The 72,089-nt window shown below is 38.8% G+C and overlaps 1 protein-coding gene across 1 annotated transcript; it reads right to left on the bottom strand.

Annotated features, from left to right (window-relative positions):
- Window positions 1-9,563: 9,563 nt before the first annotated feature.
- On the bottom strand, window positions 9,564-38,670 carry LOC103530304 (atrial natriuretic peptide receptor 1-like). Its single transcript, XM_030467625.1, is given in 23 exon segments — window positions 9,564-9,728; window positions 10,228-10,319; window positions 11,189-11,287; window positions 12,190-12,342; window positions 13,452-13,591; window positions 14,351-14,438; window positions 15,248-15,341; window positions 16,151-16,270; window positions 17,262-17,347; window positions 18,185-18,252; window positions 21,445-21,586; window positions 22,385-22,506; window positions 22,945-23,088; window positions 23,332-23,418; window positions 25,678-25,825; window positions 27,266-27,338; window positions 29,626-29,771; window positions 31,763-31,865; window positions 32,482-32,586; window positions 32,927-33,050; window positions 34,946-35,090; window positions 37,769-37,865; window positions 38,659-38,670. Coding segments are annotated over 23 exon segments (2,553 nt in total).
- Window positions 38,671-72,089: the final 33,419 nt, after the last annotated feature.

Here is a 72,089-nt window from a genome sequence, read left to right on the forward strand (position 1 = left end):
TGAAGGATTAAGCTCTTAAGGTAATGTTACTGAAGCATAATTTGCTAGGATCATACAAAGTCTCAGTTCTTTTAACTCAGCTCTCACAACTCCAAAATGTTCTGTGACAGAAGCCCTAATAACTGTTCTTAGCAGTATTTTGTCAGCCATTAGTTGTACCAAACAAATGTATTGAATTACTAGGGCAGGAAAGAAGAAAAACAGCCTTACTTCTGTAGCATCCTGAGATGGTATGTACAAAGCGGCAAAGAATTTTCCAGTGAAATGAGCCATTATTTGCTGCCCAAGAAATTGTTTGGAAAGTGAATGAAAACTTTATGTGTTCAGTAGTTCATTTGTTTGGAAAATTATGTCAAATTGTTACAGAAAACCTATCTCTGAAGAAGTTCTCAGAAGGAGGAAATGTAATTTTTTATGTAACATAGTGTGCTTTCTTTCAGACCTAGCAAGATGTTAGCACTTTGGCCAGGCTTTGATGGGGCATCAGGATGCTGTTAGAATCATTTAAAAAGACACTAACTAGTTTAAGTCAGGTAAAGCCTCAATAGCTGGTTACAGGCAGCTTTGCTGCTCTGGCATGCAGCAGCAGAACAAACACTCTGTACAGCCCAAGTTTTACCTACTGAGCAAAGGAATTCCACAAAACCCATCTTTCCTTTTGACAGGTTCAACTCCCACTTCCACATGAAAGCATTTTTTTTTTCAGGCAGATTTTGTCCTGAAAGCTTAGTACTGCAAGATGTTACTCTGCAAAGTACAGAGCAGCTCTTTGATGGCACTAGGGTCTCATTTCATGACCTCTGAAGCCAACAGCTAAAATGGTGCTGATGAACAAGCTGAGGAACGGGGTCTTCTGTTCCCCAGGGAAGCAGGCAAGGGTCTCAGTTTGTGCCCATGGGTGCTCAGGCTCACTGAAGATCAGACCCACCATGAGAAAACAGGGTACCAGGTAGCTGCATACTGCCTTTGCCAGGGTTGTGAGCGACAGCTTGCCTTGCATAAGAGCAAAATACCAACCCAGTGGGAACCTAGATTTGTACAGTTCTGCAAATATATATTGAAGAGGTCAATGTTTTCCATTTTGCCTAGGATTAGTTGTTCTCTCTCAAAAGTTATATGGGGTTTTACAAGGCAAGACAGCAGACCCTAGTGACAAACGGAATGGTAAATATACATAATTTGAGAGACAGCCACGCAGGTCTGAGTCATGTGGGTTATTCAATTCTTAGTGTAAAAACAAGAGAATATTTGTATTAAAGCAACATTTAATGAAAGTGAAAATTTACAATAAGGTGGAGATGCAACATTTGCTGGCAATGTCCTTCCTCTGTTCATTTAGCTGAGGTAAGATTTCATAACAAAATACAAGTTTAAGCAATTTTTCTAGGCTAATCCACCATAATCCACTAAAGGTTTTCATTGACTGTGTGAGAATTTGAACTTAAAGAACTATATTAGTACTGCCTCTAAAATATCTTTCTCTATGGTTTTTCGTTTCTTTTCTGCTAGTTAAGCAGACAAGGAATGGAAATCAATTGATTTGGCCACTTTAAAAATAAGAATTATAGTTTTGTCTATTTAAAAATTAATTGGTTTTTATGTTTGGGGTTTTGGGTTTGGGTTTTGATAGTTTGCTTCTTTTGGAGGGGTTTCTGGGGGGCTTTTTTTTTGTTGTTTATTTGTTTGTTTGGGGTTTTTTGTTGTTTTGTTTTAATAAAGTGAGCTTTTTTTTCATACAATATAGTTTAGCCAGTATAAATCTACTGCTTAGTTTATGAAAGGCAGTATGATAGCATCTTCAAGGTTTTCATGCAGATACCATGCCCAGGCCAGAGAATTACCAGGGCTTTATTTTCATTCAGCTCATATGGCCTTTTCTGATGGCCACTAGAATTTGTCACACCGGTGCTGCTGACTTTGGAACAAGCAGCAATAATCACATTGTGTTTCAGACACACCTTCTAGTCCTGGGCCTGAATTTGGTTTCTGGTTACTACAGCTTGGGATGTAATCCTAAACCATGAACCAAAGATGAGAGGTTCTTGCTACCTTTAAAACACCTTTGGGTCAGAATTCCACTTCTCAGTGCTATTCTCCAAACAATGCACACAGCTGCAGTGGAGCTCAGTGAGGTTAATGTGTAGTTTCTTACAAGTCACATATTCCTTGGTCATACAGTATGAGTAGCAGGGTACGTATTACATTTAAAGAAATCCAGGGATTTGGACATTTAGAGAAGTTTCCTAATATATAGTGTTTATTTTCAGACTATCATTTGTCCTAGTGCTAGTGAAGTTTTCCTTCTTTTAGGAAATGTGATACGCAGATCAAACATACACAGGATCATTTTCTGTTGCTTTGTTTAAATTTCTATTGCCACAAATAGTGTTTTTACAGCTGACCATTGCAAAGCCTTTAACAAAAAATAGTGAGTTTTAGTCAGTGTGCAGTTTGTTCTTTTGGAGCACTGAGCAATGTCTGGTTCTTTCTGCCTGGAAGTGATCAAGCGGGAGATGAGAGTGCTCAGGTTGTATGTCCCTCAGGAGCAGCAGTGTATTCTTGATCTGCATTCTGCAGAGATGTGTTCTTCCACAGGCAGTTCCTCCCACTCTGATCCAACTTCTCCACAGTCCTGGCCCAGTAACTATTTATGATGTTGTAAGCAGCAGAGTAATGGCCACTATGACCCCTCGTAGGATTTCTCCTGGTACATACCAGGCTGTTAGCAGTCAGCCTCTGCTCTTGACTTGGGTGGTAGAATCTGACCCTACATCATCCATCCCGTGTAAGCTGTTATGCTGAGGCATCGAACTACATTGTCAGCCCTTGAAGCACAGGCCTGGGATTTTGCATTTCTGTGTAATATCTTTCACACTGAAGGTGCTGTAGAGATATAGGTTAGAGGTGGGTGACTCAGGCCTCAAAGGCACTCCCAGCCCCATTTCCATGAGCATTTATGAACTGATCTATTTATGTGCAGAGCACAATCTGCACTCAGAAACCTGAATCTGAACATGCTGCCAGTAAGGCCATACTGCCAGAGAATGCAGTGCTGACATGGGAGATTTTATGAATCTTGAAAGGTTTCTATGTAAGTTTCTAATATCAATCACACTAAAACTTGTAGACTTTCTTAAATTGCAGACAGAAGGAGTTTTCTTGACACATTTGGAACACAGAGAATGGGGCATCAGCTGAAAAGCATCTGGTGCTGAGACCCTTCCTACTCTGCAGCCAGTCTGAACGTGCAATCCTTACTGGAAGGACAGTTGGAAGGTTTGTTACTTTGGTATAGCCATAGTACTCTGGTACTATGGGTCCTTTTGTGCCTGATCTTTAGAAATAAACACAATAATCAGATCAAGAATTCACTTAAAGTGTGATCTGGCAAACTTTCACCCATTATTTTTACCTTTAATTTATCAGTCATCTCAGTGGAGGAATTCCAGACCCTGTATGCCTTTACCTGGCAAGGTTTTTTAAACCACAGGGTTTTTTTCTGTTGAGAACAGTTGCATGGACTATTCTGTTGTCAGATGCACAAAGAAGTGTTTGTGCTTATTGTTTTTACTTGCAAGCACTGCACCATGTGTAAGTATATGCACATTACAAATTTGTTTGCAAGAGCAGGTCACAGAATGCACCATGGCAGTTCATTCATTTGGGATATGGTCAGAGGACCACTTGGTCTTTCCAACACCTTACCCAAATTTCCTTCCTCAGCTTATTGTTGTAATTTAAAATTCCTACCATCCCTTAGAAAAAGAGAATTTTTCTGAGAAGAACTCTGTTGTGGGTCTTTAAGGACGCACAGTTCTCCCGAAAGGACAGAGAGTTTAAATGTTCCAAGACTGTTGCATCCTAACCCCTGTGAAAACCTGGCTTTATTACAAACAGCAGACTTAAATTTTGCAGTGGTTTGCATTCAGCATTTACCCAAAATATTGCGAAAAGACTTGAACCCTTGGACAATTCTGACAAATTGAGCAGTAGTATTTTTTCAACCTACAGTTTCATTACTTGAGGAGTGGAAAAGAGTTAAATTTAAAATATCTGTCTGTGCACTTTGTTCTAGTGAGGCAGGACAAAAAAAAAGATGTATAATTCACGAAAGCAAAAGACACCTAAAAGGCTTCATGGAAAATATTTCATTACTTTGTTAGATGAACTGTGTTATATACTGGTCACATACACTATATGTTTAGTGCATTTTTCCATATGTGCAGCATTTCATTGGTAGCTTACCCTGAATAGGCTCTCCAGATAGAGACAGAGTATTTTACTTCCTGCAGGCAAGACTGAAGAGCTACAGAAAAAAAATAGGTATGTGGTATGGATCTGATGCTAGGAATGCTGATGCACTCCCAGATCTCATCAAACCACTTATTTTCACGCCACTGAATTTGACTGTAAATGCAGTGATAATCCTTAGCAGTTGTGCACACATGAATGTGAGGTTGCTACTACATCAGCATCATATTTGGCATTCACTGGCTAGGGATTGAAAGCCAGGCAAATTACATGGAGTTTTAACAATAAAAATTTCACATGAACCTTCAAGGACAATCTTAGTACTTTATGAAAACTGTTAAATCCAGCACTAGAAGTTAATTCTAAAAAGGCTGCATATGCTTTTGAGACCTAGTGCAGTGGAAAGGTGAGGTACAAATACAGGAAGCTCTGTTCCCTGTCTGAACCAGAGAACTGTGCTTACTATGTTACAGGACACTAAATAACATGTAGACTCAAGCATGCTTATCGTAAGTTTTTGGTCACTAGGGTTCCCACACAAATTCTACAAAACTCCACCTCTCATATTTCAAACTGGTTGTTTTAAAACTACATCATAAAGTGCATTTTAGAAAATTTTAAACTAGGAGGAGAGGGAATTTTTCTCCTGTTTTCTTTGGAGAGAACAATGGATTGCAAATTATTTTATTTTTGAATTCCAATGTAGAATATGATAATGTTACAATCCAATTTTTTTACACTGACTAGTGTAACGTTGATAAAAATCCAGTCGGGAATTAACAGGACAGAGTACTCATTAGTTGAAAAGCAGATGGTAGCCAGCTGGAGAGTAACCAGAATAATACTGCATAGCTGTGTCTTTTTACTTGTCTGAAAGGACAGCCCAAGAAAGACACTCTTAAAAAACCAAAGACTCTTACAATTGAGGTCAGTTCAGATGGAAGGGCTATTAGTAACATTTGGGAGTGAGTGCAGTGGGAGAGAGGGATGTTCAACATGCCAGGGAGCCTCACACCAATCTTTTCAGGAGAAACAGATCTTCAAGAGACCCTGCATCCTCTGACTGCAGAGTCAGGCTCAACATTCATACTATGCCCTCACACTGTTTGCGAAGGACATCTGGTTTTTATTCCACTTTTCTTTAAATGAATTAATTTTTCTGGTTTTGCTGTCGGAAGAAGCAAGTAACTTTTCTGTTTATTCAAAAAGAACCATGGAACTGGAGACCCTCTGCACATATTGATAAAAAGCTAAATAAAAGATGTTTGCTACCTAACCCAGGGGATAAAGACTAACTTTTTGGTGGTAAACCCAGTCTTTTTTCAGTGCCAATTGTTAGAATAAAATCTAGAAAGTTTTTCACCTGAAAATACATTATCGATTTTTTTTTACTTGTTGGACTTTTTAAAAAATATTGTGGTTATTCAGTCTATTCGTCGACATTAAAAGTGAAACAATGTAGTGAATGTTTATCAAGCTTATTAAAGACTTCCATAAGTCATTTTTTGTGTCGTGTGATTTATTTAATGTACCTGCCTGCATGCTCACCTGTACTTAGATGGACCTGCAATAAAAAATAATAAAATCCACAATTTTCCATAAAATTACATTATGAATGCAGTAATACATTATTTTTTATGACTATATTCCATGAATGGCCACCAAGTGAAGAACAAAAATTACCTATAAAGTACATATAACTTTCTTCAGCTCTATTATTCTAATTGTTTTTCCATTTTTTGGTGAGGATAGATCTCCAAGGAAAGCAGGAACACATCACATATTTATTTATATAAAGTGCCATTTTAGAAAAGAAGACATGATAGATTCCCTCACTAATTCCACAGTCCTGCTCTGGCAGGGGGTTTGGACTTAATGATCTCTCAAGGTCCCTTCCAACCCCTAATACTCTGTGATTTCTGTGACCTGGGATGTGAATTTTTGTGGATTTAAAGCATCTCATAGATTAGAACTTTCCTGGTTCTCATATTTCAGCCTTACTAGCTGGTAGATGCTTTCCTGCATTGCCAAGGTCATCAGGACTTTAGTAAGCAGCTCAGTACTAACCACAAGCTTCCTTGCTATATTTCCTGGACAGTGAGAAATAGCAGGAACTGTAACAGGACTCTTGCAGATATGAATTTGCAGTAACATCAGTCACAAGTGCCACCCCACATAAGGATATAGATTTTAGAGTGGGACAGTGTTCTGATTTGCACCTTGTATATGGAATTCTGTGCAGGGCACCACTTGTGTTCCCTTGATGGGTTCAAAAACTGAGGTGCACAATGAAAACATGAGACAGAAGTTAACAACAGTTTTATGTCCTTATGCTGGGCATTGATTTGCAGTAACTTCTCCTGCTACCTTTATATTTACAGCCAGACATGTTTTACCATAGAATTTTATCACAGAATCACTCAGGTTGAAAAGGACCTTTAAGATCATCAAGTCCAGCTGTTCATTAAACTTAACACTGCCAGGGTGTACCACTAAATATATAATAATATATAATTCTCTCTATGTTATATATATACATATATTCGTATACATACATACACCTGCCTGGCCAAAATAATACAGAAAAAAAATATCTCCACAAGTGTGCCATTCTCAGATGATAAAAGACACATCTCACAGGCTTTATGCTTTAACCACCTTTGCTGAATTTGATGTGTCATACAATCTCCAAAGATGGATGCATTGTATCAAAACCTCTAGTAAAAATCTTTGTAACCAAAGAGAGATGTTCCTGAAACTTGCCTATCACTTCAGCAATTGGTGATGAACTATGACTATAGCCATTGACTACATCTGTCAAAATGCCAGAGATAAATTTTAAGTACTTGCCAGTTGACTGAGGACAGTTCCATTTGCATCTACATCATTCATTACCCTTCACTTTTATCTTCTAGAGAACAGTCATATCATCTCATTAGCAAGGACTACTGTTTGAAGCCTCAGGAGAGATAATAGAGATTCAGTGGTCCTTAGAAAATAAGCTACTTATTCTAGAGATGCTCTGCTCAAGGGAGGATCAAGAGATAACAATGAAACAGGGGGGCAGGCTGGCACTGTTGCTCTTCAACCTCTGTTCTAGATAATCACCAGACTCAAAGTCTCTTGTGGTCAGCAACAGTCTCTCTACTATCTTCAGCAGAATTTGAATACTACCCAAGTACATGTCAGTGGTGAAGGCTGTCAATCCAACAAGATTGCTAATGGTCTCTCCTCACTAATTTTTGAAGACTTTAAGATCAAAAGACATTAAATTTAAAGCTTTTAATTGGAAAAACAATGCTAAAATAAAGCAGAAGAGTTAAAGCTGAAGTACTGATAAAGATGAACATGTAACAAAGAACATGATTTCCCATTCACATTTGCTAAGAGAACCTATGATATGGACCTTTCTAATGAAAATGTAAAAAATGCTAACTCATTAAAAGAGTAATGTAAGCTGTATTATACATCATGCAGCACTGTAATAGAACAGAGAATTTCACAATGTAAGATATCATTTGGATAAAGGAAATGGTTATATGAAAGGACATCTCTAGGTTCTTGATAACTGAAAAGTTTATTTTGCTAAGACTACAAATAAGTTAGTTGTATTTTACCATGTACTATTTTGAAATTCAAGAATGTGATGATATTTTTAAAAAAGAATTTTTAAAAATTTGTCTGGCCTGTATGCTGGAATCTCATGTGACAAGATCAGCTATGTGCATGTCCCTTGCTGAGAGCTGGTCTTATTCAAGTGGCAGTATTCCAACAGACTTGTGAAACAAAATTTCACCCAGAATGTTCTGTATTTTTCTGTGGATTTCAAATAAGTCTTCCATTATTCAGAAGGACTTACCTTCCTACCTCTATTAGGCATCTCTGAAAAATCTAATAGTACCTGCACTTTACTTCCCACAGAAGCACATACTTAGGATTCAAAGTATGCTAGCTAAATGTCAACAAGGACATCTCATCAGCTGCTTGTTTAAGCTACATAAATTTCTATCAGATAAATTGCATCTACATGTGCTTTTTATACTAGTACCTAGAATTGCGGACGTACCAGAGGATAATTCAGCAGAATAAGGAGTACTAAATGTATTATGTCAGTCACAATCGTTCCTTTTCACCGTCTCCCTGTAAGCTTTGGCCAGTCCGGGTCACATTATGATGGAACGGATGTGACTCATTTATCAAATTCTGTGAATCAGTTCAACTGAACTGGCTAAGCTCTTCAAAAGACATTAGCCCTGCAAGTTAATTTACTGCCATTTACTGCCAAACAAACAAACAAGCAAAACAAAAAAACCCAAACCAAACAAAAAAGAGTCCACTGTGTATATATATTGTCTTTAAAGAAAGTCAACACCAGCAAGAACCATGTCCATCAACAGACTACTGCATTGCTGGTGACTGGTCTCTCTTTACAGGAAATGCTTGGTTAGGAATGACCTTTTCTAAACTGTGTCCTGATTTATACAGTGAGTCAGAGGACTGCCTGACTTCACAGACACACAGCTACCAGCCATAGTAGGTACACCACCACTGTAGTCAAAGCAACTCCATAATATATCATAACATTAAAATAAGTTTTTCAGAGAGATCCCAGAGCAGCCAAAGACAAGAGCAGCTGTGATGGACCCTCCTCTGTTTAACAACAGCATGCAATATCTTTCATTTCTCTCCAAAGAATTTTAGATCTTTGCACCAAGATGGCAGATACCATGAAGTGTTGACTCCATGGAAATAACCTTGGACTTTCTTCCTAATTATTATCACTATGCTGTAGGCAATGGAGATGAAACAGAACCAGCAGCACAGATTCTCGTTTCAATTTGTATCCACTGTGACTGCACATCTTCATCCTTCTCTTTCCATGGGCCTTGCTTTCTAACAGTACACAAGTAATTTTTCTCTTTTGCAGCACAAAATCAATCACACCCACAAGCTTTATCATATGATTAAATAGCAACAATACACTATTTCCTTGTTTAACAGGGGAGCAGTTTACAGACTGGAATGTCCAGGCAACTGGTTTTGAGGTGATGGAAGCTGCTGGCAGGGAATCACCCAACAGAAGTAACACTGGGAGCTACCTTCTGCCCAGCTAGTTGGCTAATCTTTGTATTATTCCTAAAGATGAGGTTTTGCTGTGTTGTATTTTTTGCCACTTGTAGGACAGAGATACCTGTGAATAAAGTCTAAGCTAATTCATCCATAAGTCCCAAAGGGGCATACTATCTCTTTTTTTACTTTCTAATTCAGCAGAATAACCTAACAGATTGAAAGCAGAATGGATGCTGGAGTAGCTAGTAAGCAGAGCTTGAGAGAGGCTCACTGGGAAGGACACCTGGTATCAAACTAAATGAAGCTCTGGTGGGTTCTCCAAGAGTCGCAGGAATGCTCGGGGCTGCCTTCTGGGTGGCAGAAGCTTTCTTACCTTCGAGCCAGTATGTTACCATGTCTCCTTTCCCCTAAGGAAGAAAATGAGTCGTGAGGTTATAATACTACCCTTCATTTGCATAATAATCTTTCTATTGTGACCCAAAACAAGTCCCCAAAGGATACTGATGTGCTTGTCCACCATTTCGCACACAGCAAAACTAAGGCATAAAACTTCTCCTTAAATGATAGTGAGGGCACTACGGATTAAAATAATTATTTGAAGACTTATGCAAAACTGGTACCAGCAGTATTTTTCTGCTCTTAGAGAACTTATGATGTCTCTGAATTACTTTTTTTGATTTCAAGCAGTGATATGTCACACAATACTTCCAAGTTTGGTGAAATCCTTATTTCTGAATTATCAGTGTTGTCCCAAGCCCATAGAATTGGTCCTAGTTTAAAAGTTGAGCCTTCTCTCCTCTGGGATGGTAAAAACTAATCCAAGGAGTCTGAGACACAGAGGACTGTGTGGGTTAAAATTCAGGGAGTCCAGAGTACTTTCACATTCTGTAAATGTTGCATACACACCTTGACTTGTAAATTCCCACGGCATACTAACACATACTCTCCAATCTGCTCCAACAGCTGGTATGCACTTGAACTACACTGTATTTTAAGAGCTGGAAAGAGAGATGATGTTCATATTACTGTAAGAACTTAAATATCCAAGACAGACCTGTCCTCTCTGTGTGCCAAAGATTTTAATGAACTCCCCCTTGTCTTTTTCATGTCTGCTGTTATTCTTTTGTTATCTGAAATGTTCACAAACAAGCTCCAGTATCCTCGCCTCTTTGCAAGAGCATCTTGGGACAAATACATTACTGTCAACAAACACTACTCTTCACATCCTGCATTTAATATTATTTGTCTACTCTTCATTGCTGTCAGGCTGAAATTAATGTCAAGCACCCTTTTCATTTTGCAAAGAACACCATAAGTAGTTCTATCTCCTGGATAATAGAAGCCAGCACTTGTTTTGTACATACAGCTCTCAGTGAAGTCGAAACATTACAGAAACTGACATCATACTTGCTCTGCCTCCACCACTGTAAATAAAAACAGGGGAAAGAGACAATAATACTATAATTTCAATTTTTTATGAATTTTCCTTCACTGACAATTTATCTTCATATAAACACTGACTATCTTGCCTTTTTACTATAAACTCAGCTGAGTGCCAGGAAGGAATAAAAACAGTGGACATATCCACTTATCTGTCATCTGATTCTCACCCTTTTTTATTGTAGAGAACTTTAAAGACCTGAAAATCCCTTTCTGAAACTTGAAGAATCAGGAGATCTTGTTACAAAGGTTGTAGAGAATATCACTGGCACAATTTGCCCAGAAACAGATTGGACACAGAAATCAACACCTTTCACACAGGGTCTGCAACCATTTGAACAGGACAGGACTCAAAACTCAGCATGACATTTTTTCAGGACTCATTAGGGAATAGTCAAAACAACATCTGCATTTTGTTTCTTTTTACCTTCACTGGTTGATTCCATCCTGGAAGCTGTGTTCACAGTATCTCCAAATAAACAATACCGTGGCATTTTGGTTCCAACAACTCCAGCTACAACTGCTCCTGTTAAGAAAGCAAAATATTTTGTAGTTTTTGATCACATAATCAGTGTGACTCCTGTCTGCTCCCTGCATTATCTTCAATCTCATTCACTCATAAGACAGACACCAAGTGTTAGAATTATCTAACATAGGTTACACATCTGACTTTAAGATGGTTTTCAGAGCCATGGAGGAAACTCAGAAAGGGTCTCAAAGGAGAGCACTGAGGAAAGTGATGATGGTGTGCAGGTAGTGTGTGTGAATTAAGGGCACCTGAAGAATCATGTTTCAACAAATAACAGAATATTTTGCAGAGCAGTTGAGATGGGAATGTGGCAAGCAGGAGCTGTGCACAAAACACTAACTAGTCACATGGAAAAGCAGTATGAGCAAGTAACCTCCTCAGCTAAAGGCAGAAAGTGAGCATTTTGATTCCTTTATGTCATCCTCAGGGGGATTTCAGTACAGAAGATATGCTCTCTTGCTGACACAATGTAAGTCATGTGATTTGTAGATGCTGGGCTGCACAGCTCACATCCAACTCTGTCTATCAGAAAGAGCTGCAGTCACACATAAGCTTAGATCAGGGAGCTGGGAGTCTGAGAGTAAAGGCTAGATCAACGAGTCAAGCAGCAACTAACTGTTTTGTGAAGAGAACAGCTGAAATGGAGAAGTAACAAGCACAGGATAGCAGTTCTCATTCACATAAACAAAGGCACTGGCATAATGTGGTGTTTCCAATCTTGAATTCCACATTTTTTCACAAAGTTTCCAGGTTTTCCAATAATTTATTCAGTTGGGATGACCTCTGAGGTGTTTCATCCCATGCTGGGAAATTAACTTAATTTTTAATGGAGAGGAAATGCTACTGCAGAAACATTTGATAAATCAGAGAAGGACTCTCTGGCATTTTTCTCAACATACCTGAATGGATTCCTGCTCTTATCTTTAGGAGGGTGTTTGGTTTGTGTGGGATCCTAAAAGTCTTGCAGACATCCAGAAGGTCTAAAGCCATGCTTGCAATCTCGCCAGCATGAAGGATCCCATTCTCTTTGGGTACTCCTGACACCACCATATCTAACACAACAAGGAAGCTGTTTTAACCTTTGCCATTACTCACAGATTTTAAAAAAAACCAAACCAAAAAACAGTGTATAAGTTAGGAAAAAACACTACAACCTTATTCCTTCATATCCTGCTGGGCAATTTTGCCTGAACAAACAAACCCAGAAATAAATGAAGGATAGGGCAGCAATTTTTCACAGTAATTACCCTATCTCTGAAAAATATTGGATTTTCTTCTTACTTTTCTATATGATTTATTCATTCCTACCTTCTATTCCTCCCTCCAGTGGGGATGCTTGAAGTGAGACAGGTAGTGGAAAAAATGTCTGTTTTCTAACTTTTTTTTCTATGGGCAGATACTTTAAACACAATTATTCCCAGCAGGCTTTGTCCTATGCTCCCAGAACTGACTCTTATTGTGTAGGAAAAGAGACAGGTCTCTTCATGGTCCATCAGGAGCATTTTTCCAGGAATGTTATGCTCCAGGATGTGTTTAACTATGCCACAGAAAAAAAAGAGTGTGGTTTTTTCCACATCTTTTTTAGAATTTCCTGTCTGTCAAAAAATCCAAAAACTTAGCCAGTTTCTGCTAAGTTTTTGATGGACCTCAGTTTTAATGTTAGTCAATCCAGCAGATTCCCATGGCAACAAATAGAAAACTGTTTTCCTAAAATCCAAAAATATGGGAGGGAGAAAAATAATAGGAGGGAGAAGGTTGTTGTGGTCTTCACAAAAAGATATGATAATAAAGCTTGGGGAATGGCATTTATGTTCACATCCTGTGATAGAGAATTTACTAGCTGGGATTAATATGTTGCCAAGGTATAAAATGAGACCTTAAAGGTCATAGGAACTAAACAAACAGCAGTGGTAGTTTGCTCAGCTCATTTGTTCCATCTATAGCATTCATTAGGTGTAGAAATAATGAAAGGTGTGCAGGAAAACATTCCTAAAGCCCTGAAGGGCTCTGCTAGGCCTTCTCCCAAAATTGTTTTGCATGGCCTTCTCAATGGTACTTAGATTTAAAAATCTCCTTCATCTGTTCTTCCTTGTGATCCAATCAGGCTCTATCCTGATGAAATGCTCATGCCTCACCATTGTCCATAGCTCAAGGAACTTACAGGCATCTCCTATTGTCTCCACCTTATAGACATCATAGTTATCTATGATTTCATCAAAAGTGGTATAAAGCTTGTTCAGAAGATCTACCACTTGGTAAGGTGTGCTGCTGCTGGACAGCTGAGTGAAGCCAACAATGTCACTGTTAAAATACAACAAGAAGAACATTCTTATCCATTGCCATAGCCACTGCAGATTGGTGATCCTAAAAACACAGTACTAATTTCTCAGTGGAACTACCACAACCTTCTATTTTTCCATATTTATTCTATTCTCATAGAATAATTTTGTCTTCAAACCTTTATTTAAACTGAAAACAAACTCCTTCCACTTCAAAGAACTGATAGACTTGTCTATTTGCTTACCAATGTAGTAAACCATATTTAGCATCTAAACTCTAATATGCAACGGACTAGGTATTCCATTTTGGTTTATGTACAAATGAATGAAAGGGAACTTAAGGTCTGTCTGTTTAAGAAAGTAAACCATGCAATTTTCATGTTGCTTAATGCACCCATAACAAAAGAAAGACCGTAAATCCATGTGGACTCCAAGTATAAACAAGTTTCCATTAAACACCTAAATCCTGGCCTGTCTTAAAAAACATACATGCATGTGTGTGTAACAAACATCAAATGACATGCATTTGTGTGTTAGAGCTCTATGTTAATGTCATTTTTCATTTAATTAATTATAATGAAAAATAGAAAGGTGTGATCATTTTGAAAGACACTAATTACAAAGTCAAATGTTGCCACCTAGTTCAATAAATGGCAGTTTAGATAGAAATTCTATGCTTGGCTATGAGCTTCCCCTCCACTAGAAGCTTAGAAGTTGCTTCAGTAGAAAGTCAGTTCTACTCCCGTCTTTCATTCTACTCCCATCTTTCATTTTTGCTTACCTGAAAAAGATGGTGGCACTTAAGTAACTTTGAGCTTGTGCATGTTTCCCCTGCCTGAGATCATCTGCTACTTGCTTTGGCAACATACCTATTGTAGAAAGTAGAGCATTGTTACTCTTTTGACATGGAAAATAGAACATTTTGTACATCTTTTGACAAAGAAATAGAACATTTTTGCTTACAGGTATAAAACCAATGTGCATAAATATGAAATATTCTGAAGGCTAAGCATTCTTTCCATTAGAATCTGCTCTGCTATGTCAGACTTCATAATAAATCTCACTGACAAAAAGACCAGATTTTTCAGATTACCTGTTACTTTTAGTTAAAACAACTAATACCTGTACACTTTACGTTAAAGTTAGTCTAATCGTGTGAACTGGGTTATCACCAGCTCCTTTACCAACCCCTTTGCTAGTATATTCTTTCTGTGTTGTTTATTGTCTCTTCTCAGATTTTTTCTATCTTCCTCACTTCTGCCTTGCACTTTTACAGCCTTTTCCTTTTTTTCCTCCGGTGTGTTATATCTGCTTCTTTATGCCTTTTTTTTCTTTTGAAATTCCAGAAAATACACTTGTCATCAAAAGTAACCTCAGTCCAAAAGCAATTTCCCAATATTTATAACTATACAGAAGGAATGCCAAGGAAGCAAGATTAAAGTGAGAGCACTATGGATTTTAGAGTCATAGCTCTCAGTTAAATGCACAGATTTTTAGGCAGAAAATCTAAAAAGAACCTAAATATCTTCCCAGGATAAAAGGAATAATTACATTGATTCATTGTAATCTACATGTTCTCTGTTAAATAAGCACTGAGCAGAGGGTTTCTTTGTAATTAGACAGTTAAAATAAAGTTATTATTGAGAAGGATATCCAGTATTTTTGCTAAATAACTTACTATATAACAGACGGTCAGTCTTCTGTTTTTCATGCATTAAATCCTGAGTTCTCTCAGAAACCAGTATTTCCAAATGTTTACTGTATTTCTCCATCTAAATAATACAGAATTTTATAAAATAATTCTTTTACTGAAATAGATTTATAGTTGGATAGAATTTAAGCTTTTGAAAGATTTTGCTTTGAAAACATTTGTATAAGCAAAGGCTCAGGTCTGAGAAAGCTATTCTTTTCTTAGAAAATCAAACAATCAGGTTTCTCCCTAGGTAAATTTATGATTCTGGATTTGAGATTGTTGTTTACACATAAGAAAGGCAGAAGCCAATTCCAGACTCTTCAAAGTCCATGCAAACAATGCAGAGACCAAGTTCTAGATATGGGTTTAAATATGTTACCAAAACTGAAGGTATCTAAGTCTCAATCTTTTCACAGAAGTTCACAATGCTTTGATGCTATGCCTTTTGCATCCTTTCTCTTTATGAAGCAACAGGCTGTGAAAGTAGGAACTGCTTTTCTCTGCTGGTAGGCTTAAAATACTCTGCTCAAAATGCAGCTGTAAACATGCTATTATTTGTGGCATGCAGGGTATTTACTCCCAGTACTGTGAGTCCAGCATGGAGTCACTGGAAAAGGGGAATATAGTGCATTACAAATCAAACAACATCCAGCTGAAAAAATAAAAGTGTGCAGCCCCAAAGAAGTTGAGAAAGTTCAGAAAAACTGACAGACATGAAATGAGAATGAAAACTGGACCTCAAAGATAAAGCTTCAACCAGCCCATCAGAGCTGAGTGATAGACTATGTGTGGAGTGTTTGACTCTCATCAGACAGGGGTTTAGATCAACAAATATAGAGGTGAAAGTTATTACAAATGAGCAAATTGATTAGATTGGATTAAATTTACCAGAGTCATCATCATGTCAACAGGGCTGACTTTATTAGGATTCATCTTGTACAACATTTTCTTGACTTGTTCAAATGTGGGCCTTTGAGCTGGATTAATTTTTCTGCACCTTCTTATTAACTGCAGCATTGAAAGAGAAGGAGAAAAGGAGTGTTTTGTCATTGCAAGCACAGGTAGTGATTCTAATAAATACTGCTATTTTCTCAGAGCAAACTGTGCATGTGAAGCCCTAACTGCAGCTGGTGAAAAGTATCAGAGCTATATTGAGGTTTACAAAGTTCTATACATCTGCTAAGTAAATGATCAAAGCTCATCTAAGTGCTACTGCTGGAAAGCATGAATTAGATGCTCACATTCCTTTTGACAAACACTGCTTAAGCTCTTGGATTATACTTTAAGACAGTGTTACACTTCTGGAGTTGTGTACTATTTTCAGAGGATTTTTGTGTACCCAAAATACACAAATTGTTAAAAATTTGCTTATGAATGTTACCTCCTGACTAAAATCCAATGATGCTTAGCAGCTTAGCAAATGTTTTGTGACCTTCTGGTTGCTACAAACCACCAAAAATGAACTATATAGCTCTTGAGCTGTTGCCACAATCTTGTTCTGATATAATTGTACTGGGAAGGGGTGTACTTTGTTTTATTAGGCAGTTTGAGGCTACCAAGCACATAAACCTTCTGCATGAGAATCAAACCAAGCTCATACTTTGCCTGATACACACACTGCACTATTTGAAAGGCCTTTGCCAGTATGCTAAATAAATATTACTAATATCAAATATGTACAGATATTGAGTTATTAAATTATATATAATTATTTCCTAGTAGTAACATGACTGACCATGCAAAAATAGTCAATTAATATTAAAAACATAATTTATTACACTAAAAATTTGTGGGGACAAGTGAAACTCTCAACTTTTCACAATGACTGTTTATTTTTTTATTAAGGCTATTAAAGCATTTAATTATGCCTTTTTTTGAGATGTAATGAACTTCCGGGTTGCTTGCATTCATCAAATGTAGTATTGCCATAAAATTTCTGTGTCATGTCTTAACTTCACATCAATAAAGAATTTCTGTACACAATACTACATCTACTCACCTCTATGTAATCTGCTGGACATGGGCAAGAATTCTCAGCCTTTCCTGAAATTAATTCTGTCAAAGGTGGGCAACAAGACAGTTCACCTGCATGTAGAACATCATTCTAGAGAAAAAAGGATCACACAATCTTGTAGCTAGTGGTGTGTGTTTTGTAAATATATACCATTGGAAATATATGCAGTTGAAAACATATAACTGTGGTCATTCCTTTTATGACATCTTCCCCACTAGTTTCCATAAAAGATCAGCTTTTTTATAAGAGTACAAAAACAAAGAAGAAAGAAAAATAAAAGAAAATTATTCCAAACTTTGATGCCTGTCTAAAAGCCTTTTCATGGCTAAAAGAGTTTAATCTCAATGTTTATATGAGGTAAATAGCTTTTAAAAAAATTAATAACTGGCAAGATACTGACAGGTAACTTTTGAGAAACCTCAAGGCCTACACTGATCTATTATCACAAACTTTTAGAAAATACGAATAGCAGTTTTAAGTCTTTGTTGTTAGAAAATTATTCAGACAGAAAATGGTTACATATCCAGAAAATCTGATATAAATTTCAAAGTGCATTTTCTGTGTTGGCCATTTAACATTAATAACGAGACATGTTCAAAGAAGACATTTTCCTTATGGACAGCTGCTCATTTGCTCTTCTAGAATTTTCTTACCAGAGCAGAACTCACTGAAAGCACCTGTGAAGAACTGGAAAGGAAAGGAAACCTCGCAAAGCCAACCAAAAGGCAATTTTGGAGCTACATTACTTTTGTCATGTACTCCAAAGTTCTGAAGGAAGAGTGGTAGACCGAGAGTAAGCCCTGACTGCATGTTCCATTGGGACTGAACTTGCACCCACAAAATCAAGAGGAAAATATATGCTCAAAAAATAAATTACACTCACTTTTGTTTGTGTCTGCATCAGAAACAGAATCAAAGTTTCCTTACCAGCACAGGGTCGCTTCTTGTGGCAATTTCTAGTAAAATGATGGCATAACTGCAGAATAAAAGGATAGCAAAATCTTAATGAAATAATAGTTCATGGCATGAGTCATTGCTTCTTTCAATGATTTCTTATTTTTTCCCCATTTTATGACTGAAAGTCTAGTATCCTAAAAGGAAGGATGGCAACAGTGCTGCTACCTGTCATTATTTTATTTTCAGAGATCTGTCACTTATCATTTTAGAGCAGCCCTCTCCTACAGTTAGCAGTCTCCTCTGACAGTTACCAGTCTCAGAAATGAAATGTTTGAATTTGATGAACAGCAATTCTTGCAATTTTCACTGCAAGAATATGATGGAATCCAGAGGTGATATGGGCAGGAATTCTCATGATACCCACCAATAAACATACAGAATAAATTTGTGCTGCAATCAAGGGGCAGGAGTAGGTTCATCAGCTGCAGGAATGGTTTCTTTTCAGCACAGATCACTGTTCTGGAAAATCTCCATAAAGTCAGTGATGAGTTAGTGTATTCAGAGTACATCTTTTACAGTAAGCATTTTTGCTCATTCTTTCTGAATTATGTTTTCATCCTCAGATAAACCAAGTTCAAACACATTGATCAAAGGTGAAGAATGGAAAAAAAGGGATAAAACCCGGGTATTCAGTCTCAGTGAACTTACTAAACATCTTTTAGAATAGTGATTTCAAAGAAGCCAGCTCCTTCTCCAGGTGAAAATCCTGTTAAAGAGAGTTTTGCCCCTTTATCTATTAAACCTTTGTAAAAACTAATCCCCTACATGCATTTCTACTAGAAACCATGTTTTTATGGGGAATACCAGTTTGCAAACTGTTGTATTGCTAATGGTTGCTCTATTCTGTACAGCATTCCAGCTGTATAATGGAATGTGTCTGTCCTTCAGTCCACTTGTGTACAGCACTGGCAAATAAAATAATACATATAAACCATGATGAAATTATGTGGAAATTAACCTGATTATATTTACACATGAGACAGCAAAGCTGAAACAGATTTTCAAGGCAAGTAATTATATGATAGTAACTTAAATAAAGCAGTATTGATTTCATTCAGCTTCAGCAGCACTATTCAGAAAAGTCTTAGCATATTCACATAGCAATTACAAACCAAGAAGAATCAATGTAGGAGAAACTAAGACTTGAAAGAGCCTTTCAAGCTCATAAAGTAGCTGCTTTCATGCTCCCATTCTCATTTCCATTTTAGCTTTCCCATCTGACCAGCACATTCCCGGGACAACTTTAAAAGCAAGTGATTGATCTGTAAAAGCACACAAAATTACAAATCCCATTCCTGCAATTTCCACTTTTTTTTTTTTTTAATTATTATTATTTGGGCCATACCATCAGGAATATTAATGGAATTTTTTAACAGATAAAAACTGATGATTTCAAGGCTGAGGCATTGCTTCGTGGCCAGTGAGCCCACATGCATGTACCAGGAAAGCTTAGCACCTGCTCTTATAATCAAATAAAAACTGCTAAAATGCAGGTTCTGAAGAACAGCTCAGTTAAAAAGACAACTATTCTAATCCTACCATTACACATCTAGCTTTCTTAGCTGGCTGCACATTGGTCTTCCCTCTTTTCTAACTTAATCTCTTAGTGTTTTTTCTTTCTTACTAGGGATGGGTTAGCTGTGGTACGATGTAAGAGGACCTGGATATTGCAGATGCAGGGGCTGACAACAAGATGGATTCAGGAAGCATTCACTGAATCTGTCAAAAGCCTATTATAGTAATCTATGATATGAGAAAATCGGCTCTTAGCACTTATTTGGGTTTTTTTTTTTAGGGAGTTCCTCGGCAAGAAGGAGGCCATGTTGCTTGCAGAGTCAAAAATGGTATAACAGGGGTACTGTGAATCAGACAAGTGCTAAGTAAACATTTTCTGGAATGAATTTTGGCTGTAGGGCAATGATAAATTGCAAAAGTAAAAGACAATCCTAATTATTACAGCTTAGTTGGGGCAGTACTTTGTAAGAGCAATCCATGTTGAGAAATAAAGATCAACACAGGACAAATGACAGTATCCAGAAATACAGACACAGGGACAAATTCCCTCTAGCTGAGCTGTTTTGAAGGAAATTCTAAGGAAATGTTTAAGCCTATAGATGTAAATACTACTGAGACCTCAAACATTTGCTTATATAATCTGATAGGATGGACCATAATTAATAATGTTGTAGTACATTGATATGCATGTATTTCTTTGCAAGGGAATAATGGGCATTAATCCAGTAAATCTTGTATCTAAAATCATATCTCCATATAATTTTAATGAACCCTAATCGAAAAAAGGTGATAACTAAGCAGTATTCTCTGTTTCTGCAACTAGTTTTTTTCAGTAAAAGAACCGTAACAGTCATTTAGGGCAGTAACTATTTGTTGTGACCTAGTACCCATTAAAATTCAGAAGACAAAAGAAGCATCATTGTTATGAAAGAGAATGTACCAAGAACCCTTTTTTTTCCTACTTAGTACAGAAAATTCTTGTGAGAAACAAGAAATTTAAAAGATAAAATAAATCAAAGCGAAAAAACCTAGTTCAATGACTTTTAAATTGGATTATCATTCCCAAAATTCAATTGCAATCCTGCAAATGATCGGATAGAAGATATACATCACTGGCAAGGCTAAACCTTAAAACCAAATCACCCATTGAAAGGTGATCTCTTATAAAGGCTTTCACAAGGAAAAGGTTAGAGCTATTCACTAGTGCATCCATTTCTTTTTTTCTACATGTATCTTTTTGCTGCAAACCAAATATTGTGTACACAATAAAATATTGATACTAGTTACAGAATTGTGAGATGCGTATGTGCATTATGACATCCTGGAAAACTGACACTATTAACATGTAAGTTGCTACCATTTTTGAAAATAACCTACTTTTTCATAAGAAGCAGGAAAAAAATATTATTAGCTAATAGTGTATCTTTACACCTCTTTTATCTTCTCATTCAGAATAACTCATTATGAAGCATCAGACCAACTCTGCACTTATGCCATGTCACTGAATTCCGTATTTGGTTATCTACCTTAAAAGAGAAGATCCTGTTATATCTATGCTGTTCTGTATGCCAGGATCGATCCTTTTTAAAATAGAAACATGTACCTGTAGTGACCACAGAATTATACAGCCTAATTGTGATTAAAAATACTCAAGCTGAGATAATATTAAGTGCAACGAACAGGAGAAGTGAGCTACCTGTAGACATCTGTCATAGAATTGGCTTCACAGTTTGAAAGGGAATAGATTTCAGGTGCTGTGTAAATCTGTATCAAATGCTGCTGATATGAGCTTGACCCCTCAGGAGAATCTTCTTTTCTGTATGACTGCAAACCATAATCTAACATGGAAGAAAACAGGAAGCAAATTATTCAGTGGGTACTTCTCTGAGACATGTGCATTCGTAGAGAGTAAAAGAACTAGTCTAAGTTAATTAATTTTCCCTATTTGAAACACACAATTTAGTCTAAAAGTAGAGTGTGTGTGGTGCTTGTCTGTCTAAACCAATTGCAGATACAGGATCTGACAACCGAGTATTTGGGTGAGACAGCATGGCAGCAGGGAAGTTGGAAGCACAAGTCCCCTTCTGATGAGAAATATTTTATGATCGTATAAAATTATACTTAGAGAATGGGCTCACTTCAAGTGCAAGACTTAGCATGTAAATACAAGTTTCTGTTCTTCTCAACCCCAATCTTTATCTTTAGTGGTAGGTTGCTAGAATAATTACATGTTACAGAGGCTGGAAAAGACTAGACTCGAAAAACTAGAAAAGCAGGTGGGGGGTTTACTTGCACACCAGTAGCTTCAGAACAGCGGCAGCATAAGTGTGAAACATTTTTGCAGCTATACTTTTAGCCTAACACAGCAGAGGTCCTCAGCATGTAACTCAGCACTGGAGAGGAGAAAAAAACAACTGACTTCAGTTTTACTTCTGATATATACAGCACCCTGCAGGATGCAGATGTCTTGTTCTGTCTCGAGTGACTTCAAATTAAGATGGTCCTAGAGATTCATTCTTTATGATGGAGGTCACTGGACGGGTCCCATATCACTTACTTGTCAGGTTTGTTTAATAGTATCATGTCAGTTGGTTAGCTGTACAGTTTAAAAATTCTGTTTCTTGGTTTCTCTTTACCTGTAATTTTACAAACCCATCGATCATCTATCACGCAGTTACTGGACTTCAGCCGTCCATGATACATTTTGTGGTGGTGAAGATAGGCCATTCCTTGTGCAATATCAGTAGCAAAAGAAAACCTAAAGGACAAAAATCAATGAGCTAGTATTTCCATTAAGCCTTCACTCAAGAGCTGTTACAAAGCCTACTGTAATTGACAGAAAGTCTCCCTATGTCTTATACACCCTTCAATTTGTGACCTCTTGCCCAATTTTCCGAAACACTTAAAGTAGGTTGCAGAAGGCCCTTAACTCCCACTCATTTTCTGAGTCCACAGGCTTTTAGCCCCTTTTAAGACTACTCAGTTTCTCAGTTTCTTCTAGTAATTCCTATATTCTTGAGAGTGCTTTCAAATGTTTATAAAAGAAAAAAATTCTTCATTTACTCACTTTATTTTGTAAATATCCTTATCACAAAGGAAATTATTTATCCAAGGACTTTATATAAAATTGCCCTCTAAACAGGACATAGTAGAGTTTGTGACATTTAACTTTTCAAAAGCTTTTCTTTTTTTCTACCTGAAGCCCCAATTCAAAGGAATGTCTTCATTGAGCAGAACATCATTCAGGCTGCCTTTGGGGCAATACTCGGTCACGATGGCAACATTTGGAACTTCTATACAACCTCCAATGAATTTGCAGAGATTAGGATGGTCAAGCTCCCTATAAAAATCAACAAAAATCACAGCACACCAGCAATTTTCATTAATGTCCCTCTGCTTTTTGTAGGGTAACTGGAAAACTAAGAGAGAAAAGTAAATCATGCAAAAGGAGATGCCGGTCTGATATATAAGTAAAGACTGAATGAAAAAGGAATATAACCTTATAGTCACATTTAAACAGGTTGCAGCCCCTAAAGAACCGGTGTAAAAATGGAGCACCATACAAGTCTCAGATTTCACTTACCTCACTTGCTTTACTTCTTTACGTATGGATTTGGACAGTGTAAAGGCCTTCTTCATTATTTTCTTTATGGCCACTGTTCTGCCATCACTGAAACAGAACAATATGCTATTCACAGAGTTTCAGATGAACTTCATATGCCAAATAGGCTACCAAATGGACAGGATATTATTTCTACAGTGGGCAGATTCATAGCTGTAGAGATGAGGCACAGAATTTAAGTATGTCCATATGTGGGTGTAAATCTGAATGTGAGTACGTGATAGGTCCCGGTTTCTATGATAAGGGAAGCATTAGTGATTATATTCAAGCATCCTTGATTTGTGGATGACATTTGGGATGTGAGTGCAGTCTGTTGAGGCAGTTGGATGATGCAGTATCAGCAAAGGAAATGTCAGGGCTAATGAAACACATACAGCCACACCCTGCTATCTGTTACTGCTGTCAATCATTTTTGAGATCTGCCAGTGATATTTATCATACCTGTGTTCTCATGGGAGAAGGAATTCTCAGTGATCAAGCATCTGAGTTTGATAGCAAAGAAATATTCCCTTGAGGAATAAAGAAATATAGTGGAGATACATGCAGGAATTTAAGTGATGCCCACCATATAAATACAGGGTATAAGGTCTGTGGTAAAGCAGATACAGGTGCTTCAGCAATGACACTAAATGCCTCATTCTTACATCTTTCACCCTTGATTAATGTGTTTGACTTTGATTCATCTGAGGAAGATTATGAGGAGGAAAATGTCATCATTCAGAAAGAAGCAGAAAAATACCTACTTTCACCTACTGTGAAAGATCTATGTGTCTCATCAATGAAGTGATTTTCCAGGGCAGTGACCTATGATAAAAAGGCAGCTGCTACCCCAGGAAATGATGCTAAGGAAGCCCCTGTATCCTGCAAAGCACAGATCCTGCCCTGTGTATTCAAATGGTAGCTATTACTTCCACCATTGCACATGTTCCGCCCCCACCCCCAAAATGTATTATTATATGAAAATTTGATTTCTGAATAACAGGATATGGCTATACTGTTTGACTGTATAGTTATGTGATCTGCACTGTTATAATGTGATCCAGAAGTGACATGCTCTGTATCTTCAATCACATCAGCTGGTTTAAAGACAAGCTTTCTAATGTGCTACCGTATAGGATGCTAGTCCTCAGCACTAAGAACCTAGCTGTGCTCTGTCTGCATTTTAGAAAGATGGATGCATAAAAGCCTTGGTTCCAAATATATTTGAAGAGTGAGGGCCATTCATTGACAGATGCAAGACACATTACACAGCCACACTCTTTTAACAAATCCTTAAGAGACAAAGAGAAATGAAAACCAAAACAGAAGCTTGGCATAAAAGATAAAGGCAGTATGTGATACAAAAGTTATGATGATATGAACCTACTGGATTTGGCTTAACAAGAGAAATGCAAGCTAATGCACTATTGCACTACCCACCCCCAGTAAACTTACAAGAACCAGAAAGCAAGGTTGTCCTGGTTTGGACAGGGTAGAGCAAATTTTCTGTCTTGCAATTTTGCTTTCAGCTAAGTCTTTTGTAAGTAGCTGTACTTGCTGAAATTAACATCAAATTTCTCAGTTGTTGTCTGCTGCTGGGACTGCTAACACTTGATGTAAACATTCTCACTGGAGAATGGTCTGTAGAACCAAGGCCACTGCTCTGTTCTGAGGAACATCTTATGCTCTCAAAAGAGAAAAGGAGTCAAGAGGTCACACCTGCAACCCTACTTTAGGGAGAAGCAGGCAAGATAAATGATGAAAATTGACCAGAGTATTCCATCCCATACATGTCATACTCGGTATAAATTTGAGGGATCATGAGGGTCAAACCCCTTTTTGCCCTCTTCCTTTCACCTTCACCTGACCCTGTTTAGCTTTGGCCTCCTGGGAGGACTCTGTCCATTCATCTGCCTGTGGTCCTGATCCATGCCAGCCTGAATCTGTGTGTTCCTGTCTCCAGCTCCCAACTACTGCTGACTTCAGGAGTCCAGCCTGGACTTTCCCAGCGCTGCCCTGCAGCCTCGGTGGTGATGTGAGCATTACTGGGGGAAAGGGAGGAGGAATGAGGTATCATTTTCCTGCATATTTGTATATATTTAATAATTTTTTCTTTTTATCATTACTGTTTCATTAAAGAGGTGCAGGTTAGTTTCAGACCCATAAGTCTCTCTCCCTTATTCTCTCTCCTTTCTTTATTAGGGAGGGGACAGGGACTGATAGAGAGCATCTGGCATTCAGTTAATTGCCGGCCCAGCATTAAACCATGACAAAAGTGAAATGTTAGTATAGTAGGAACTGCATTAACTGAGTAATATATTGACTTACTATCTTCCAGTGTGGGTGAAATACTCTTTCCCAGACATGTTAGCAGCTGCTGTGCAGGAGCTCAGAGCAGACATACAGCTGATGTTGGAGTCACTGGATGCTGGGAGAGCACTCATCATGCTTCCTGTTGCTGTCCATACCGTGTGATCTAAATGGGATATGGGATAAGAAAAGGCACCTCAAGATACTTCCTATTGCCAAGGTAGAGAGATTGTTCCTACTAGCCCTCAGGATCTGATACAAGTTTAGTTTCTCTGCTCTTGGGATGATTAGCCCTTGCTGCGACTTAGATGCTGAGGACAGAACCCAGGGAAGCGGAGCAAGCCCTGTGCCATATTTTAACAAGTCTATTTAGATCTCCTCAAAGTCTGTAAAGTTCAGGGATGTGGGAAGTGATTCTGAAACCAGAGAAAAGTCAGAAGAGAGCAACAATACAGATTAAAAAAAAAAAATCCAACAGTGATCTCAACATATGTTTCTTAGCCTCAAGTTAATTTCAAATTAATTCTAAATGTGTTCTAATTTCCCTTGATTTTTTTTATTGTTTCTCTTGCTATGTAATGTTTATGACCTCTTTTAATTCACTATTAGCTGAAAATTTGCTCATATTCCTTTTTGCCCTATTGAAAGACACTTTTCCTTGGGTGTTTCCTTTCTGTTTTCAAAAATCTTGACTGAAATTATTGTTTGGTTTATGTACCCAAATTAATTTCTAACATCTGTGCTTTTCAGCAAGGAGGATATTGTATCAAAACTACATGGAAATTAATATTCAGACCCAAACCTGAACACATCTCTACTATATATAAGCACAAAAATGTCCTGATACTTCTAAGAGCAACATAATGGCATAACACAGATAAAGCAAGAACTTTCTAGCAGTTCCTCACAGAGAGAGAACATGAGACTCTACAACAAAACAAATTTAACAGCTTCAGCAGATTTCTACATGTTTACCCTTTCTGAGGATCTAGGCATTGTATTGCTTCTGAACACTAAAAGAATTAGCAACAAGTAAAATAATCTGTAACTATTTCAACTGCAGTATAGTAATGCATATGTGATTTTTATTCTTAACATGTTTAATTAGAAGCAATTAAATAAAATTTTATACCCAGATGGTTAAATGAAAGAAATCCTCTAACCACAACGAATTACTTTTTACAGTAAGTCTGTCACAGACAACATAAACTGAGAGAAATTAAGATTTCATTAAATCCCTTGTTATATTTGTGCAAATCTGACACAATTTAATGAAATCAGTTACATACATCCTCTGAAGCAACTGTAATTTATTTTTCCCAAGTGCAGAAGCTATCTGCTTCATCATTTTGGGATGTTTGCCTTTTTTAATTGACAAATAATCATAAACAAAACCCACAGAAGTTATTAAAATTGCTTTGAATTCCAAAGTATTAATAAGAAAAATATTAGTGATCAGCTCACAGAGGTGACAGGAATGAAACCTTGGATATGTTTTTCATCTTGTATAAGACTCTAAAATTATGAAGATAATATACTTATTATTGAAATTATGTATTAATATCATTGGGAAATTATCATAGTACCAAAATCACAAGTTACGAACCTTGTTTGATGAGGGTGAAGTCTATAATCCAGCTTTCATCCCAAAACATCTTCTGTTTCTGATATTGTAAACACTAAAAAAATGAATCAAAGTAATTCCCATATATCTTGGCTGAATTTGAAGGAATTAAACTTCTTTTTCTTTTCAAATATGAAATTTTATAAGTATCCAAACAAAATATTATATTTAGCATACAACATACATTTTATGAGTCATACTAGAAAAAAGACTATTAATAACAGATTTACAAAAGACTGCATCTAATAAACAAATTTAAAACCATACATTTTAGTCTAAATTCTAATTACGTGTCATATTGTGGATTGGCTACAAAGTCTTCAGTATTTTCAGTATTTCTTACCCACTACATTTACATCTCATCCCGGACATCACCCGTCTCATGTCATGGCAATGGTCTGTGCTAAGTTCATGACAAAAACACATTATATCCCACCCCCAAGATAAGGAGCAGTATGTTTTATGTCCTATAACTGAGTTAATCCCCTTCTCACAAATGAGGCCATATAATGTAAAATCCTCTAGCATAAAGAACATTAGGCAGGGACTCTACCTTACAAAGAAGACATTGATTTAATACCTTATCTTCTGTAGAGCTGACATGCAAAACTAACACAGAACATGTAAACACACTTGTGTCAAAAAGAGGGGCAGCAGATTAAACTGTACAGCTTTTATAGCTATGATCAATGCCAAAGTGTAAACCCAAAGCATTATTTTACCATCATTACACTATATTCTATAGCATGGAATTTAATATCAGGAATTACACATTCATTGAAACAGGTAACAGAAACACAGATGACATGCAAGGAACATGGTGCAGAGATTGTGCTGATATTTTGATACAAGTTTATGACAAGAATAGAGCTCACTGAATAAAAATTTATTTATTTCAAAATAGAAATTGAGAAAACATCTGCATTTGATCTTGAAAAGGTGTTACTGAACAAAGACATAGTAGCTATAAGTGACCACTAGACTTGCTGTAGGAACTGATACCAAAGAACTCCTCATTCACTTGAATTGTTAAATGCATTAGTTACCCAGATGATTCTTTTAACACTTTAGTAATTACTGAATTGGATAGAAATTATCTTTCCTATGTTGTTCATCTAAATAGAACACAAAAAAAGAAAATGCTATTGCAGAAACAGGAAAGCGTAAGTATACAGAAATGCAAGAAGAAAAAAAAAACCTCAAAATTTATAAAAAAAAATAGCAGAAATAATAGTTAATTTTTGCTACAAGACCTCTAGATAAACCTATGCAAAGCCAAGAAAGCCCAGTGCTGTTTCTAAAAAGCCAGTCACTGGCTTTTTAAAACTTTTTTGTTTAAAATTGAACTTTCTGCCTGCCCAGTTACACATTTCTATGAGATTATTTGGCTTTACAGGACAGTCACTATAAATACATTGTCACAACACCCCAGTGGATTATGAATGCTCTTTTCAAGAGTGCTTCCATTCCTAACTCCCAAAGCCACACAGAGAGGCACAGAGTAGAGAAAAAAGAACTAATTGTGATTTAGGCCTCCTGTAGTACCTTACTCAGTGCAAATCATCCTTCTCCCACTCATTCTCGCTCAGTAAACTTGCTCACCTCAGATGCTCACTGCAATTGCAGTAGAAGATGGAAAGAGAAGGAGCACCTGAGGAGCCTAAGAATCTACAGGCCAAACCCCAAATAAAGTTTATTGACCTACATAGAATATCAATATAGTGAATCTACAGGCTGTATTGACCTGCTAAATCCTTATTATGAAATTTAGAAATGTTTTTTTTCAAGTTGCACACATATGAGGAATGTACATCTTTCCCAGAAGCACTGTGAAATAGTAATCCATAATAGCATGCTATCTTCTATTTATACAGTTTCATTCAAAGGTATCCAAAACTACTTCCATATTTGGTCTGTCCTCATTCTCTTTTGTTTTTCCTTCATGAGTCTGCTATAACTTATATGCAAAATTAATCCCTTTGAACTGAACCCAAGTGGCCACACTGAGAAAATTAGTATTAAAAAAACTCCAAACATCTCAAACCAAGTGAAAACCAAAATGAAACAAAACAGAAAAATACACCTTCATCCTTTACCATGATATAACCACTTCTGCTACATTCCTCTTCACTCCTTTCTCTTACAGGCTGAAAATCTGCCCAGGGACAATGAGCCTTTCACCAATAAAGAACCCAAAAAGGTTGTGTTTCTTTCTTATGCTTTCTTCTGTAATAGACAGGTTCTGGATGCAAAAGAAAATCTATCCCACTGTTAAAAGAGATCTTCATTGTAAGCAAACCATGGAAGTACAAGAAAGGAAAAAGAAGGGAAAGAATACTTACAATGACGGTCAAAATGAAGCAAGTGAAAACTAAGCATATTGGTAAGGCAATTGCTATCCCAGCATCTGTCGAGAGTGGGCATTCCCCACAATCAGCTGGACAGATAGAGCAGCCTTCTTCTTCCTCACAAAAGCTATCTCCACAGACTAATTAGAGAAATAAAACACATCAGAATATTTCTGATAAAAGGACATTTTATCCATTCAAGAGATGGTATTCAGATTTAAATACATAATTCTTGAGCCATGAAGCCTCAGAGAATAACAAAAATAAACTTCGCAAAAAAGAAACTCTGCAAATAAACTCTGAAGAACTGAGATAGCATCCCAACAGCTGAAAGAATAATATGTATTTTTATGTGATACAGAATCTCTTCGATCCTTTGTAATGACATTAGAACCTTTGACACATTTTGTCCATATATGACTTCATCATCACTCTTTCTCATTGTCCCCTTGCTTTTCATGTTCTCAAGGCAGGCATTTGTTTTGTATTTTTTGTACTTAATACAGCCCTTGAGATCCCCAGATTCCAGTGACCCTTTCTCAGCAGCAGTAGAATACACTTGGTACTGCAGAATGAAACCTTGTACATTATACTCCAGTTTTCTTTTTCTGCAAGATCTTAGGAAAATTATCAGCAGTACCAGGTGTGATTTAAACTAAAAGCCTTAAAGGACAAAATTTTCTCAAATGTCCTGAATGTTTTTTTTCCATTTTATTATTGCAACTAAAGTAATATGATTCAGCTTAGTATCATGTGGTACTTCTGCCTTCTGAGAGGAGGTGAAGGTATTATTTTGTGACTATTTATTATTCTGTGACTAATACACTTTTTTTAAAAGTTTCAACAACACAAAATCCATTGTTCAATAATAATTCTATCTCAGTGCATTTGATTCCAGTACAATACCAGCATAAGCACATAAGTCACTTTGCCTCAGGTAGAGCTGCATTTTCAAAACGTCCTTTCAGATAAATTGCAACTTTCCTGGAAAACTCAGCAGCAACTGTCTTAAAAAGAATACTGAATTCTACAGCTAAATACTTCCATCCACATATCCACACTGGAGTTGCTTTGGCTTTGGTTCTTTTTTTTTTTTTTTTTTTTAGAGTAGCTAACAAAAGTACTGTGATGACTATTTCACCTGGTATTTTTCTTCAGGTTGTGTGTTTTATTTATTAAATAAAGTGCACATTTTAAATTTTACATTGTTAACAGAATTGCTACCGTTGTTACAGTTTCCCTGCATTTGGCTATACTAAAGGGAATGAAAGACTGATGCCTTTGGGAGCAATTGAATTTTAATGTAACAAGGGAGCCAAGATGCATTTCTCTCTTTCCAACTGCTTAAGGCTAGTCTGCTGACCTTCAGATAAAGAGTGTTCAGATCCTGATAACATACCAGCTGGAAGAGTATTTTCACATTCCCACCAACTGCAGACAAGCCTTGTAATACTTGAAGCTGTTAGTCATGGTATTTGACTTTATTTGACAAGGGTGGCTTCCTACTGCTCTAGACTTTTACAGAGGTTTTATAAGACTTTTATAGAGGTTCAGTGTTTTGTGAAGAAGAATTTTAAGAAGGCTTCTGTGTATTTTCCATGGTAAAAGGGGTTAGAAGGCCTTTTCCTTTGGCAACCATGCAATTAATAAGCAATTCCCTCACATCTTCATATCATAGAATCATAGAATCATAGAATTGACTGGGTTGGAAGGGACCTCAGAGATCATCAAGTCCAATCCTTGATCCACTACCGCTGCAGTTACTAGATCATGGCACTGAGTGCCACATCCAGTCTCTTTAAATATCTCCAGGGACGGAGAATCCACTACTCCCCGGGGCAGCCCATTCCAATGTCTGATCACCCTTTCAGTAAAGAAATTCTTTCTAATGTCCAACCTAAACCTCCCCCAGCACAACTTAAGACCGTGCCCTCTTGTCTTGCTGAGAGTTGCCTGGGAAAAGAGCCCAACCCCCACCTGGCTCCAACCTCCTTTCAGGGAGTTGTAGAGAGTGATAAGGTCTCCTTGGAGCCTCCTCTTCTCCAGGCTGAACAACCCCAGCTCCCTCAGCCTCTCTTCATAGGATATTTGCTTAAGGATATCATAGGATATTTGCTTTAGGATATCATACCTACTGCAGGAAGGACCGTGGTTTTTGCTTCCAGAGCAGCTTGCATTCTCCCAACTCTGATGTGTGCGATGAGAGAAGTAACACCCACGTGAACTAAAACAACCTAACAAACAAGTGAACAAATCATCAAAACTACACTTGCATACAGTAGGGTGTTATAAAAACAACTGCCCCGTTGTGGTGACTTGCAAAAGACTGTGTTCTTTCAGAATCAGGAAGGACAGGTGTCCCTCACTGGAGAGACAAACAGAAGCAGGAGGGAAAACTTTTGTGGAAAAGGCAGGTCTGATTTCTCCTTCTGGTGTGTATTCTTTTCTTCAAGCAGAGCTACTAGCCTATGCATTCTGACATTTTCTTCCCTATTACTTCTGCTGGGTTGAAGCCCCCGAAATGACCATATTAACCTGCAACACAGTCCAGTCAGTAGTGCAATATATATATTGTTGGTGTAGGCCTTAAATTGACAGATCAAGCTATTTTCTTCCCTCCCAGCCCCATTACTCCTGATAACTACCTCAGGAGTAGTACTATGAAAAGCTGTTACTTCCAAGTCAAGACAGTTGGGAACTGTCTTTACTCAGCCATATGCATCACTTACATTTACACTGACAGATAAATGAGATGGGAAACACACACATGAACTGGCACTAAACTACTATCAAGTAAGGTCTGAAAAGAGCAAACCATGTAGAATCCTGTATGCAATTAATATACCTTACCTTTGCAGTCCAGTTTCTTTGGCTCATTTTGCCAGCTGTAGACAAAGTGTGAGTAAATATCTGGCCATCATCTGGGATCCATGGACCACATATTCCTCCTCTACCCTTTATCAGACATATTGGTAATGTCAGTAAATCATGACACAATGAAAATCTCATCCTCATAGCTCATCCACTTTAGCTTTTGTAAAATGACATGTATTCTCTAACAGAAAATAATATAATATTTTAGAACCAATCTACTAAAATTCCAAAGCATAAGCAACACTGATCCGTGATAAATTAAAAGACAGCATGAGAGCTTGCTTTTTTTTTCCAAGCCTATGCGTCCAGTGCAAAAAATTCTAAAACTGACAGATATCCCCACAGTAGGTTTGGTGAACTACAGATTTGGTCTCATCCAGTGGCAAGAAGAGAGCATATGATGATGCACCACAATACTAACCATAAATGCCAAAGGACAGGAGTGAATATTGGCATGGTAGACACAGCAGTTCTCTCCATTTGCATCTTTCCAGCTGGCAGGGCATTCATGATCCTCACAGAATTCCTTTGCAGCAGTAGCATTGCTAGCCAAGCAACAGAGAGAGAGAGAGAAAACCTTTTATATTAACCCCTCATTCTCCAAAACTGCAAAAAGCACAAGAGCCTGTTCTTTATTCTGCACAGAAAAATTAGCAGTGAAAGCATACATAATGAGATAAAAACACTGTTACACCATTTCATTTTCTTTTGTTTTCCTTCTGGTTGAAGCACTCCTAGAGCAACAAAGATTGCTGTCAGCTGGACCACTGTCTACTGCCATGTAGACATAGGTAGGGACTTCTGGCATATAATATGCCACAAGCAGGTACCAACCTCTACTTCTGTCTCCATTCTAGCTTCATGGCCAGACACAACATTGCTGTCTCTGGCACAGAATATACCATTTCTTTCACTATCAAACACGTGTCACTGGCTGTTTTCATTCTCAGTGTTTTCAGTTGTAAAGCATCATCTATGCCTGTGATTCATATATATTATTCAGATGTGTCTTTGCTCCACAACCCAAACAGCCAAGGGAAAGAACTATGTTGGATAAAAATATCACATATAATTTACCAAACCAAAAAACTTGGAGCAAGAAGTGGACTTCAAGAATAAATTGTTCTGCAAAAAAAAAAAAAAAAAAACCAACAAAACAAACATGGGCCTGTTGCAAAGTCATCCCTGAAAAACAGATAGTTACCTGGAAATGTGTGATGCAGCACTTTTTCCACACTTTCCTCAGTTACACTTTCATCCGGTTATCATCCTAATAAATTTTGTTTTAAAATAAAATAATTTTCCAGGAACACTGTTTACTGAGTAAATACAGCTATACCTAGTTGTAGAGTCTAGTTGAAATTTTATACACCTTTGATGGATCTCTATAAAGCCATGCCAGAACACCAGGATTTGTTCATCAGTTTGTTTTTAATGAAATAAGAACTAGCCAGGAATTAGAAGATTTAAAACAGTAGATTGTATTATAAGAAATAAACACAAGCATGGGGCATTGTGTTTACATTGATTGTATTCATGGACAGATTTACAAAGGCACATGCATACTTGAAACCTCAGATAACCCAGATTTTTTAGTTTCCAAGACATCTAAGCAGATAAGCTATTACAATATATTGGCCTTTGAAGCCATTCTGGGAGTAAAAAAAATATTTATACAAGTTGGTGCCTAATTCTGTCAGTAATTTATCTTTATGGTTGATTTTTAAATTTACTCTCTATTCGGTTGTGTTGGTTTTTTTAAAATTCAATAAATTCATCATGACTTCATCTGATTATGCTGACACCCACACACTGACTTGCTATCCTCAGCCATATTTGAGTCAGCCAGTGAAAACTTAAGAGTAACCCAGATATTCTTCTAGATACAAGGTGTAAATTTGATCCCTTTGAAAAAGTGCAGCATAGATTTATGTCTTTTTAAATATTTTCCATATGTGCCCCTGAACTGAAGCATAAATTTTTGGACTGATTTAAATCCCACAGAAATTTTTAAAAGTTCATCACTGAATTTAGTGAATTCAGGTTTGAGCCATCTTCTTTTCCATATCAACATTGTGCACTTCACACACAGTAATTATTAAAATGAGTATAAGACAATTATTTTATACTCATGCTTAAACTTCCCTGTAAATTCCCTGTGTAGAGAAGGTAAGAAGAGATGTTCAGAGTTGCACTGAAACAGTAATTTAGGTACAGGATGATGTGCCCTATCTTTGATTATGTGAGCAAGTATGCAAGTAAGCAAGGCTTCTTTGAGAGCAAAAACATATCAGGGCAAAAAGAGCTGTAAGAGATCTCAAGAGATGCAAGGAATTAGCAAGGAGTCCCAGATTATATATTCCTATTATAGGTATATTATGTTCCTGAAAATGTACATCCAGAAAACCCATAAACTCATGACCATGAAACTCTTTTTTGCAGGAGGTAATACCTGTGAGAAAGGATTCCATTTTGCACTGCATACTGATAAAAGTTGTCTGAAGCAAAGACTGCATAAGTCACATTGAAGAATTCCCCACTCACAGTCTTTTCTGGAGGCCTTTGCACCCATGCCATCTCCAGGCCTAGAAACAACAGAATCATGGGCCAGTATATTTGCTGTACTTTACAGATATAGACACATGTAAAACATTCTCTGTAGTGATTTTCATGTATTGTTTCTATTGCTTTGTATAAGCCCCAAACTGTCATCCATTTTAGTGGCTATAGAGGTAAACACAAATTCACATTAATTGAATAATTCTCATACTCATTTAGAAAAGATCAAGCAGTTGCAGAAATATGGCAAATATGGTGATCTTTTCTAAAGTAATTTTACACCTAGTATAATGCAGTGCTGCTTGTCCTGGTACATTTGTTTTCCTCTTTGATCAGGCAATAAACATTCCTTTTAATTTTTATCTGCTTCCACTGAGGCTCAATGTGTTATGGAAGAAGAATAGAAAACTTTAGCATGCATGGAATTTAGTAAAAATATGTATTCTCATGAGACTTAAATTATACATGCAATAATTATATATTTAAGAAAGTGTTCTCACTTTATAAAACCATATTACATCTATAATAGAGGACAGCAGAAGGAATGCTGTTCAGATACCTGTCATTTTCCATTTCTTCACTCTTAATATCCCACTCATACTTCCTGCCCCTGGGACACATTATTACCTGCTCTGATAATTAAACAACACTACCAAAATCTTCCCACTTGTATGCCTTTCTGTTTTGCTGGATAAAGGTATAAATTCTCATTACATTAAAATTATTTACATTATGCAAGTGTGTAGCTCTCCATTTGTCACAAAATTTTAAATCCTTTCTGCAGAGGATGGGTAAATCTCTCCTTCAAGATATTCTTGTTTTGGTTTGGTTTTTTGTTGTTGTTGTTCAATTATAAATATTATTATTACTCCAGAAGTTATGTTCTTCACTTGCACTGTTTGAAAAGCTGCTTCTTTTGAACCTAAACATAATTGCCATTCAGATATATAGAAGCAAATTGTAAAATAACCTCTTGATTTCAGATCTCCCTTGAAAAGCATGCACTCATTATAAATTCTAACACTAAGAAAGTATAACACAAAGACTTAGGAAAATGCTATTGTGATTTGAACTAAAAGGTAAGAGAGAGCTGAGCTTCAGAGAGCTGAGCTTCAGAGACTGCATGAGAAGGTAGGAAAAATGTCAGCATAAATTTCTGCTAAATTACTTTCTACTTCCATTTAAAGGTCTCAGAAAGATAAACAAAACTTTTCTTTCTACGGTAGGTACTCCCACATCTGAACACTTGGAAGACTTTGTGCTAAGTCCAAAAGCAATAAGGCTACAGTATATGCCTCTTGGTTTGTTTTTAGCAATGCTCAGATGACAAGGAAGAACCACAGAGAAAGGCAGGATAGAGCTTGGAATTTAAAACTGATTATAAAGGGTATATTTTAATTAAGAAACCTCCTCATAATAGTTTCCCTTGTGCTTAGTTCACACTTGGATTATTAGTAAGAGAAGCTGTAAACAAGTCATCTGTTCTGATAAATAGTTGTTTCAATGTTAAAGCATTAGTAAATTCACACAGGGATTATCAATAACCTGTATACTCATATAATCTGTTTTACTCATCAATAGCATGTACAGTCTTCCAATGTTATTGTTCAATGGAACTTTTTAGAAAATGTTTAACTGTAATATGGAGTTCAGTATATGTCTCAACAATGTATTTCCTGCACTGGTTTATCAGTATTAGTTTCCTAGGGGTTCCTGGTTTTGTTTTGGGTTGGTTTTTGTTTGTTTGTTTGTTTGTTGCTTAGTTGGCTGTTTGTTATTTTTTTCTAAAAACAGTATTGAAACACACTGCCTCTAGTCTTACCTTTTACAACATAAATAAAAGTGCTCCTTTTCATCACTTATTTACCAATTACAGAGTCACAAAATTATAGTTGAAATTAGAAGGCACCACTGGAAATCATTTGCTCCAAACCTGTGTTGCTTTGTCAAGGCAGGGTCACCTAAAGCAGGATGCTTTAGATTTTGTCTACTTGGCATTTGAAAATCTACAAGGATGTAGAAACCACAACATTTTTGGGAAACCTGTCCTACTGTTTGATCACCCTTATAGTATGAAAGATTTTTCTTATATTTAAATCAAACTACTTCTGTTGCTCTTTAAGTATTTTTCAATGCCAAAAAATCAATTTTCCAACATAAAAATACTATATTTTTTATTATCTCAGCATAAAAATTAATTTCTGAAACTGGCGGGAATAAGTGATGAAAGACCTTGTATTTTTTAAGTACTCATAGAGCACAGTTTTTAGCAAGATGGAAAAGCATGACATGTAGAATCAACAATTTTGCTTACTGACTGATGGTTTTAAACACAGTTCACTTTTGAACTGATAAAAAAAAATTCAACAATGATCCAATAGAAATGTTTGAAATACAGACCTGCCTGCCTCGTTTGTTCGAATTAAGGTAGATTTGGTTTTTTAATGAGAAATAAAATGTTTTCAGTTTCTTTCTGAAGGAAGTGATCCATCTGTTGGTATTACTTTTTCTTTTGGAACCAATTAATACTGATGAAATAATTGCTCTGAAGTATCCTTTGGTTGCTTTCTTTCACTTACTCCTCTAGAAAGAGAAGTTGTCACTGCTCATAAATTAGATACTATTTTAAGTACTTCAAATTTGGGGTTTCAACTATTTGCCAAGCAAGAGATGATTTTTCTGCACATCTTTAAGATTCACGTACCTCCACAGTCCAGCATGTTAAATTCATCTGGTTTTTCCAGAGGCCAGCAATCATAGTCTTTGTTATCTAAATCATGCCACCCTTCCACTAATACAGCCTGTCAGGAAAAAAAAGCAAATGAGCAGACTCCAAATGAAAGACATTATAGGAACACAGAAAGAAGGAATTCCATCTCCAAAGTTTATTTTTCTTCTAAAGAAATCAAACCAAATGCAGAAACACAGCCTGGCATTTTGTGGTTTCTCCAACTTCTGGAGCAAAAAAGTTGGACAGGTTCCTTGGGGTATATAAACTTGATCAGTATATTATTTTGATCCATGCAGAAATTAGCAATGAAACAATGAGAGGACTTAATCCTCCTAATTCTTCTCTTGTAGGAGATTTTCTCTACAATGAGCTAATCATTCTAGAAATATATGCAGAGACATTTGATTTAAAGAGGTTTTTTGTTTGCTTTTAAAATACCACCCAACTCTGCTCCAGACTGCTTTATTTCTTTTAATCTTTTATATGTAAACTCTTTGAATTAGTAATTTTTTGTTGTATCTTTAATAACAATACAACTGTTAATTAAATAAATGTTAAAATAGATAATTATAAAAATACTAAGATTGTGTAAGACTTACAGGTAGAATACAGAATCATAATAGCATATAGATTGAATGGCAACAGTAGCAGAATATACTTATATATATATATAGACTATATTATAAAAGATAAAATAATCTTTTATTTATACTCCATGGTATATATGAACATAACATGACATGTTATGATAATCCACCCTGGTCTTACTCCAGTTTTAGTAAAAGAAAATAGTTTCCATTTATATAAACTGTTATTATTTTTCTTTGTATTACTGGAATACAATTAGTTATACAATTACTTACCACGATGTTCATGGAATTAAAATAGAATTATACACCTGACTTTTCCAGTATATCCTTTTATTACTCATTTCTTACATTACTGAAATAGCATTCAACTGCCTGGTATACACATCTATCTCACTGCAGTAAGCTATATACAATTCTTTCTGTACGTGCAAACCACAGGGTTAAGTTCTGATTAGCAAATCTATAAAGTTTACCTACCAATAAATTGAGGAGGCTTCTGAGCCCTAAGGTTTTAACAGCTTTCATGCTCCCTAACATGCACCCAGCTCTCCAAGTGTCTGGGTTGCTTCTGATGTTGCAGTTAGTGCTGAAGTAGGTCCTTTTGCCTGAGCAGAGGGGTTGCTAGGCAAGCTGATCCTAACAACTCCACTGCTGCAGATGTTCTACCTCCCCCTTCCCTCTTCTCCCCTACTTCACTTCTTCTCAGTGCAGGGTGGAAACAGCCCTTTGCACCCCTGATGGGCCCCTCTGAAAAATCATGAATTGCCTTAGGGGCAGCCCCACTGTCAGACCACTGAAGTTTTTGCCCCTGTCAGCTCAAAGCTGAAAAAGCAATGGGAGGATTTTATTTCACTGCATTGTCAAATCTGGGCAGCATCTGACCCTTAGGCAGATTAGTTGATACTGTGGAAATAAACACAGAGATATAGCTGGGCCTGGGGGAGGAGAGGTGTACAAACTCCAAGGCAAGAAAAAGTCACCTGTATAATATTTACTGTGAAACAAGAGGTTGGAGCAGGTGACCTAAGGTTTCTTCCCACCTGAATTTTATTAGACCCCATGGTTTCACTTTCTCAATCCCTGGAGATGGAAGACAACTTCTGCCTGAGAAATGTCCTGATACATACACAGGTGAAATAGACCTCTGCCTGGCCATGCTGGTAAAATAATGAGATAGATGAGTTCATGAATATAACTGCCAAAGAAGACTTACAGTTGTGATACAACTCTCCTGAATATTTCCCTGTGTTTTCTCTGGAATTCTGGTTCCCAGCCCAAAATGACATTAGAAATCTTAATCAAAATGTTTGGACTTCATTATTCATTGCATCAAAATTGCATGGAAAAATACAATGTGTGTGCACAGTTGATCTTTAAACTGGGCACACACTGATCTTTAAATTGATCTTTTTGTAGATAAGAATCTGCTTGGATTCACTCAGAAAAGAGACATTTCTATAAACTAATACAAACATATTAGGTTCAGATTTTACATTTTTAATTAAATCCTAAATTTAATTTGTGTTGTCTTCCCATGCTTCAGTATGACCATTTCACCTAGACCATAGGTTTCAACACATGGAGATCTTTTGAGTATTTCAGCTTGGCTATATGGCAGGAAGAGGAAAAAAAAAGTCTTTTTTTTTTTTTTTTTTGGCTAGAATTGTATGAAAGTACTGTAAATATATTAGCATCTTTGAGAGGTTTTACCGGTGATCATGTGATTAATAAGGAATTTGCTAACAGGGAAACAAAGAATTACAACTTGTTAGATCCTACAGCAGCCAAAATACTACCAAACTGATCCTACTTTCTTTAATAGGAACGTCAAATGTGCATTACATTTGTATTATAATTTGAGGACTGTAAAGATTGTATGTTACCTTTATAGCTACTGCTACTCATCTGTCACCAAGTAAAGAATGGCTAGTACTTATCTGACTTCACAATCTATCCTAGCTATTTGAGAAGTACATTGCCACCTCTGTGTTTAAGCACTGGAAATTTTAAAAAGAAAGCTGTGGGAAATATTTTGCAATATGAATATATGAAACTTGGTAAGAAGAAAGAACGGACAATGTAGCAATACATTCCTGAGGTCTATCTACAACTATCTATATATAAAGGAATTCAGAAACAGATCTGATAAAGTGAGACTGTGATCTCAAATCTAGTAGTCTTTGATTTACATATGTTCTATTTTCTGTTTGTAAATTATATGCAGTCACATAATTTGCACTAATATTTTGACATGAATGATTTTATGAATGCAGTCAGACTCAGCCTAGGACAGATTAACTGAATTCTGCCTACTGCCACTTCACTGGTATAGTGCAAGAACACAGTTCTTTGGCTCTGAGAATGATCTCTCAGTAGAAAAAATAGGTAATTTCTACTGATTGACATGAAGCTACCAAATAAGTTTTTCTGTTATGTTTGCTGTGCTCAGGTGGTCTCTTAAATTACAGTGTTTCCATTTAATTTTTTAACTCAGTGGTAACATCTTTTACAGAACAGAGGAATATAAAGATATTTCAAGGTTTTATAAGCAATATCACAATAGGTACTGGTACCAACATGTTTTTCTTAATAGTTTAGTCACAATCTCATAACTACAATAGGAATACTCAGCATTTGTGGCAAATTGTTACAATATTACTGAATATAACTTGTTAATTATGTGCTTTCAGGTATTTTAGGAAAGCAATATAACCAAACAAAAAGTTACTGTGCTAATTTTTAAATGTCCTTGCAAATGTTCACTTATTCTGGCATTCAAACATTTCAGACAGTTCTTGTCGTGGTAACATACTGAAATTCAAATAAAGAATATATTTTCTAGCAAGCCAGGTACTTTCAGAAGAAAAAAAAAATCTCAAAAATATCAGCATCAGGACTCGTCTGATATTTTAAAAATTAAATTAAAAATTCCTAAGATACCATTTATCAGAACTGTGTTGTCATTTCTGAAGTCAGCAGTTACAACTTAAGTTCTTGAACTATAAAACTTCACTATGCAGAGGATGCTCATCCTGAACATGGGTTGGAATCCTGCTCAATACTACATTGCTCTGGGCTCCTAGCATGTAAAGGGATGTAAGGCTATCAATTCTATCCTCGTTTTATAGTGTTAGCTATAATAAAAGCATTTCAGAGGCACAGAGTCGAACACCTTTCTTACAGGGGTTGTAACAGACCAGCAAAGCACTCAATACTTGCAGAGCTGAGCAGGCACGGCTGAAGCACTCGGACTTTTACTCCCCTCTAGTGGTTCCCTTGCAGAACAACAGCAGAGAGTTTCTCCCTAATAGCAGCGTGGTTTGAGGACACTCTCTCCTTGGTGCCACAAATGGAGTACTCTCCCCTTCCCAACAGCTGAGTGATACACTGGACGGACAGAAAAGATTGCCAAGGCTCGCTCTCTGATGCTGTTCCTCCAGGCTTCCTTCTGCTTGTAAGATAAACTGGACAACTGTCTGGAAAAAGTCTGATGTGGTTACAGTTTCTCTATTATTACTATTATTATCCTGCTGCATAAGTTTTAACTGGGTCAGTGTTTTTCCCTCCCATCCTTTGTCTTTTCTGGGTGCAAACTCACTCTTATTCAAGTAACACACATGTTCATGTGGTTCAGTGAAACTTAAATCTCAGCCAAGTCTGGATCAACAAAGTTAAAAAAAAAATGATTTTTTCCCAGATTTTTTTGTAATTTAATTAAAGACTAAACACTGTCCTCAGATTTGTAGTAGATTAATACCTTCAGAAGTACTGCATGCCCTTGGTCAGCTGGGAGTGCTGAACAAGTGTGGGCCTAGTAAAATGCTGGACATCAGAAAGAAAACTCCTGAGCCTTGCATAAACCACACACTATCCCTTAACTTAATGTTAACATTAGATTACTAGTCTTTGATGACACTTTAATTCAACCACAGAAGAAAATGCAAGTTATGTAGTTTACACAAAGTAATAAAGCTGGGAGGTAGTATGAAAAAAATGACATATCAGAGAAAGAGTTTTGCAAAAACGTAAACAGGAAAAAAAATACAGCTAAGCTTCTTCTGACTACCAGCTGCAATCTTACATACACCCCACAAACTCACAGAAACCTTAAAAATGCAAATGGTATTCATTGGCAAGATGGTTAGGTTGTCTTCAGTGGACTGTCAAGTTACTGGGAATACTAAACAAATTTATGCTCTTTATTCTTCAGATCCACTCTAGTTCATGGAGCATGACAAGGTTCTGTTCCACAGAGTTCTGTTGCTGTGCTGTGTGGCAGCACTAGACACGTTTCATTCAGTTAAAGAGTATTAGTAAAAATTAAATTAGTAAAAGTTAAAGTATTACCATAACTTGAAACAAAAAGTATCATCTATACACCCTGCTAGTTGAATAAAGACCATCATCTGTGTTTTACCACAGACTTGGAGAAACATTTCTCTTTAATAACATGCACTGTTCTCTGTTTAGGGGATTGACCAGTACATGAGCTGTTGTGAGAGGAACATAACATTCCAGCATTTTCATCATGTAAAGCAAAATCTAATTTTTCTTCTTCTAAAGAGAAGGTGGAAAGAAATATGACTAGGAATTTCACAAGGAGAATACAGCTGGAAAACTGAGAGGTAACAGTGATTATCCCTCTAGCTGAAAATCCTGTTGGTCTTTTAATAATTTGATACAATGTATGACTGAAAACCACTAAAGAGATTGGATAAGAAAAGTTGAACTCACATGTCTTAGAGAATCCAGCAGGAACACTACTTTCAAGGTGATCCAGGTAAACCTTTAGAAAATCCTAGCCTAAGTACATAACTTAAAAGAGATTTCTGCATCAAGGGATTTGCTTGAATAAATCACTGGGTTTCTGTTACTAAAATGCAGTATGTCAATGCTGTATGTGGTCAAAGAGCATTCAGAAAGTCTGAGAATGAATTTCAATTTGATGAGATGTCTGCTGGAGAGGTTTAAGAGGAGTTGGTCCTAGTTCATCACAGAATAATTTGAGGGAAGAAACTGAGCAGAACACCCCCAATGTTCTCAAATTCCTCCCATCCATCTTCCAGGCCTCCCACATAGGCAAAAATGTTATAGATGTCTGCAGTGCTTAAGAAAAGCAAACATGGCTGCTTCTAAGGAGGATCTGGATGTCTGTCAGAGATGTCAGCTGAGACACATTTCTTTCTAACCTGCATCAGGCTCCTAAGAGCTGGCTGCAGTGGCATTCAACTGAAATCTGCATTTCACCTTGGTATTTTTTTCTCTCCTTCTCACTTCTTACTGCACAATTCACTTCTGTTTTCAGAATTCTTGAATGATTTTCTGCCCAGGTTTTTATGCACATTAGCATAGCACATTTATGGGCATTGCAAACACCCCAGAAAGGTGGGGTCATAAGCCACAATTGTTCCCACATTTCTAGGTTTTCATGTCATCAGAAACACGGAGAGCTCATTGAGACAGGAAGTCTCCTGGCCTTCTGTTACTGAGAATTGCTTAGTCTTTTGGATCATCTCTTCGGAACAGACCCAAAATGAAACAGAGGTCCAAACCATTTCCTTTTCTCAAGTCTAAATATGTCAGACTGGACAGATCATTGCCTAATCTGTTTTCAATGACATTCAGTAGTAGAGTCTCTAATCTTTCTTTTATAGTGTAGTCCAATGCTTCACTCCCCTTCTGTATTATAAAGTTTTCCCTATGATTCCACCTGCTTCTAACTTGCTATAATTTCAGCTCAGTAATTACCCCAGCTACACAGAGAACTGTTAGCACGGTGTAGATTTCTTCTTATATGCTTGAAGTCTTTGCCATCCTGTCTTATGCCAGTATACCACATATCATGATGCCTTGTACAAATGTATTCTCATATTTCTTCACAAGGAAAAAAAAAATTTCCTAGTCTCACTAACATAATATAAAAATAAAGAGTGTTTAAAGAAAATGCATAAGTGTAAGCAGAACAGGCATTTAAACAGTAGGAATGAACACCTTCTCCTTGGACCTTTGGATGAAAACAAGTGACCCCAAATGAAGCTCAAGTTCATTATCATAAGAGCACTCTAATGCTGTAATTAAAATAAATCTTACATTTCCAGAAAAAAAAAAAATATCTTTGTTTAACATCCCATGTTTAACATCCCAGACTTTCTGCTGATGGAAGCTTTGTCTCAATGAGCTTTTTAAATCTGTGCCTCAAGTGGAGCAAACTTGGTTAATGTCCAATTTGGCATAATGCCATTTTGTAGAATGTTTTCTGACTGATTAGTTGTCAGAACTAGTCTAATGGGAAAAGATGAGGATTTTCAGACTCTACTGAACATTGAAAAGATTCCTTTGCCACTCAGTATTATATATTTCTTTGACTACATAACTTTCTCTGCTTAAGTCAGGTATGCCTTCCTTCTGTCAGAACAGGGAGTTGCTGTGCACCAGCAACTTCTTTCGAGTCATATTTAGCATTCAAAAAGGTATCAATCTACCATTTGCACTGCAAATTTTACACAAGGAATGATGGCTCAAATATTGCAAAGAAGAGGAAGAAAACTGTTTAGAAACTAAAACATCTGATGTGATGGTATCATTTTGAAGGTATCATTCTATATAGCCACATGCAGTTACCATCTGATTTATGGCTCATCCTCACTTTCATCAAAATCATGGAATCATAGAATCAACTGGATTGGAAGGGACCTCAGAGATCATCAAGTCCAACCCTTGGTCCACTACCGCTGCAGTTACCAGACTATGGCACTGAGTGCCACATCCAGTCTCTTTTTAGGTATCTCCAGGGACAGAGAATCCACTACTTCCCAGGGCAGCCCATTCCAATGCTTGATCACCCTCTCCGTAAAGAAATTCTTTCTAGCATCCGACCTAAACTTTCCCCAGCACAACTTAAGACCGTGCCCTCTTGTCTTGCTGAGAGTTGCCTGGGAAAAGAGACCAACCCCAACCTGGCTACACCCTCCTTTCAGGGAGTTGTAGAGAGTGATGAGGTCTCCTCGGAGCCTCCTCTTTTCCAGGCTGAACAGCCCCAGCTCCCTCAGCCTCTCCTCACAGGATCTGTGTTTAAGTCCCTTCACCAGCCTTGTTGCCCTCCTTTGGACCTGCTCCAGGACCTCGATATCCTTCCTAAACTGAGGGGCTTAGAACTGGACACAGTACTCGAGGTGTGGCCTCCCCAGCGCTGAGTACAGGGGCAGAATCACTTCCTTGGACCTGCTGGCCACGCTGTTCCTGATCCAGGCCAGGATGCCATTGGCCTTCTTGGCTACCTGGGCACACTGTTGGCTCATGTTCAGCTTCCTGTCAATACCAAACTCCAAGGTCCCTGTCTGTCTGGCTGCTCTCCAACCACTATGTCCCCAGCCTGTACCAATGCATGGGGTTGTCGTGGCCAAAGTGCAGGACCCAGCACATGACCTTCTTGAACCTCATCCCGTTGGAATCAGCCCAACTCTCCAGTCTGTCCAGGTCCCTCTGCAGAGCCCTCCTACCTTCCAGCAGATCCACACTTCCCCCAAGCTTAGTGTCATCTGCAAATTTGCTGATGATGGACTCAATCCCCTCATCTAAATCATCAATGAAGATATTGAACAGAACTGGGCCCAACACTGATCCCTGGGGGACACCACTAGTGACCGGGTGCCAACTGGATGCAGCACCATTCAGCACCACTCTCTCGGCCTGGCCCTCCAGCCTGGCATATGTCTTTGCTTTTTCTAATGATAAGTTAATCCCATAATGAAGAACTTAAGAATACATTGCAAGGAGAAATGTAGCCATAGTAAATCATTATTTGTAAAGAGCATTTATATTTTCCATAATTTCACTTTTCTATTGCTAATTAGCATCCCCTTATACCCTTCACTATCTCTCTCCCTTCAGTGATCACAGGCCAGAGTGTTATCCTTAATTATCCTTAATGGTTTCATCTGCAGTCTGCTTAAGAAGAAGCATGTAATGTCAGTATGACTTTACCATGAAGTATTTCACTACTCTGTTCTGACAAATATTTTTATTCACATCTTTCTTTCCCTCCAGACCCCTAGCTTCCCTTATAGTTTTATTCCTAAATAATATTCCCTTGTTTTTAAACTTCCTATAGAAGAAGAGACTCTAAGGTGCCAACAGCAGACAGAGGCCTGATACTCACTGCATCTGTCCAGAGTTTACTGACACCTATCTCCTGGTAAAATCTCCTCAATTTTTTGTGTCTGTGCAGTGAGTAATAAAAGGAAACACAATCCTCTCAGAGGTTATCAGGGTCCCTGAGCATATTCCCTCTCCCCTGAAAGCTGGGCTGCCTGGTCTCAGGGCCAACAATGACTGTGCAGATATCCTGCATGTATGTGATAGAGCTAGCTGAGAAGTACTTATAGGGACTCTTTGGGAGATGCTTTTATGTTGGGCTCTCACATTTGTTTCCTGCCAAGCTACACTGCACCTATGCCCATAACTGGCCAGGAACTGTGTTGATCTGAATCCTGACCCTGACACATTGATTTGAGTTCCTGGACTGATTTCAATATTGTCTCATCACCATAGGCTTGTCCGCTAGTCTTCGCTTTTGGCTAACCCTCTTTACTATCTCCAGACCTTCCAAGGATACCTCATCTGTAATGCTGCAGGAAAAAACCAAAAAACCTAAAAACCAAACCAAAACAAAAAACAGTTGAGGAGTAAATATGCAGTAAGAAAAGTTGTGCCCATTAAGGAAAAGGAAATTGCTTTGCTCAAAACTTCATAGAGATTCCTCTCTACAGCATTTTCTGCTAAACTGTTTCTAACTGCGCGTATGAATTAATCTAGAGAACTTTCTTTCTACAAAGAATAAATTGTTTTTAGAGTAAGCAGGTAATTATCAGGACAGAATTCTATGTACAGTCAACTTCAAACACAGGCATTATAAATATCTTGGGATTTTCTGGGGTTTCTATAGTATTTTTTAAATTAACAATATTATTACCGATTTATTTTCCAGATGTGCTCCTATTTCAAAATATTTGCATCGACTGGCAATGGTTTTTATACAATTTATACAGATATTTTAGTTTCTTAACGATTATAGCTTTTTGTTAATGCTTCACCATTATTATTTGTTGTGTTGGTTCATAATACCACTCTTTCTCTAGTCATAAAAAAGATGCAGTCTACTCTCCTTATGCCTGAGATGCTTATCCAGCTAATAGGAGATGCCTTTTAACTTGTGTGCATTTTGTTCTCTGTACTTCAGTGGCAAGCAAAAATCCCTCTTATTAGTGCCTTCTTTATATCCCATAGAAGCCAGATAAGCAGCTCCATACTTAATATGAAAGCTCAGAGCTGCAAGTAATTCATTTGGAAGAATGATACACAAAATCCTTAGCCTTCCAAGCATGAAGTAGGACAAATCATCTACCATTGTCAGACAGTGGGGGATCAAGGGGCCAGGCTACATTCAGAAAGCTTCAGGAGGAAGTGCTGCTTTCCAAGGATCATGAGGTTTTTTGAGAATAAACACATGGGCTAACAGGACTGATTTCTACAGACCCAGCAATGAGACTGATGTTGGTATATTCTACATTTAAGGAGAGGAGGGGTACCTAAGAGAACCTGAAAGTCCAGGGAACTGGTATGCTTCTGTGCTGGTGAGAAAGGAATGACATTTTAAATGGTGGCTTGTGACAAACTCATTAGCACATTGGCGTGACTCATGAAGGTTTTTATAGAATATCTTAGGGGTTTTTTTCCCCTTTACATTTGAGCAGAAGGATGCTTTTCATCTTTGGCTTAGCTATTTTTGATACTAGCTAGGGCATGTTTCAAGGCACTCTTGGTGCTTCATGCAGGGCTTATGAAAAGACTATTTTTACCACATGACCATTAGCAAGTATCTCCAGTCCTCCTGCCTCCTTTAGGGTCAAATTCCCCCCTGAAAGTGTGCTCTGATTATATAAGAGATATAGACTGAAATTCCTCTGGGGACCCGTGGCTAGCATAAAGCTAAAGAGATTACTTGTGTGGTTTTAGTTAAACACAAGTGGATCGTAAGCTTAAATAACTCAATGTTTATTTTTGTTGTAGCAGTGGTTTGATAAATACCCAGAGCATTAGCTTGGTTCTTAAACCAGCTCACACCTGGTTCTGCTTCATCCCCCCCTCCCCCCCCCTGCCCCCAAATCTAATTGAGTTTATGAACTTTTATGTAACAGCTGCATTTTTTACTATTATAATGAGGATATATTTAAAATTTGATCTTTCCGGTCACATAAAGAAGATTTTCTTCTCTTCTCTTTTAAAATTCATCTTAGATCATTTTCACTTCCAAACCTGGAATGAGAATGACCTATCATTAGCAGCACGGTTCCACTGCATTACTGTATGTTCATAACCTGCAGCTACTGGGCCAGACTGACTTTCTCAAGAGGCAACACTTCTCACTCCACTTCTGTGTGTTTGGGAGGCACTCTTGTTTAATAAAGTCATCATATGTAAGAGAAACATACAGTATACTCACTATATATGGATTACTGTAACTGTGCACAGAAAACTGGGTTAACCAAGGTTTGGTAAGTCTGCTCAAGTAAAAGGTTTTGGGTATAAATGTTAAAGCCTAGGAAGAAGAAACGGGAAAAAAATATTTCAGAGTTGGATGGACTTGTATGGCCAGTAGGACTGTGTGGAGTCCTACAGGCTATATGTATTCCAGAAGAATTCAATTAGCCAAAATATTTGTGGTTAAAGAACAAGAAGAAGAGTGAGGACTATCCAGGACAGCAAACAAAGTAAGGGGCAGCAGGCAGAGCTGTCAGGACCAAGGTTTACTTGTGCCTGGCACTATACAGTAATGAACTGCTTGTACATCTCTGTTGAACAAAGGTGTTTCACGGGATTTCTGCACGGAAAATGACATTGATTGGATGCAGAAGTACACCAACTGCTGAAAACCCTGACTGCAGATGAAACCAGCTGAGAGGAAACAGATTTGCTGAATGCTGGCCACTGGCATGGCTGAGACTGCAAGACTGCTGTGATTCTGTAAGTACTGGGAGATGGCAATGTGAATTCATGCACATTGACATGCACATGACACTTGATAGTCAAGCAAGGAAGTAGACAGAGGTGCAGGATTTACTGTTCCTCCCTAACAAGGGCAATCAATAGCAGTTTGTTCTAATTTATCTGAGAGGGACAGGAGGACTTTGAATGAAGAATGGAGAAGGAGAGAGAATTCCTAGAGAGGAATGGGGAAATATTCAGAATTGCATGATATGTATTTATTCTTCATTAGATGTATGAAATGAACAATGGCAAGAGCCAGACACATCTAGGCATACCTTGCGATGCCATCTTCTCTGTTTCAACTGAGAACTGTCATCAATACTTTTTAGTACTGGCTACTGCACTGAATGCAGAGTTTCAGTTTTTCTTCAGTGTGTGCTGAAAGGAATGGCTTGTCTTACACAAGAAACAGTGAAACAGACACTTGTTGATACAACCGAAGCTTCAGCTCTCAACTGAGAGCTGGCAAACTGCCAGAATCCAAGCAAGCAGCTTGTATTATTTGAATGTGTTTTAAGCAATGCTATGCAAATTCTGTTTCCTTATGGGTAAAGGAAATTCTAGTCACGTAATGATTTTCACCTCTGTTTACAAATCCCTGTGTCTGCCTGCACCTTCTATTGCTACTAAGGGATTTGGTTTTAGAATGGAAGTGATTTGATTTCAGAATGTCCAGGTTGATACCAGGGACACTTGAACACAACAGCAAAAAAGCAATATAAGTTTCCCCATAACCTGTAAAGAAAAATCCAGACTGTAATGACCATACATGACTAATGTGCCACAGTGGGGAACACAAGCAATGAGAAATTTTTACAGATATATATTAATCAATTTTCTGTGAGGATTTTTGAAAGCTCATTAAACTTGGATTTTGCCAGGGCAAATGTTGAATTCCTTACACATTAGTATTTTTTGTGGTGCTTTCATTAGCCAAGATGTTGCTTTTTTATTAATTCGTGATTTTCATTACTTGAAGAATACACTGGTTTAATTCCTTTAGTCCTAGGACATCAGGAATCACAAACATAATTCTGTATATTTGACATTAATTTACTGTTACTGGAGAATCTCAGTTCTGCCTCAGAGGTGAATCTTGTTTTACTTACCAGAAGTAGCAATACTTCCAAATTTTGGTATCTTCCTACTGGGTTTACAAGCCTTGAGTCATTTCTGGCTGCAGAACTGTATAACCTGAATTTCTAATTCTCTACACTGTATTAGGTACTCAGCATACTAAAACACACTTCAAGTCATTTCCAACAGAATTTCCCACTCCATGAGCTAATCAGTTTTGTCTAAGCTGACCCAAAATTCATCACTGTGACACTATAATTATTGCAGGACTTTCTAACCCTTTTTTGTTATTAGCAGTTAAACTAAATTGTGGAAGAAATATAGGTTACCTCAAATGTCAGGAGTAATTAAATTTTCTTCTCAGCATTTTTTCACCCTCATTTAAAATTTAATTTTTAATACTTTTTTATTATTTTTTTTAATTTATTTTTTATTTTGGCCAGTATTTTTCTATTTCTAGCTCAAATGTCTTTTCTTCGGAGAATGTCATGCATTTTTAAAATACCTCACTTTTCAACTTAGGTCTTACAAATTTAATTTACATCTTGTTAACTGTTTCATCGAAAACCAAGATAAAGACAGAAAAGATAAAAACAGTTTTTTAACCTGCTTAAAGAATTTTCAGTAGCACTTGAAACAGCAGCACTGCTATTTTCTGCAAAAAAAAAAAAAAAGGAGATGATTCATTGAAGGGACCAATTTGACTTCCTCTTTAAAGGAAGGTGAATTTACAGAGAACCTAGGAAGTGCTGGGTTAGCCTCAAAGACTGAGGCCATTACCAGTAACTAGAAAAAGCAGGAAGATGATGAATTAAATTACTGGAAAGAAAATGTATGGTACATTGTCTTTTGGTCTTTCAGTTACAGTGATGATTGTAACATGAAGGAAGTATCATGCACCAACAAAATCAGGAGGTGTGTAACAAATGAAGAAAGCAAATTATTTGTATAAACAAAGCCAAAAATAAAATCAGACTAATTCCAAAAATGCTGCAGAAAGTGCCTGGCAAACTTGTTCCTTGTAAATTAGTTCAAAGCTTGTTATTTCCTTACTTTTTAGACAACAGATAACATCCAAAAAAAATATTAAAAAAACTTGTAAGACATTGAACTTGTTACTTAGCACCATTCAGACTTCACAGAGAATGACTAAGGGCCCCATTTGAAAACCTAGAGATATCTTTCAAGATTTCACCGGCTATGCAGCAACCAACTGGTTTCCAAGACCTGTTTCGTGGTTTTCTTGGAAGCATATTTTTTTTCCTGAGACAATGACGGCTAAAACACTCAGCTGTAAGCAATGGAAGCTACATCTGATAAAAGAGACAGAACTTCGAGTTTTTGCTCTCTATTACCATAAGTAAATGGTGATTGTAAAACCTCTAATGACCATTCTCTGGTTTTGAGCTAAAATTTGAGTACAATTTGTCATACAAAAAACTTATTTGAAAGTCTTTCTACAGCCATAGGTGACGTTTCTTTGTTCAGTTATTTAAGTCAGTACAAATTAACATGCAGTTACTTGAAATACAGGAGACTCTAATTCTGATTAAGTCAGTTTTGCTTTTCATGGAGAAACACATAGACTCACCAACAATCAGCATGGCTGAAACTAAAGGTCTGCAGAGGGGAGCTCCTCATACAGACAGATGTGATCAGTACAGCTCCTCTTCTCAGAGCTACAGCATTTCTGCAGGTTAAAAATGAGAATGGCCGAGTACCTACAACCTCAACTTTGCAACTGCCAGCAGAGAAGACAAAGAGTACCATTCAGCCAGCATTTTTCAAGCAGTTTGGTTTTTTTTAAGGACTTGAAAATTATTTTGCCTTCAGCTTAACAAGCTGCCCTGTGATCAAGGGAGAGACCTTGCTCAGATTCCCAGGGCTTGCTCTCGGCCTTCCTTCCTCTCATTCCATCAGCATGGGGGGAGCCAGAGAAGACAGAGCAGGCAGTGGAAGCCACAACTCTTGGGGTTGGGGGGGTGTCCATAGGTGTGCCGAGGCCTTCAGGGCTGTGATACCCTGGTCCCTGTGCGGCTCCCAGGGATTTTATGCTTCCCATTGGCCATTCCCAGGTCTTTGAGCCTGGCTGTCTGGGTCCTCCGCTGTGCCAGCCCCGCGCTGAGGGCCCTCTCCCCGCAGGGCTTTCATAGAATCATAGAACTGACTGGGTTGGAAGGGACCTCAGAGATCATCAAGTCCAACCCTTGATCCACTACCGCTGCAGTTTCTAGACCATGGCACTGAGTGCCACATCCAGTCTCTTTTTAAATATCTCCAGGGACGGAGAATCCACTACTTCCTGGTGCAGCCCATTCCAATGCTTGATCACCCTCTCCGTAAAGAAATTCTTTCTAGCATCCGACCTAAACTTTCCCCAGCACAACTTAAGACCGTGCCCTCTTGTCTTGCTGAGAGTTGCCTGGGAAAAGAGACCAACCCCAACCTGGCTACACCCTCCTTTCAGGGAGTTGTAGAGAGTGATGAGGTCTCCTCGGAGCCTCTTCTTCTCCAGGCTGAACAACCCCAGCTCCCTCAGCCTCTCCTCATAGGGTCTGTGCTCGGGTCCCTTCACCAGCCTTGTTGCCCTCCTTTGGACCTGCTCCAGGACCTCGATATCCTTCCTAAACTGAGGGGCCCAGAACTGGACACAGTACTCGAGGTGTGGCCTCCCCAGTGCTGAGTACAGGGGCAGAATCACTTCCTTGGACCTGCTGGCCACGCAGGTGTGGCCAAACTTGTTCCTGTTCCTGATCCAGGCCAGGATGCCATTGGCCTTCTTGGCTACCTGGGCACACTGTTGGCTCATGTTCAGCTTCCTGTCAATACCAAACTCCAAGGTCCCTGTCTGTCTGGCTGCTCTCCAACCACTATGTCCCCACCCAGCCTGTAGCGCTGCATGAGGTTGTCATGGCCAAAGTGCAGGACCCGGCACTTGGCCCTGTTGAACCTCATCCCGTTGGAATCAGCCCAACTCTCCAGTCTGTCCAGGTCCCTCTGCAGAGCCCTCCTGCCCTCCAGCAGATCCACACTTCCCCCAAGCTTAGTGTCATCTGCAAATTTGCTGATGATGGACTCAATTCCCTCATCTAAATCATCAATAAAGATATTAAATAGAACTGGGCCCAACACTGATCCCTGGATTTCCTGCTGACAGCCCCGGGAGCTTCCAAGACCCCCAGCCCAGAGGGTGTGGGGCAACCGTGAGGCGCAGAGCTGGCACAGGGAACGAAGCTGCTATGGCGTTGCCAAACCCTATGGAATTTTAAGCAGAGTGATGTGTGCAGCAGAAATCATGGTGTGCTAAGGCAGAAGTAAAATAAAATAAAATAAAATAAAATAAAATAAAATAAAATAAAATAAAATAAAATAAAATAAAATAAAAAAACTACTGCCCCCCTCACTTGCGGAGGCGGCACAAGGCATCCCCGCGTTCACCGGCAGATGGCAGAGCTGCATAAGGTTTGGGCTGACCCGGCTCCCTCAGCACCGAAGGAAGATGGCGGCTTGCGGCGACGGGGGAAGATGGCGGCGGGCGGTCCAAAGGGGCGGGCGGTCCAAAGGGGGATGGTCGGCAGGTGCCTGCAGTAGCGCGGGTGATGAAGGTGTGCGGAGCCAGGAGCTGGGCACTGGGCGGCCCCCTCGGCGGTTCGCCCCTCCGAGTGGTGCGGAGCAGCCGCGGAACCGTCCTGCCCATCGCCTGGACCATGCCTGCTGCGGTCTCTCCAGGACGGGCTCTTCCCCTTCGGCTTCCTAATGGCCTCCTCGCCAGGGTGGCATTTGAGTTTCTTAGGAGTTTCAGCTGTCAGGCAGCCCTGTCTCCAGCTGTCCTCCATCCAGCCCTCCCGCCCTTATCTGTGGGTCCTGACAGCTGCTCCTGTCTTTTCCCTCTCTACCATGTGCAGCAGAGAAGTGCTAATTGCCTCAGCTTGGAACAGGCTGGATGAGCTGCAGAGAAGGAAAAAGAATAGCAAAGCAAACCTAGGTATTGTGTGCACCCGGTTCGCACTAGTTTCTGCTTCATTTTAGGGCTGGAGTTGAGTGTCTTGGGATGGACAGTCCTGCCCCTGCTCAAGGAACTGCCAGACCATGGTCTTCTGACAAGGCTCTTTAAAGTCTAAGTAGGGGCACCAAGGATAGCTGCAGAAAACCTCGACCTCAGACTTGATTTCTCTAGGGTTTTTTTTATTATTTGGTTGGTCAGTTGGTTGTTTTTTTGTGGCTTCCAATATAACTTGCATCATGAGAAGTCAGTCTGTGTACATTGTGTAGCTCTTTAGGCTATGTGGCCCTATCTGGTAGGATACAATCTTCATCTGTTTTGCTTTCCCTTTTATTAAAAGATAAAATGATGAAGCATACAAGAGCTAAATCCATACAGGCTATTATAATGCTTTGTGATGTTGTTTAACTTGCAAGAACTTCCTCAGGAAAAAACCTAAATCCATAGGTTCAGAAGTTCCCTTTTTTTCTGGAATTTATGGAGCATTAGCAGCAGCAGTGGTTTCAGTAGACTAAACCAAATAGGAAACAATACCAAATTAGGAACACACACTTCACAGGAAGAATACAGGTCCAGTACCAAACATGCAGTAACTTAACCCATATGGTGTTGCTGAACAGAAGTAATGTGACGTGACAAAAACACCAGTGTCTTCTATGCAGTTCCTCTATAAACATGTTTTTCTTCTAGCACACCCATTAGAGAGTCCTTTGTGTATTTTCTGGCCATTTTTCAGAGAAAGATCCCAAAAAGAGGAAAAATTGCTTGGGAAAGCAGCAATCTCAATGACAATTCCTAAACCTCCCTGACTGTGCTATGCTTCTGTATCCCATGGATGAGCAGGTCTGTCCTGGGAACACAGATTCCATAAACCAGGACTGCTGCTTTCCTGTGTTGGTGTTGCTGAGTTTTACATGAAGGAAACCTTACCGAAGTGAATATATTGCTCTGGAAAACTCAGAAAAATTATTAAAATAATCAGTCTGAATGACACTTTATTAGTCAATGACAGTGGTTGCTCAATATTGTTGAAGACAGCAGAATGTAAGTACAGCATTTGCTGATCATCTGTCCTTGTGCCCTATCAAAGGGTAAAAACTATTCCAGTGTGGGTCAAGTTAACTGTGTCTGTTCCTTTCATATGTGCTGGTAAGCAGTTGTTAGAGAATGGCAACTTTCAGTGCTGCTGAGTTAGGGTGGATACAGTCTGTTACTTAAGAAATCACACAGCAAGGTAACTCCATTTAAAATGCTGCTTTGACTCTGTTAAAAATTTTTTTTCAGAAAGTTACATTTTTATGTCCAGTTGCTCTGTTAATTATGTCTGGAAAATTTTTGAATTTTCTTCATGCATTAGACATGCATTTGTCTGTGCAGATGTGTATTTGAACAGTTGTTTGATTTATACATCCAAATGCAATTAAAAAAAAATAAACAACAACCAGACTTGGTCAATATAATGAGCTTGACAATTTTTTCACACTAAACAATGGATTAGGGTTAATACTACAAGCTTTTGCAGGCAGAACTGTTATGGACATCAAGGGGAAGTCATACATGATCATGTGTTTTATGTGTATGCATACAAATGTAAACGTGCATATTCTTTCCTTCTGCACTTGCCTCTTCCTTTTCCTACCCTTTACCAACAAGGGCAGGATATAAGAAATGTCTTGAATTGATAGGCATGTGGAACAGAGTGGAACATCTCCTTTATGAGGAAAGGCTGAGGGAGCTGGGACTCTTGAGCTTGGAGAAGAGGAGACTGAGGGACGACCTCATTAATATTTATAAATATATAAAGGATGAGTGTCAGTAAGATGGAGCCAGGCTCTTCTCAGTGATGCCCAATGACAGGACAAAGGGCAATGGGTGCAAGCTGGAGCATAGGAGGTTCCATGTAAACATAAGAAAAAGCTTCTTCACTGTGAGGGTGACAGAGCACTGGAAAAGGCTGCCCAGCATGGATAAGGAGTCTCCTTCCCTGGAAACACTCAGACCCCACCTGGATGTATTCCTGTGTGACCTACACTAGGTGACCCTGCTCTGGGAGAGGGCTTGGACTTGATCTCCCTACGTCCCTTCTAGCCCCTAACATTCTGTGATTCTGTGAATAGCAGCTACCAGAAATACATTCTGAACACACAGATTCGTGGTTTGTTTTGCAAGAGGGACTAGGGCTTTGAGAGGTATTCTTTACAGACACAATACTGTGTTCTTTACAGATGTGTGAATATTATCAAACCAGTTTAAGTTATTTAAACAGTGCTTAGCCGATTTCTGTGTCTTGCACATTTTTATCTGAATTCTGTTTCTTTACAGGATGTAGGAGCCTTGGAAACTCTCAGATTTTGATGCTTAGTTTTAAAATCCAGTCAGTTTTTTAATTTCATTGTGTTTGGATGTTTGACTGAGGCACATAAATTAAATTCATATCTATGGCACAGCATTTGGCAGAGATAACTCTGTTGCAAGGCTCACCTAATTGCCAGCATGTTGCCTTTCCTATTCCGTTGCCTTGAAGAGTGCAAGAGTGATTTTGAGGATAGATACCTTTCCCTCCTGCATTCCCATGGCTTATGTGAAGCATAGGCTGCAAAGTATCTGGGCTCCAAGAGGCACTCAGAATCAAAAAACATAACTAGAGGGATGAGAAAGGCCAGCAGGTGTGCTGTGATTCACAAAATGTTTGTGCACTGCAGGGCAGTTTCAGCCATCTCTGCCCACTCAATTCATCTCAGTTTTCAAAAGTTCTGTGATGCCTTCAGTCTCTGCACATGACTTAGTGCCACACAGCTGGGCCCCATTGGTAAGTTGTCTAGAGAAAGTGTCAGTCCTCTTAGCTGTTCCCTTTAGTCTCACATCTTAACCTCCTGATGGGCTGACATTTCCTGGAAAGCAATGAGCACAGACTGCCTGCATTGTGACCCCTGATTTCCAAGAAAAAAGGTCTGGATTTCAGGATGATTCAGTTTGGAATCCTGGAGGGGACAAAAAGCAGGCTGAAGGATGACTGTGGCCAGTTAGAGTCCTGGCACAGTATCATCACTGTCACATCATTGAGTCCAGTTCCCTGCTATCATAATGGTTTCTGTGGAAAAAGATTTCCCTTGATATTTTTTTTTTCAACCTGTAAAGCTTTTTTCTCCAGATCGGTTTTCTGCTCCATCACTTAGTACTGACACATCTTTGTCAGCAACAACATCTGTCAGCTGAGTGCAACCTCAGCAAGTTTGCCAGTGACACTAAGCTGTGTGGTGGATTCACTTAAGCGAAGGGATGCCTTCCAGAGGTACAGTAACAGGCTTGAGAAACAGACCAGTGCAAACTGCACGAGGTTCAACAAGTCCAAGCACAAGGTCCTGCATTTAAGTTGGACCAATCCCAGGTAGAACTGCAAGCTGAGTAGAGAGTGGGTTGAGAATAGCCCTGAAATGAAGGACTTGGGGGTAATGATTGATGTGAAGCTCAACATGAGCTGGCAGTGCACTCATGCAGCTCCAAAGGCCAGCTGGATCCTAGGATTCATCAAGAGGAGCGTGGCCAGCAGATCAGGAGAATTAATTCTTCCCCTCTACTCTGCTTTTGTGAGACCCCACCTTGAATACTGAGTCCAGTTGATGATCCAGGGGCTGGAGCATGGAGCTGGGATTGTTCAGCATGAAGAGAAGACTCCAGGAGGACTTCGTAGCTTCTTTCCAATATCCAAAGGAAACCTACAGAAAGGCTGGAGAGGGCCTTTTTGTAAGAGTGTCCAATGATAGGACAAGGGGAAAGGTTTTTAAACTGAAGGAGAAGAGATATAAACTGAATATTAGAAAGAAGTTCTTCAGGACATGGATGGTGAGACTCTAAAACAGATTGCCCAGAAAAATTGTGGATGCCCCTTCCCTGGAAGTGTTCAAGGCCAGGCTGGATGAGACTTTGAGCAACCTTGTCTAGAAGACAACCTTGCAACCAGCAACCTTGGCCATGGAAGGTTGGAATAGATGATCTCTAGAGTCCTTCTATCCTAAGCCATTGTATTATTCTGCAATGATTCCGTACTCGTATCACAGTTAGCTCTAGAAACTGCCATGTTTTTCTAAACAGCAGCCTCCTGAATTGTGGCCTTGAAAGCTTCAATAATAAAGATAAGTTTCAAATAATGAACAAAGAGGACCTGAACACAAAAGGAGCAATGGAAGTAACCTGTGCATTAAAAAACTAGCAGTATTTCTGGAAATCTACATTAGTCACTGTCCTTAAAAATAACCAGGAGAAAAATAGCACAATATTGGCTGAAAAATACAAGTTCACAGATTTGTTTTCTTGGATTTAAAATCTGAAGGGAAAACAAACAAAAAACTGCTATTACATTCTTACTTAAGGTTTATCTTAGTCCCAAAGAAGGTTTTTCAGGCCTAAAAGGATACATCACAGGATTTAATTTTAACATAGGTTTTTATTTGCTTTTGATTTTAAGACAGTTTGCTTTTGGTTAGAAAATATAAAGCAAAGCTATGCTTCTCTGGAACAAAAGCTAAGAGCTAAGGGAATGGAAAAGGATGAAAAAACCCAACGCAAAACAAAACCTTGTTTTGTTCTTGGCAACAATTTTGTGTCCTCCTCATTAATTTAGGGTACAGTTTCTGGACCTCTGTAGCACAAATTTTTACAGGAGCATCTCCTGTGTTGGTAATTGCTGTGACTACAACTAGAAATAGATATTATCAGAAAAAACTTAAGATGCATTAATAAGAGAGACAAGAGCTCATGGCACCGGATTAGTCACTTGCTTTATATTAGAACTAAGATTACAGATTTCCTGTTAAATTCAGGTCTGCAACAGCTCTCCATTCTGTTCATCCCTTTAAATTTACTTTGTGTAATGCATTTTAGCTGTTAATGGCCACAGCTTGAGCCAATAGGAAGACATTTCCCCTGGAAAATGTTGGTTTCTTAAATCCTTGTGTTGACATGGGTCTTTCTAACAACAACAACAACAACAACAAAAAAATCTGTTTCCAAGCTTTTACAACAAATATACAAATATAGAAGACAAAGCTCTATTCACGTGCTTGAATCTAAGAAACAAAATTCTACATTTGTAATTATCACAGCCACCCAAGCCACAAAGCACATCCTCTTAAAAATCTAGTTTTCCTAGGCCCACTTATGTTTCTTTTCCCTCATAAGCTTTGCTTGTTAGTGTTATGCCATTTTTAATTCATTACAAAACTCATCTGGGAGGAAATAGGGAGGAATACTGAACCTGTGCCATTGTAAGGAAGCATGAAAGCTGCATCAGTCCTCAATCTTTCTCTGCAGGACACTGGAGATTTTAGTAAAGGCCAGAGTGAACATATGCTGAGGCTCATTCTCAGACGTGATGACTGAAATGCTCAATAAATGCATTTATTGAGGGTCATGCTGTGGGAGTACATTGTCACCAGAGCTGTGCTCAGTCTGACCTTGGGAACTGGAAAGGTCTCAAGCAGTGCTCTTCCCTTACCCAGGTGAAGATACAACCATTCTTCCAGTGCCTCTGGGACAGCTCTTTCTCCCTAAAAAACTGAAAAAAGCACACCAGTTAAACCATTCAATTAAGCAGCTGCTTAAATTACCACAGTTAGTTTTTTGTGGCACTAGAAGGAGTGAGAGAAGGTAAACTAGCACCTGAGTTAAGGAGTATATGAAGATGTTGCGATCAGAGTTGACCCTTAGGTACCTCATTTAACATTACAAGGTTTTAAACTGCCTGGGCCAACAACGACAGTAGAGGCCATGTACATGAAAACATTTAGATTCATATTTTCCGAGACTGATTGTGTTTTCACAAGCAGCGCCAAAAGGATGTGTGTAAACATTAAGACATCTGGTCTCATGTTTGAATGATATTTAATACAGTGGAATTTATAATCCCTGGCACTGGTCAATTGTGAAAAAAAAAAAAACACACCAAAATCTAAAAAAACCCCTTTATTTTAATGTTTTTATTTTGTTGTTTTTCCAGTTAAAAACTATCTCTGTCTGAAGGAGGTGTGACTGCTTGAGCAAAAAACAGGAAGAGATAAAACAAACTTTGATGAAGTGTGCCCTATAATCTTCTGCCCAGTGGCAACTGTGTTATCTACTGTAACAGAGGTCCGAGTGTAAGCAATTTTCCTCCATTGCCCCTGAGGGCTATTGTGTATATTTATGGAAATAAAGTGGAGTACTGTATGTGACTGAGCTGAGTCATATGTGGGCCAGTGTGCACGTGCTTTTAAGAAAACTTGAGTAGATAGTGGAGTATGTTCTAAGCTCCAAGTCCCATCTTGTAAGCTGTGCTGTCCCATAATTCTCCTAACAGAACAGTCCAGTTTTATGCTGTTTTGCCAAGCAGAATAAAGTGATAATTACATCTGCCTTTTCTCTGCTTTGGTGTGAGACCTGTGTATTTTAGGATTTGAAAGCTGTTGTAAAGACAGGAACATCAGTCAAGTCTACAGTGTCTCATTTTGTGAGTTGTGTAATTTTATTTGCATTGTATCTTTATTAAATAAAGGCAGCACAGACAACAGAGGAAATCCAGTCTTTTGTGCAGCATACATGTGCATCCCCAAGACCATTTTTCAGTGTAGACCAAAGGAAACCTTTTCAGTGTTGCTAGCATGTTTCTCTAAGAGCATTTTCCCACCTCTGATCTGTACATCATTATACTGACTCTTGTATTTCTACTGCAGAGCCACATGGTTTGGCCATTGTGTTCCCTGCTTAGCATTGCAACTCTCCCCTCTTGTTTAAGTGCAACATAAACAAGGTTGTGCTTGCTCCTTTCATCCCCCCCACTCCTGTTTGTCTCACATCTTTTTTCCTTGTCCTTTTGACAAGGTAGGTTTTGGATTGCATGCAATGCAAAGGTGCTGTTGCATGTCTTGATGCTTCCTCAGAGTTTCTATATATGCAGGGTTTTCAGGTGACATCTGTAGGCTCAGTGTGCTCAAAGGAGTAAAAAACCTCTTCTCATATTACCACATCTACAAAAGGGTTGAATATGTAGGGCTTTCTGCTACAGTCTGCTAAATACCTCCGAGGTATGGTTCTGCAGGGAGTGATCCCTGAGTTCTTGGATTTCTTCTGAGGAGCATGGGGAATCTTCCTCTGTTTTTTTTTCCTGTATTTTGTATTTGCTATGTAGATCCCTCCCAATGTTTATTTCACTGATTAATTGGTTTTCTGTGACTATGCAGGTGTTGTTTGTGTAACTCAGCTATTGCAGATTAAGAAAAATTGCTTTGCCACAACAGAATGTATTTAATACAATGGACTAAAAGCTTTTTGCTTATTCTCACTTGCACTCTAGAGCTTTCCTTAACAGGACACATGGAAATATTGATCTCAGTGTCAAATGGATTGAATGCAAGGAGATGTCCCTTAAAAAGAAGCATGAGCAAGTTGAAAGCTTATGGATAGGAATTAGAGATCAAGGCAACAAGGGGAAACCTTGTGGTCAGAGTCTACTACAGGCCTCCCAGTCACAAGGAACCTCTTGATCAAGCATTCCTACTCCATCTACAGGAGGCATCACATTCACAGGCTCTCATCCTGCTAGGGTACTTCAATCACCCCAACATTTGCTTGGAGAGATACACCTCAAGGTGTAGGCAATCCAGGAGGCTCCAGTACTGCCTCAATGATAATTTTCTAAGATAAGAAATAGACATCTCTAACGGAGGGAATGCAACACTGACCTATTGGTCACCAATGCAGGTGAGCCAGTCAGGGATGTCAAGACTGGAGACAGCTTGGGCTGCCGTGACCATGCACTGGTCGAATTCATAGTGCTCAGGGTCATGAGTCTGGCAAGGAGCACAGTCAGGATCCTGAATTTCAGAAAAGCAAAGTTACAGCTTTTCAATGAATTACTCAACAGGACACCCTGGGAAACAGTCCTCAGGAACAAGGGAGCAGAACAGGGCTGGCAGATATTCAGTGGCACTGTCCATAGAGTCCAAGAAATCTTGATCCACAGGTACAAGAAATTTAGTAAGGAAAGGAAGAAACCAGCGTGGCTGAGACATGACTTGCTGGTCAAACTAAAAAGCAAGATGAAAGTGCACAGACAGTTCAAGCAAAGTCAGGTATTTGGGGAGAATATAGAGATGCTACCCAATTGTGTAGGGATGAGGGCAGGAAGGCCAGGGCACAGCTGGAGCTGAACTTGGTAAGGGATGTGAAGAGTAACAAGAAGGGATTCTACAGGTACATCAATTAAAAAAGGAAGGTTAAAGAAAACACAACCCCTCCAAATAGCAAGTCTGGTGAGCTGGTAACAGCAGATGTGATGATAAAGTTCTCACCACCTTTTTTTCCTCAGTCGTCACTGTCAACATCTCTCCCAGCATGTCCCAAGTTAAAAAAAACACCAGGAGGGGACCAGGGTGGCAGAGTCCCTCCCACAGTATGTGAAGATCACATTCCTGACTACTTGAAAAAAAAGAACTATGTCCCATAAGTCTATGGGACTGACCTGATGAGATGTATCAAAGAGTCTTGAGAGAGTTGGAGGGTGTCATCACCAACAAATTCTCCATGATATTTGAAAAGTCATGGCAGTGAGGTGAAGTCCTCGGTCACTGGAAGAAGGGACACATTACATCCATTTTTAAAAAGGGTGGTAAGGAGGAGCCTAGGAATGACTGACCTGTCAGTCTCAGCCCTGTGCCCAGGAAGATCATAAAACAGATTCTCCTAGAAGGTCTAACATAGCATATGGAGGACAGGAAGGTGATCCAAGATAGCCAGCACAGCTTCAGTAAGTGCAAATCCTGCCTCACAAACCTAGTGGCTTTCTATGATAGGGTAACTACACCAGTGGACAAGGGATGACCAATCAGTGTGATCTGTCTGGACTTCTGCAAGACCATTGATACAGCCCCCCACCATATCCTACTCACCAAATTGGAGAGATATGGATTTGGTGGGTGGACTGTTCAGTGGGTAAGGAGCTGGCTGGATGGTCACATCCAGAGGGTACTGCTCAATGGCTCAAAGTCCGGATGGAGACCAGTGACAAGTGGTGCTCCTCAGGGGTCCATACTGGGACCTGTACTGTTTAATATTTTTATCAATGCTATAGACAGCAGCATAGAGTGCACCATCAGCAAGTCTGCAGATGACACCAAGCTGAGTGGTGCTGTCAGTAAGCCAGAAGGACTGGATGTCATCCAGAAGGACCTGGGCAAACTGGAGAGGGGGGCCCAAGTGAATGTCATGAGGTTCAAACAAGACCAAGTGCAGAGCTCTGCTCCTGGGTCAGAACAATTTGAATTATCAGTGCAGGCTGGGGAATGACATTTTAGAAAGCAGCCCTCTAGAAAAGGACTTGGAGGTACTGGTGGATGAAAAGCTGGACATGAGCCAACAGGATGTGCTTGCACCCAGTAGGATAATCACATCCTGGTCTGCATCAGAAGAAGCATGGCCAGCAGATCATGAGAGGTGGTTCTGCCACTTCGATCTGGTAAGACCTCACGTGGAATACAGTTTTGGAGCCCTCAATCCAGGAAGGACATGGATGTGATAGAGAGGGTCCAGAGGCAGGCTGCAAAAATTATCAGATAGCTGGAACACCTCTGGCAGGCTGAGGGAGCTGGGGTTGTTCAGCCTGGAGAAAAGAAGGCTCTGGGGAGACCTAATAGCAACTGTCCAGTACCTGAAGGAGGCTACAGGAAGGCTGGAGATGGACTGTTTGCAAGGGCCTGTAGTGATAGGATTAGGGGCAATGATTTTAAATTAGGGAAGAGTAGATTTAGACTGGAGGTCAGAAAAAAAGTTGTTTACCATAAATGAAGTAGAAAAATGGAACAGGTTGCCCAGGGAGATAGTAGAGGACTCATCCCGGGATATATTCAAGGTGAGGCTCTGAGCAGCCTGATCTAGTTGAGGATATCCCTGCTTACTGCAGGGACAGTTGGACTAGATGACCTTTAGATGTCCCTTCCAACCCACATTATTCTATGATTCTATGATTTTATAATATATGCATAGCCCAAACATAATCCGTTCCTTTTAGTCTTGCGTTGAATGCATTTTTAGGTAAACAATAAAATGGGACATGGCATAGGTGTGAGTTAAGGTTAGCACTATCAGCACAATGAATTTTCTAACCTGGAGGGAGATTACTGCAGAAAACCAGATGTCCTTGTATGGGAAATTGGACAGAATCAGACGGGACTTTATGTCTCTGCTCTGTCCAGCTCTTGGTAGAGCATAAGCTCCATTTGGACTGAAATATTCTTGTATCTTATTTCTTGCTGTCACAGATGACCTTATTGAGTGTCAAAACTGAATTGGGGAGAGGTAAAACAAAACTTTCTGCATTCCTGTTCAGGAATAAAACACAGTCTTTAATCTTAGTTGACAAAATGCGGGAGATGCATCCAGAATTGGTTTCAAACATAAATGCTTCTTCACCCAAAAAAACCCCAAACAAAACCTAAAATCAACCCACAAAAAACCAACCATGCCCTCTTTTAAAAACCACTGGGTGCCAGTATTGTCTTATTATGGCAGTACCATTTCACTGCTTTTCTCTCTAACATGAACAGCTGCTGTCTGTCCTTAGCAATCTTTGTTCCCATTACTGATACATCCCTTGCATCAGAAAAAGATGTCTAATACTGAGCAGAGTGTCCCTTTATGTTTGCTTTACCTGAACATCTGGTGTCATCAGCTTTCCTTTTTAACCCCTCTTTTTTCATTGTGTCTTCTGAATAACTAGCATCCAAACAGGCAACTAACGAAGGCTAATGCCTCAGGCACTGCTTCCCCATGCTGGACATGGTGAGAGTGATGCTTCTGCACTGTGGTGGGGATTCCTACAGCCAGGTAGAGAAAGCTGGGTCAGAGTGGACTCCTACTATTTTAGCAGCCAGTTTACAAGGCCGGGTGTCTGCCTGGCTGCACTCAGGGCTCCTATGTGGTACTTGAGAGACAGCCTTACATTACTTGTGGTTGCCTACTGTTTGTTTTCTTCCTCATCTGCCACAGCTTTCTGATTCAGTGCTTGCACTACATCATGCTACACATCCTTATGATTAAATATTGATGTGTTTTGGTTTTTTTTTTAAACACATGTGACAGAGTGACTATAAAATGGTACCAAGTGACTAAAAGGCAGTACCACAAAGTTCCTGTGACACGAAGTTGATACCACCTTTTTGGCTCTGGATTGAGAATTATGTTTAAAGGTGTTTGTAGACAGTGTTGTATTTTCCCATGTTGTCAGTTTTGCCAGGAAAGTGCTCTACTAGTCTGGGGGTGTATTAAGCAAAATAGCTCTGTTGTGTCACAGTTTATTTGGTCTATGTGTCATTCTCTTGGATGCTGTTTCATTGAATTCTTGTGTACCTACATCGTTGATGCTGAACAAACTGAAGTTTTGATTAATGCAGTTGAATTCAGTAGCTAATGAAAGTCCTACTGGAACTGCACACCTGCATTTGAAGTCAGTAATTAGTTTGATCTATGGCAGTGAATTTAATGGATCAATGACTGTAGATTTGCTTATAGACATCAAGCAGTAACTAATGTACTTGGTGACTAAAGGAATTTGAGATTATTAATACTCAAAAGCTGAAACCACTCTGTTTCTAGACATAACTAAAATTTCCCTTCTTGCAAAAACTCAGTTACTAGATCTTTTCTGCAAGGCAATTTAGTATGTAGGGTATAAATATAACTAGAACCACTGGAAGCCTAAAAGCAGGCCCTTTAATTAAGACAGTTATTCTCCTGTGGCATCATAGAGTGCAAGTCAACATAAACTATGGAGCTTAGTTTTTCAAGAAAATTTTGGTATGGAACCATAGTTCATCTGATTGTAATCATAAATAATCAATTTATTCACCTCTTCTGCTGAATTCCTCCATTTCACATATATTTTCAGTCTCAATCCTATGTAGAATTTTAGCTTGTTATCTCTCCACTGCAACTGTTTGCTATTTGGTATGCAGTTATAATCTTATTTCTGAATAAAGTTTAAGACATTTCCCATGGTGAATTAAACCATGCTTTTGCAGAAGCAAGTTCCTATATTTAGAAAGAAATGAGTGAACAGTGAGCAGAAAGAGAAATGTATAGTGTAACTCAAGAACACTTAAGGATGTGACTGAGTAACAGTGTGCACTGTTACTGCAGAGGAGTTAATGAATAAATCTCTAACAATTTTTAAATTTGTGGACAGACTATTTATTCATTATTGTATTCCCCCACCCCCAGAATCCTTTGTTCAAATGTATACTGGCTGTATTGGAGAAATCTTCCCTCTTTTCCATGCTGGTGGCCTCATATACACAACTGAAAGAACGGAGTGTGTTTTCATGGGGACTCCTGCAAGGGAGGCAAACTGCCAGCTTGTGAGTGTTTGAACCAAAACCCTTCCCTCTCCCTCAGCCACCCCTTGGGTGTAATGTTCTGTTGCACTCGTATTTCTTTTAATTCAATTACTTGTGTTGTAACAGCCATGCTGCCCTCTCCTTGGAAGTCAGATTTGAAGATGTCTTGTTGCTAGCTTGCGAGCTGCTGCTCATGGCATGCCATGTGGTAGTCTCATCTTCCCTTGCCACTCGTAGCAGTATGCTTTAATCTCCTCCTTAGCTGCAGGCCTACATGCCAAACGTATCTTTAGCCATGGCTCCCTGCCCAGGGCCCCATATGGCAGAACACTTGCTTTCCAAGCTGCTGCCCAGGAGCACCTGCAGGAATAGCACAGCTTCTTTAAGAGATGGTGAGGGGGCCTGGAAACGTGTCTGCATGCTTGGGATGATCAGACTTGCTGGCTCCGATGCTCCTGCCACGGCACCGTGGCTTCCTGTAGAAATGTGTCTCCTGCTTCCCACTCTAGCACGCTTGTGGCCGAGGCATGGCTTGGGCTGGGGTGTTATGTCAGAGGCATGACAGATAACTCATCCAGCTGCTCCTGCCCTGGGCTGAGTGGGATGTGGAGGGAGGAAGAGAAAAGTCTCTGGGGTTTTTTTCAGCAACTGCTGAAAACAGGGCTGCCGGTGGAAGAGGCAGCATCTTTGAGTTGTTAGGGAACAGTGACCCCTAATTCATCAGTCGTAGGCTCATTTTAAAATTACTTATGGGTAAGACTGAGAGCAGAAGAGTAACACTGCCACAGCAAAGGCCTGAAGACCAGTTCTGGAGATGGTCTTAAAGAGCCCAATCTCTTGTCCACAGGAAATGATGGGGAATCTTCAGATCTGGCTGCAGTGGTTCTTGTCCAGATGCAAAAGCATGAGCAGTTGTGAAGCAAGGACAGTGAATACATGTATAAGGAAACAAAGATTAAGACCTTTTTCTCTTCCTCTTGCATAAATGGAAGAAGTGCCCAGAAGTACATTTTACAAGTCTTAACCATACTAGAATTCCTTCGGAGCCTATGCAGATAATACTTTTTATGTTAAAAAGTGAGATTAAAAAGTGAGTGAAATGTCAATCCTAGGAACATCATGCAAGAAGAGAACAGCAATGTGACTGACAGAGGAAAGAAATCCATTTCAGTTCCTATCAGAAATTCTGTGTTTCTAAGCTCATTGAGTTGGAAATAGGAACAAATGAGGCAAAGAATGTGATTTGGTGAAAAGTAAGTACTCATGCAAATGCTGAGTCTTAATTATTGCTGTTATTGAAGACCTAAACTATTTTTTCACATGAAGGACGTATATTCTCATTAGTGCAAAGGTCATGTAAATCTGTTCTTAGGAGTAATTTATTTGTTAATTTGCTTTATGAATGTGTCCACTGAAAAAAGGTAAAGAACTGTTCTTTATAGTATCTCACATGTCAAGTATGCTCAACTTTTATACTACTTCTTTTTGTTGGATGAAGTCCCTAATGATCATCCTATTTTCATTTCTTTTTCCCGTCCCTGATATTTGTTGTAAATATGAATTCTGATGTGATCCTGAAACTTCACAGTTTTTTTAAGCTTTCTGAGAGTAGAGGCACTTCTGTATCTACAGCTAGATGTACCATTACAACAGGGCATACTTGAACATAATGCTTGTATCTCTGATGTTTCGTGATTTTACTTTTTTTGCTAGCTTGTTACTCTGGGACAGGCGATGTCACAAATGACAGTGGAAGACTTAAGATTGGTTGAATCTCTGACAAAGATATCAGGGAAAGGTGAAGTTAGCATAGATTTATGGAAGCGTGACTTAACAGAATTCAATGACAAGTTTCACTCTATTACTTACTGTGTGGAAGGGATCTGTGGGGGTTGCAATTGGATTGAAGTGACCTGTATGGGGATCAGGGGAAATTATTTGTACAAGGATAGGGAAGACTGATTCTGGAACTTGGAGTGATTTGCACAGGGATCAGTGGAAAAGAGTGAGGAAGACCCTCCTGCTGAGTCATGAGGTTCAGAGTGGACCCACTTGCTTTCTAAACTCCTTCCCAAAGAGGAGTCTCGGTGCTTCTGGATCCAATCTTAGTCCTAAACTTTGTCAAACATTTATCACTAAATGGTTTTGGTGTAGGAATTTTAGTATAGTGCATGATTTGTTATGGCAGCAAATTGAGGTTTATTGATACTATTATAAAAAATCACAAAACCAGACTGTAAGATTTACTAACAATACTTAATCAATAATCAACAATATGTTGTTATAAATACAGAGGTCAATTAAAGATCTAACAGAATTTCTAAACTGAATAGCACACACACACGGATATAGAGGTCCTACATAACAAAGTTAAACTTAGGTACCTAAAAATTGTCAAACTGCATGAAAAGATATTTCAATTAAATATATTGCTGATTCATTCATGGGATTAAATCATAGTAAATTAATATAATTCAATTTTTCCACCACATGTACAAGAAGTAGCCAGCTACTTACTCTTTCCCATGGTGGAGAGTAACTTCCTTTGGGCAACAGAGTAGCAGCTTGGTGTGATCCTGGAGGGCACAAAGGGCCTTCCTTTCAGGATAAATATTTACAGGGTCTGAAGAGGACTGACCCTGGTCAGTACTTTTTCCTGATAGCCACAATTTGAATGAAGTCATCTTGACAACTTTCAGAGAGGGTTTGTGATTTGAGCAGAAGGGGTCTCACGTATGTTCTCCCAAACAACAGAGTTCCAGCTAGAGTTAGGGAGTGCCTAATTGTCTCAAATCACTGTATTGACACTAGGACTAGGAGATACCCAGTTATCTGAGCTGACTGCTTTAATAGGCATGGATTGCCTCAGCCTGCTGCGCTTGCTATTTGAACAGGAACAACATCCAGCCCTCAGCGCTTGTAACTAAAGCAAGAACAATGTTGCCGGGTGTCATAAAAGTATTTGGTTGCTGAAGTGGCAGGACTTGCCCCTCAGCCTGGGCTGATGAGAAAAGCAGTTTGCTGGAGAGCAGTATCTGTATTTGCTCTGTTGAAAAATGCTGAAAGTGCATGTCATTTTGTCCCCTGTGTTGCAGTCAGTAACCTCTTGCACCAAGAATCTGGGCGAGGAAAGTGAGTTAGAGCAGGACAATGAGTAACACTGATGAAAAATAGAAGCCTACATGCTTGTAAGTCACTTTGCCCAAGCCTGTATCTGAGTGCTGCCAGGAGCTGCAGAGCAGAGTTGGAGTATTCAGGGCATGTATGTAAGAAAGAGAAGCAGATGACATTTAAAAGCTTCATGGCCCATAGCTTTCCTGAACTTGGGCAGGGCCTGTCAGCCTAGGTCATGTCCATGTACCAAAGTGCAGCTTCTCTAAAACTGGATAGCATAAGCACTTCTGCATAGTCTCTGTTTGTTCTGTTGCTCTTATTGCTGAGCACACTGAAGATTAGAACCTGAGATTTGTAAATGCCTTTTGAATGTCTGTGGGCAGTAGAGGCACATGATGGCAAGAGCTGAAAGTTCACCTCCTGGATGTGACACTAGTGTATGCTGTGGCTGACCTCTGACTTGCCCTCTGCAGTGTGACCCATAGACTAGGCTTGTAAATTGTTCTTCAGGAAGAAATCAGCACTGGTTTCTGCTGCCTTCTTAGGAAAGGAGTATTTTTTTAAGGCTTCAGCCCTGCTTTATGCCAGCAATTTCTTCTCATCAGACAATGGAAGGACAATTGTGAGACATACTCAGTGTGTTGTAGGTATGAATTTACATACATATTCTTCTCTGCATCTGCTGGAATCTGTGTTAAACAGATTTGCTCATTTGGGCATCTTAACTCTTCAGCACTGCAAATACTTCACGCAAGTGCCAGAATAATTTACTAGTCTCAAAACTGCTCAATACCTAGCTGGTTGCTCTTTCATATATGAAAGTGTGTCATGAAAGGATTTTTATTTTGTCTCATGAAACTCACAAACTGTTGTGATGTAGAATCAAAGTTGTCCTAGCTAGAACTTGTTTGTGGTTTAGGCTGCACTATATTCTAAAAATGTCTACTCCTCTTGACACATCTGACATAGCCAGTATGGGTTATTCTGTCAGTTTATAATTTCCTGTTTTCTTAATATTTCCAAAATAAATCCTTCAAATGATAAACAAGGAAGAAATTTATACTAAGAGAGAAACTTTCAATTAATATGCTTTGTGGCACCTAAAGGTCAAAGAGCAGCAGGACTTGATTGTGAGACCATATGGGAAAACTCTTGGCTTGCCTCATTACCTCTTTCTCAGTAATCCCTTTTGCAGTGAATCAAGACACTGGAAAGTATTCACATCTTACAGCCTATTAGGCCCCATCTGTTGGAGAGGAAATTGTTCCATCTTTATACCCAGGGCACAGTTCATATGACTCAAGCATTGGTGATGTTTCCTCTGTGTTCTTCCCTGGTGAACCACAGGTTTGGAAGCCTGCTTGAACTGACAGCTTGGTACAAATCTCTGAGAGAAACTACAGGATTAAACTTACTTTGGGAAACGAGGAGATGATAGGATGGCCAGTTTGGGTTATTGGAGAAGACAGAAGAGATGGACCTGATCCAGGAAGGAAATGCCTTTGTCCATAGCAATAGCACAACAATAATTTGAGAACAGGATAAGAGGAGAAAATCCTATCCAGGTTAAAAATCAGAAATCCATCTGCTGCATCTTTTTTCTTTGGAATAACTGCTGTGATTGGTGGAAGTTAACTTTTATAGAATGGAGGCCTAACTGCCAAGGTAAGCTTTCTCACTGAAAATCTGGTGGGTATATCCAGGCCCTAATACTGTTCTTTTAGCAAAACCTGATAATTCTGTCCTCAACAGACTCTAACAACTACAACTACAACTGCAACTGTAGCTGTAGAAGCTATGTTTAGATCAGTTTTCCATGTATCCTGTTATTGAGACCAGGAGAGAGGAAAGAAGGATGTTTTGAATGCCAAGGCTATAGCAGTAAAACATCTGTATATATTTGGCGACTACTTAGATCTAGATGTCCAGAGTGGGAGAAACTGCTCAAAAAGAATAGCAGAAGAGAGAAAAAAAAATGAATATTTTCAGTTTTGGAGTGGAGATACTAGGGCCAGACATTGTGTTTTGCATTGAAAATGTCATTGCAAGATGACAGGGAATAAGAGGAGTTTCAAAAGGTAGAGGACTTTGACTCGACAGGA

Source organism: Calypte anna, chromosome Z, assembly GCF_003957555.1.
Source record: "Calypte anna isolate BGI_N300 chromosome Z, bCalAnn1_v1.p, whole genome shotgun sequence".
Taxonomy (NCBI): Eukaryota; Metazoa; Chordata; class Aves; order Apodiformes; family Trochilidae; genus Calypte; species Calypte anna.